This window comes from Globicephala melas, chromosome X (assembly GCF_963455315.2).
Source record: "Globicephala melas chromosome X, mGloMel1.2, whole genome shotgun sequence".
Lineage (NCBI taxonomy): Eukaryota > Metazoa > Chordata > Mammalia > Artiodactyla > Delphinidae > Globicephala > Globicephala melas.
In genome coordinates this window covers 60951614-61023702 of record NC_083335.1, presented here as the reverse complement: position 1 = coordinate 61023702, position 72089 = coordinate 60951614, and the positions used below count along the sequence as shown (strand labels likewise).

Here is a 72089-nt window from a genome sequence, read left to right as displayed (position 1 = left end):
CCGTCTTACAACTGCTTTTGCTGCATCCTGTAGGTTTTGGATCGTCGTGTTTTCATTGTCATTTGTATCCATGAACTTTTTTGATTTCCTCTTTGATTTTTCCAGTGAACTTTTGGTTATTTAGTAACATATTGTTTAACCTCCATTTGTTTGTGTTTTTTACAGTTTTTTGCCTATAAATATTTTATAATCTCATAGCTTTCTGGTCAGAAAAGATGCTTGATACAATTTCAATTTTCTTAAATTTACTGAGGCTTGATTTGTGACTCAAGATGTGTTCTATCCTGGAGAATGTTCTGAGTGCACTTGAGAAGAAAGCATATTCTGCTGCTTTTGGCTGGAATGTCTTAGATATATCAATTAAGTCTATCTGGTCTATTGTGTCATTTAAAGCTTTTGTTTCCATATTAATTTTCTGTCTGTCTGATCTGTCCTTTGGTGTAATTGGGATGTTAAATTCCCACATTATTATTTTGTTACTGTCAATTTCCCCTTTTATGGCTGTTAGCATGTGCCTTAGGTATTCAGGTGTTCATAAATTGGGTGCATAAATATTTACAATTGTTATCTATTTTTCTTAGATTGATCCCTTGACCATTATGTAGTGTCCTTCTTTGTCTTTTGTAACAGTTTTTATTTTAAAGTATATTTTATCTGATATGAGTATTGCTACACCAGTTTTATTCTGATTTACATTTGCATGGAAAATTTTTCCATTTCCTCACTTTCAGACTGTATGTGTCCCTGGGTCTGAAGTAGGTCTCTTGTAGACAGCTTATATATGTGTCTTGTTTTCATATCCATTCAGCCAGTCTGTGTCTTTTGGTTGGAGAATTTAATCCATTTACATTCAAGGTAATTATCAATATTTGTGTTCTTTTTTTTAACATCTTTATTGGAGTATAATTGCTTTACAATATGTGTGTTCTTATTACCATTTTCTTAATTGTTTTGGGTTTGTTTTTGTAGGTCTTTTTCTTCTCTTGTGTTTCCTGTCTAGAGAAGTTCCTTAGCATTTGTTGTAAAGCTAGTTTGGTGGTGCTGAATTCTCTTAGCTTTTGTTTGTCTGTAAAGTTTTGATTTCTGTCGAATCTGAATGAGATACTTGTTGGGTAGAGTAATCTTGGTTGTAGGTTTTTCCCTTGCATGACTTTAAATATATCATGCCACTCCCTTCTGGCCTTCAGAGTTTCTGTTGAAAAATCAGCTGATACCCTTATGGAAATCCTCTTGTATGTTATTTGTTGCTTTTCCCTTGCTGCATTTAATTTTTATTTTATTATTAATATGTGTTTCAGCATGTTTCTCCTTGGGTTTATCCTTTACGGGACTCTCTGTGCTTCCTGGACTTGGGACATTATTTCCTTTCCCATGTTAGGGAAGTTTTCAAATATCATCCTTCACATATTTTCTCAGATCCTGTCTCTGTCTCTTCTTCTTTTGGGACCCATATAATTCGAATGTTAATGCTTTTAATGTTGTCCCAGAAGTTTCTGAGACTGTCTTCTTTTCTTTTCATTCTTTTTTCTTTGTTCAGCTCCTTGGCAGTTATTTCCACCTTTCTATCTCCCATCTCACTTAATTCTTTCTTCTGCCTAAGTTATTCTGCTATTGATTCCTTCTAGTGTATTTTTCATTAGAGGTATTGTGTTGTTTATCACTGTTTGTTCTTTAGTTTTTCTAGGTCTTTGTTAAATATTTCTTTTATCTTCTGGATCCATACCTCCATTCTATTTCTGAGATCTTGGATCATTTTTACTATCATTACTGTGAATTTTTTTCAGGTAGGTTGCCTATTTCCTCTTCATTTATTTGGTCTCATAGGTTCTTACCTTGCTCCTTTGTCTGTAACATAGTTTTTTGTTGTCTCATTTTTTTTGATGGGTGGGGCCCTGTTCTTGTCTTGCTGGGATTTTTCCCTGTGGCATCCAGCACTGCAGTTTGCAGGCAGTTGGGTGGAGCCGGGTCTTGGTGCCGAGATGAGGACCTATGGGAGAGCTCAGGCCTATTAATATTCCCTGGGGCCTGAAGTCTCTGTTAGTACAACAGCTTGGACTCAGCGCTCCCACCACAGGAACTCAGGCCTGACCCCCCAGGGGTCAGGGGGGCTTTTAAAGAGCATAAAATTAACAAAGAATAACAAATAAAATAAATTGGAAAAATAAAAAAATATATTTGAAAAATAATGAAAATTAAATAACAACAACAAAACAAGACAGAACCACAGTAGCAAGAAAATAAAAAATAAAGTTAAAAGGTAAGAATAAAAAAATAAAAATTTCCCTGGTGTCTCCAATATCAGTTTCCTTGCCTCTGTGGTGATCCAATGCCAATCCCCACCTCCCCAGTATGTCCTCCAAGAACTCTAGGTAGGTCTCTGGACCCGCTGTGTCAACCCCACCTCTGTGCTTGCTCCTCTCACCAGCGTCTGCTCCTGAAGGTGGCCTGGAGCACATGTGACTGTGCAGGCTAGCTGGGGCACATTCCTCCATAGGGATGCCTTCAGGGGCTGGTGTAGCCTGAGGAGGTCTCGGAGGGGGGAAGCACTCTACCCATCTGGCCCTGTGTGGCAGATGAGGCCCTGTCAGGGGCAGCCTTAGGCTGCCCGGACCCGTGCAGCCAGAGCAAGATTTGGCAGATGCAGGGCTCAGGCCCCAGACCTGTGTAGCCCTTGGAGGCATTGGCAGGTTTGGGTTTCATGCCCAGGACCCACGTGGCCAACAGAGGCTTTGGCAGGGCTGGGGCTTAGGTCCAGGAGCTGCAGAGTTAGAGGAGGACTTGGGGTGGTGGCTCAGTCCCAGGACCTTCATGGCTGGAAGAGATGTTGGCAGGGCCCAGGTTCAGGCCCAGGACCTGGGCGGCCAGAGGGGGCATTGGGGGTTTGGCAGGCTTAGGACCTGTGCGGCTGGAAGAGGCCATGGTGGGGGCAGAGCTCAGGCCTGGGGTCTTAGGCCCAGGACCCTAGCAGCCTCGCCAGAGCCCAAGTGGGCAGGGGAGACCCCAGCCATATTCCCTCTGATCCCCTGAAGGCTCCTCTTCATCCCTGCTGATCCCCCCTGCCATGAGTGGGCCCTTCTGAGTGTGGGAAAACCTCTTCTGCCCCAGCCAGCCCTGAGGGTCACCAGTCCCATCCTGCTTCCACTTTTCACCCCCCACCTTCCCTCCCATGTCTTACCTGGTCACACAGGGATTCCTCTAGTCCCCTTAGGTGTCTGAGGTACCCCACAAGTGTCCAGTAGGTGTCCTGTGAGAATTGCTCTGATGCATTCTTGTTGTACTTGTGTGGAGACGTGAACTCCATGTCTTCCTACTCTGCCATCTTGACTCTGCCCCTGACTTGTGTTATTTAGAAGTGTGTTTTTGAAATTCCAATTATTTGAGGATTTTCCACCTGTCTTTCTGTTATTGATTTCTAGTTTAACTCCACTGTGATTAAAAGCAGACATTGTATTATATATATTATTTTAAAATATTTAAGGTATGTTTTATGGCTCAGAATGTGGTTTATATTGATTAATGTCCCATATGAGTTTGAGATGAATGTGTATTTTGCTGTTGTTGGATGAAGTAGTCTATAGATGTCAATTATATTCAGTTGATTGATGGTGCTGTGGAGTTCAATTATGTCCCTACTGATTTTCAGCCTCCTGGATCAGTTCATTTCTGATAGAGGGGCGCTGAAGTCTTTAACTATAATAGTGAATTTTGCTATTTCTCCTTTCAGTTCTATCATTTTTTTTCTTGCATATTCTGATGCTCTGTTTGGTGCATATATCTGGATCTTCATTTTGGTCCACTCTCATAACCTCTATCTTTTATTTGGTGTGTTAGACCATTAACATTAAAATGATTATTGATATATCTGTATTAATATTTACCATATTTAATATTGTTGTCTATTTATTGTCTTTATTCTTATTTTTGTCTTTCACTCTTTACTCTTTTTCTGCCTTTTGTGGGTTTTAATTGAAAATTTTGTATGATTCCATTTACTCTCCTTTCTTAACATATTAATTATACTTCCTTTTTCACTTAAAAACATTCCTAATTCCTCCCTCTCATTTTTTGCATCATTGCTATTATTCATTTTACTTATACATAAAATACATAGGTATATAAATATACATAAGCATACAAAATTGAATACATTGTTGTTATTATTATTTTGAACAAACTCTTACCCATTAGATCCATTAAGAATACGAAAAAAGGTTTTCTTTTATTCCTTCTCCAGTTTTCTTTCTTTCTTTATATAGATATGAGTTTCTGACATATATCATTTTATTCTCTCTGAAGAATGTCTTTTAACATTTCTTGCAAGACAGGTGTACTGGCAACAATTTCTCTCAATTTTTATTTGTGTTAGAAATTATTTCTTCTTCAAATTTCAAGAATAATGTTGCTGGATACAGAATTTTAAGTTTGTGTGTGTGGTTGTTTTTTTATTCCTCTCAACACAATATTTTGCTCCACTCTCTTCTTGCTTGCATGTTTTCTGAGGAGAAGTAAGATGTAATACTCCTGTTATTTCTTTGCTCCTATATAGTTAAGATGTTTTATTCCTTTGGCTTCTTCCCAGATTTTTTCTTTACCTTTGATTTTATGCAGTTTGAATATTCTATGCCTAGGTTTAGGTTTTGGGCATGTATTCTCCTTTGTATTCCCTGTGCTTCATGGATCTATTGAATTAATGTGTGATATTAATTCTTCATTATTCTTATTTATTCATTATTCATTCTTCTTCTTCATTATTGTTTCAAAAATTCTTATGTTATTTTCTCTATTCTCCTTTTATTCCTGTTATGGATATGATACATTTTTTTTGTATCTGTCTTACAGTTCTTGGATATACTGTTCCATTTATTTCAGTTTTTGTACTTTTGCTTTTCAGTTTTGGAAGTTTCTATTGAGGTCATATCAGCAAGCTCGGAGATTCTTTCCTCAGCTGTGCTCATTCTACTAATTAGCCCATTAAATGCATCCTTCATTTCTGTTTTTTATCTCTATCATTTCTTTTTGATTGTTTCTTTTAATTTTTATCTCTTTGCTTATACTGTCTAACTCTTCTTGCATGTTGTCTACTTTTTTCTTTAACCCCCTTAGCAAAATAATAATAGTTGTTTTCAATTCTCAGTCTGATAATTCCAACATCCCTGCCACATCTGAGTTAGGATCTAATGTTTGCTCTGTCTCTTCAAACTGTGTTTTTGGCCTTTTAGTATGTCTTTTAATGTTTTTGAAAGCCAGACATGATATACTAGGGTTAACACATTGTGGTAAATAGGTTTTTGGTGGTACAGTGGTAAGGTATTGGGGGAGGGAAGCAGTCTATAGTTCTATGATTAGGTTTCAGTCTTTCAGTGAGTGTGTGTCTCTGGGCTATGCACCTCACAAGTACTTATCAGTTTCTTCTCCTTCTTACATGGGACAGGATAACTAGCATGGGCAGAAGTTGGGTATTTCTCTTCCCCCTTGAGGAAGACTAGAGAGGACTCGAGTTTCCCCAGGTCAGTTAGTCTCCTAATAGCTTAGGCTTTGGTAAAATAGTTTCTCCTAAGGACAGGCTTTGTTTAAAAGAACAGAATGTTCTGGTGTATTTCAAAATGATTATTTTTCCCTTTCCCCCTGCAGGTAGCACAGGGGGATTTTTCTCTTCTTCCATATTCACTGTGAGAACCTTGTAGATTTTCTGGAGTTAAATCATGGGAACCCCTTTATAACTCCCCCCCAACAAGAGTTTTAAAATTTTAAACATATCCACACTGATCCTCTAGGAATTTGTCAATTGAAGTTTAAAATTTCCTACCCTGGTATTTGCCCCAGGAAAGTTTTCTGCTTGTGAATTTTTGCTCCAGAATCTTGTGATACTCTGTATTCCAAGTCTAGAATACAGAAAGTAGTTTATCAAGAGTAGAGTACAGTGTATATTGAAAGTGATGGTACAGCATAAGTCTGGAGAAGTAGGTCACTTAACTATTTAGTTCAGTAAATATTGATAAACACTCCTATGTGCCAGGCACAATGCTAAGAACAAGAGATCTATAAATTAATAAGTTATTGCCCTGAAGGTGCTCGCAGTATAGTGTAAGGGACAGTAGAGAATAAAAATAATTTCAACATAGCAAATAAAATACAGTGATAGAGGCATGGTGTCATATGGGACATTGAGGTGGGGTACTTAATACAATTTAATTTCCTGGAGAAAATGACATCTGAATTACATCTTGAAGGAGGAATAAAAAATATCCAGAGAAGAAAGGTAGGAATGGCTTTCTGGAAACAAATAACCATATGACCACAGCACAGAGGTGAGGAATACCATATTCTATGAAAGCAACCACAAATATTTTGGTGTCATTAAAGCATGAAATTAGAGAAAGAAATTGGTAGCAAATGAGAGTGGATAGTTGTGTATGAGTGAAGTAATGACCAATATTTTTCATATGTTTGAATTTTATTCTTTTCATTGTTGGGAGTCAGTGATGTGTTTTAGACAGGGATTGACATTATCAATTTGATATTTTAGAAAGATAATTTTGGCAAACAATATATTGAATGGTTTGGATGATGATGAGACCAGATATAGGAAGAGCTGTTAAGAGGCCATTACACTGGTCCTGGGAGAGATGTTGAGGTCACAAACTGATACAGTGAAAATAGAGAAGAAGATAAAGATATGAGAAACGGATAGGAAATGAAATTAACAGGATTTGTAATAGGTTAGATATATAAGGTAAGGGAGAAATAGGTTAGATATATAAGGTAAGGGAGAAATGTAAAGAATAACTCCCAGGTTTCTAGCATGTTTGACATGGTGGTACTGCTAGCTGATATAGGGAATACAGGAAGAAAATCTGGGTTAGAGTAAGAAAATATGAGGTAATATATCCAATTCTGAACAGGTTGAGTTGGAGGGTGGAGTTTATAAACATTGTAGCATGTTTTAAGAAATGAGTATTTTTTTAAGTGATATAGCTCTCTGGATATAAATGTTTCCATTTCAGTCTTGATACTTTTTAAGGGGAACATTTGAATGCATTTAGACTTCTTTTTGGTCCATGTGGAAGGTTGGGACAGATGGGGTGTGTGTGTGTGTGTACAGAAGCATGTTCACATGTTTGTAGAAACAGCATATATAAAGAAGGCCTAAGCCCTGCACTGAGCTAGGAGAGATATATAGTTGTGTGAAATTGCAAATACAGTCTTGGGCATGCCATAAATGTCACACTACTTACTTTAAAAAGTCAAACTAAAGTTGATTTTTGAGGACACATACTAATCAACTGGTGTTTCAATCTCAGTCACTGTGTTTTGCATATATGAATGTGTGTGTGTGTGTGTGTGTGTGTGTGTGTGTGTGTTTGAGGACCTTTCCCCTTCTTTAGAATCTCAGAAAATTCTGGAGGTTATATATGGTTCCTGGAAATCTTGTCTTTGCTGCAATGTTGATGTTATTGACTTGTTCATCATCTGAATCTACATGATACCTTGAAGACCTGTTGCATTTGTGTCAAGATTTGGCCTGACTTTATTTGACAAGTTTGGAAGCTGTCCTGTCTAGGATACAGCTTCCCTAGATTGTTCTATCACACCGCTACTCCCAAGAAGTCATGGCATCTTTCTAAGGCATCAGATTCAGGGCATAAGTCCTCTGCTGCTTATAGAACTCCAAACCATAATTCCTTTCTGGTCTTGAGAAATTTTATTCTCTTTCACTGCTTATGCTTCTCTCTCCTCAAATTTATACATTTTATTTTTTGTTTCCAAGCCTACTTACCTCAGGTTACTTAGGCTTCTGGAAAACAAAAACTATGAATGTTATAATTTCTGAAAGCAACTTCTGTGTTTAACACTGAATTCCAACACTTCCCTGAGACTAGAAGGACCAAGAAAGGGAAAAATACAGCAAGAACGAAATACATATGCCTTATCCTGGGTTACCTTGAAAGCTGAGCCTGATTCAAAAGCTTTTTCATGCAGATAGTTTGTTTGGGAAGTGATTCTGGGCAGTGATAATGAGGAACCAGAGAGAGTAAAACAGGGAAGGAGAAAAATCTAATTATGTGGAATCAAGTTGGTTACTACTGTGGATAGTTGATATTCAATCTAGATAGACCATCCTGAGGAGATATATAGAACGCACCTCAGAATGACCACCTGTCTAAGGGGTATCGTCTTTCCATTGACTCCTGGTCCTAATTTAGTTGAGGATTATGCTATTGAGATGAGGTATTGTCAGCATGAAGTGGGATCAAAGCTTGCAAAACACTTTTTGTCAGTATGTGGCTGGAATCAGACCTGAGGGTGAGATTCTGTGACATAGTGCTCAAGATGTGTCCTATAGAGTCCACCCTTTGCATTCTCTGTCTCTCCCTTAAGTTTTTAATGCAGTGGCCAACTGCATTCTCTAAAAGTGACAATACATGGGGGAGATTAATGGAACATGCTACTACTGTCCATGCCATTACAACTGGTCCCAAGTCCGTATTGATATTTATTGTCTCACTCCTCCACCTGCAGTCTATTTTCCCCTCACTCTCAGTCAGTATTTTAGTTGGGATAGGTTGCTTGTCTGGTGAGATTATCCAAACTTTCAATCTTAAGAGGTCTGAATCCTTAGTTGACTTGCCCTTGCCTGGTTATAATAACTGTAATTGTCTATTAAGCATTATTATGAGGTGTGGAAACACAAAGAGACACCCTAGTAAAATTCCCTGGGTTCTAGAAATTTCTCCCTACCTCACTCATATAAGAGTAACCTTAGCTCTTCATAGTAATATGGTCAATTTCCACCATTAATGTTAAATTCTTCCTTTGCCTGCTGGTCTACTTTTATCAGAAGTCCTAACTGACTAGGTGGGGGTTGTAGTTTCATGTTCAGTGGCACCCTACACTCTCCTCTTTTTTAGAAGCATTGTTTCCCAGTTGAAACAAGGGTTTTGAACCTGGCAGAGCCTAAGAATTTAAGAATAGAAAGTCAGCCCACAAGGGTTGGAGAGAGGAGCCAATCCCATTATTCACTGGACCAATTTATTCTAGTATTGAGGATAAGAACCATATATCAGCTATTTGTTCAAGGAATATGCTTTATACTAGAGGATTGTGCCACAACCTTGTGTGGTGCAGTTTCCAAATGGAACATTCATTGAACACCTACTAGGCTTTTTAATTAGGCTGACTGATCTCAGATGATGTGACATACGGTAGAACTAGTAGACCTCAGATGGAAGAAGAATTATGTCATTAACCAACAACAGTGGCTGGCTGGTCTCTTTGAAGGGATCATACTATATCAAGAGTTCAATATCAGTCTCTGCTGCTGGTAGATTGGTTATTCAGAAGTAGAGGTAGCTATATCAGCCTTAGTTAAGAAAAGTCTTTGCTTAGCTCTCAGTGCTACTATTGTAGCCAATTTATTCATGGTTCCATTACAAGAGCACTGGGATAGCCTAGAAGAGAGGTTGGCTGATAGCTATAGGGTGAATTATCCAATTCACTTAAATGTTGAGGACATCCTCAACATTAATGTGTGTTACAAACTTTTTCATGTTTTGCCCATTCCTATGTGTCATTCACATACCTCTACCCTAGACTTCCTTGTCTCCAATATTTTAATCTTGCTATTTCCAGGCCTCTGACCAGCTGGCCAAGCCGTTATCACTGCCCAGAAGGCCATGGATATCCACATTTCCATCTAGTTCTCCTTCCACATTGTATCAGTTAGCTATTGTTACATAATAAATCACCCCCAAATTCAACTGTTTAAAACAATAGACATATATTTTTGCTCATGAGATTTTGGTCAGCTGGATGATTCTGTTTTTCTAGATCATGCTTTGTTGATCTCAGCTGGGCTTGTTCATGCATCTGTGGTCAACTACTACATCAGCTGGGAGATGGCTGGTCTAAAAGGGCTTTTCTCACATGTATGGTAATTTGTTGCCTATTGGCTAGGATAATTGGGGGCCACATGCAACTCATCATCCAGCAAACTATCCTGGACTTGTTCATATAGTCATATAAGGGTTTTGAGAGAGAGGGGAAGCATAGAAAGCCTCTTGAGTACTAGGCCCTGAATTGTTACTTAATGCTTCATGCAACGGGCCAGACAAATCACAAGGCCAGCCCATTCTCAAGGGATGGAGAAATAGACTTTACCTCTTAATGGGAGGAGTTGAAAAGTCAGGAAGAACAGGGTAAAGAATTGCAGACATTTTTATAATTAATGTATTATACACATCAAATTGATAACCAGGTATACTATATAAAATTTTGCCAAGTTGGAGGATTTTCATTTATTTCTCCCCTTTAAGCACATCTATATATGTGGCTGATAGATGCAGTAACAGGCTACTTTTGGTTTACAACAGTATACTGAGCCTACCATATGTGAACCAGGCCCTGGAATATTCTCTCTCTCTCTCTGTCTTTTTTTTTTTACAGCTGGTCATAGGGTACCCTAGGCAAGGGAGAGACATCAGTGCAACAGAGATAAGTGACAAGAAGTCTAGGCCTTCTGTTTGTGCAACTTATTTTGAGACCAGTCTATTGAATGATGGATTGCTATTGACTTGGTGGATCTGATAATAACCAGCTCACGATGGTCAGCTCTAGTGGTAGTCACTGATATCCCTTAGTCATGTGTTTAGTCTCTACTAGGGTTTAGTAGCACATCTAGGTCTTCTTTTCAAACATCAAGGAGTTATCTGCTGCAGAAGGCACGACCTTGTTCCATAACCCCTGGAGTCTGTGTTATAACTCTCTAATTGGGGCTATAGAGTGCACACAGCATCCCATCCACTACAGATACCTCTCACACCATCAAATCTGCTAGATCATATGACCTGAGAAAAGGGCTGCTTTCACCTGGATCTTTTTCATAGCTTCTGTGATATAAAGTCTAAAATTAAGGCCCAATATTATATGCTGCCTTGATATCTGAAACCAGAAAGGCCCCTTTGGCTTAAATGCAAAGTTCCCCTCTGTATTCTGCCTTGTGGATAAGGTCTCCTAGTTAGTCCACCCTCCTTATCAAGGGTGCCAGGCACAATTCCTGCTTATCCCTGGGTAGTGGGTTTCAGTTCTTCTCCAGCCTATAGAATTATTCAAACAAGCCAATTTCATCTTCTGACAGGAACTAGGCAGCACCTCACTCTCTTGATACTATAAAGCCTGTTTTCCACAGCCCTTTCTTGTTCACTCCATTCCAGATTGCAACACTCAGGTAGTCTTGTGTGGCATATGGTGTCCTCCTCCCCTGGGCTGTGAGTATATATGACTCTTAAACTGCTGTTGATTTCATCTGTCCAGTGTTGGTTGTTGTATTTTTGGTCATTGCCATAACTCTAAGGTGTTTATCACTAATGGGGTGAATGGGAAACAAAACACCCTCTCTTACTGCTCAGAGCCCTACTCAAAACTGCGCCTTTTAAATCTCTTGATAAATGGGTAAGGACAATATTTCTAAGTGTGATATACTACTGTATCCAACGTTCGGTGAGGACCACCAATCACTGCATTGCTTTTATATTGGAAGGGGATCCAATATAAGATTTCTGCCAAATGTTGAATATCCCAACCCAATTATTACCCAGGGACTGGAGAAATAACAACAACGTAGGTCCATAGAACATTTGGACCCGTTTTCAGATGGACTTAGGCCAGTACTCCACATATCATCCTGTTCTCCTTAAGCTCCTGTCTTATTCAGAGAACAATGACAGTATTTCATGTCTTTCAATATCAGTGTCATCTCCAACTTTATATCAAATAGTTTTTTCCTTTAATCTCTTTTGTGAGATATTAATATTGCTATATTTCATTTTTAAAGCAATTTGCTTTGTATATTTTTTCTATCTTTTTCTTTGCAACTTTTATTTGAGGTTTATCTCTTGCTAACAACATATAGCTGGATTTAGCAACTCCAATCTGAGAGCATCTGCCATTTAATAATGAGTTTATCCCACTTACATTGCCTATCATTATGATTATATTTAGACCTATTCCTATATGTTATTTTGTGTCTTCCTATTTGCAGTTTCTAGAGTTTTTTCCTATCTTTTTTGATCTTTGTTATGTTGACAATCTTCATTAGGTTGACTGAGTTTTCTTTGCTCTATTTTTCTTCCTCTATTTTATTATCCTTATTACTTTTTAACTAAGCTCTGTAGAATATCCATATTCTGCTTATGGTTTATATCTTGGGCATATCTCATTGCTTTACTGGTCACTTTCAGGGATCAACAGTCTAATTTTAAGTATGACAAACATCAATCTAGTCTATTACTATATTTTTAATCTCTCTCTCTCTCTTCCTGTATTTGGGTCTGACTCATGATTGGAAGCCTGCAGTGAGAAGTGGTGGTAGAGAGGAGGTTATGTGTGGGTGGCTTCTTTCCTATTCCTTTAAATTCCTTTTTATGCCTTTCTTCCCTGCTTGTTTGGCTCCCTCTAGCTCATGCAGGAGGGTTGGTGTTTGAAGGGGAGTTGAGGGGAAGAAAATATATCTTACTGGAATGCTCCAGTGTATTTTGGCACCAAATGCCCTCATGGTGTGTCATATGTACAAATGCAAACTTTTTCTCCATGGTTATTCCCCTTTGTGACTTCTTGGGAAAGCTCATCTGCTTTAGGGATATTCCAGTGCCTGTACATTCCTATGTCTGGGATATGCCCCTGTGGGTGACTACTTATCAATTTCCTCTTCTTTTCTATTTCTGTCAGTAATAGATGCTCCATCTTATTTTCTTAGAAAAGAGTCATTTCTCCAGGCAGGAATATCTCTTGGTATAACAAAAGGACTCTGAAAAAGTACAGGCAGGGATTTTCTGATACGGACCTCTTTAATAATGTGGATGTTATCAACAAAAAAGTGTAGTGATTCTGAGTGTGTGTGCGCGTGCACGTGTGTGTGTAAGAGCATTCATCAAAGCTGGGGAGGCACTTCAAACTACACATAACCTCTGGAATACCTAATATTTCCATCTCCACTCCCTTGTTTGCAAATCACTACTCTGCTGAGCCACACATTTTGATGGGATGTGTCATATTCTTAACTGATTGGGTGTAGAAATAAAGATTTCAGTCTATGTGTGGGTACACTCAGGCCTCTCCTATTCAAAGAAGTGAAGAGATTGAAAGCTTTCACTTCTTGTGTGTTTGCTCTTTTTTTTGATGTCTTCTCTTCTTTTGTCTCCTTCTTTTTCTCACATGCAGCTGGGATAGTATTAGTATTTGTATTTGTATTTGTATTTGTATTAGTATATAGTAATTAAAACTGTGTGCCAGTCTTGGACCTGTTTGCTCTCAGATCCATTCCTTGACATTTGCTTGCTTTGCTCTGTTTGCAGAGTGGCAGACTCCTCTAGGTTGTGTTTCTCAGGCTCCTGTGTCAGCTGGCTTCCTGGTGGACTCGTACAATTGTAGGTAGTGATGGGAATTTGGAGAGAGAGAAGAGAGAGGCCAGAGTATTTCTCTCTCTCTCTTATTTTCCTTGGGGAGGTCTCTGGCAGCAACTGTTCATGACTCTAGCTCTCGCTGAACATTACTGCTAATGTTTTAGCTTCTGCCAGGTTATTCTGGCCTCTGTGATAAGTTTCCATCTCCTCTCTTTGTCTCTTCAGCCTAGGGGTAGTAGCAGCTTCTTGTTGCTGCTAATCTTTCTAATCTGTTAACTTTATGTTCTCATTGTTGTGTCTCTATTTCAGGTTACTGTCATCTCCTAATCGGTCTCAAAGTCTTTATTCATGCCACTCAATTAAGATGCAGTCACACAATTTTTTTTTCATTCCTGGAATTTGCCATGATCTTTCTCTGGTTGTTTATGTCTCTATTTTGCTTTGCTAGTGAAACACATCCCTTTTTGTCAGACTATCTCCAACTTTTTTTCCTTTGAGTCTCAGTTCAGATTTTTTCCAGAACGTTTTCTCTGTCTTCTTTCTTCTTTTAGTCTGGGTTAAGAACCTTGATTCTGTGCTCCCATGTGTTGTGTATTCCCCCAGTATCTAGTTGTACTACATTAGGATTGGATTTTTAATTTGTATCTCCCATTAGTCTGTACCACAAAGGCCAAACCTATATTGGAAGTATTTAGCATCATATGCCAAATACCTAGCAGGAAATACAAGGTATACACTCAATAGATACCTATTGGTTATATTCTTATTGTTGAATGAATCTCACTTATTATATTCTAATGACCTTTCAGGTCGATGTGTCTATTTCTCCCACTAACTCATAAGCTCCTTGATTGCAGGGAATCAGTGTTACCCCTCATGTCTACAGCATCTAGTTCTATCCCCACATAGCATAATAGGTGCATAGAAGATACAAATGATTTAGAACACTAAACCTTATTTTTGAAGACGAGTGAATAGAAGTTCACAAAGGTTAAGTAAACTGTCTAAGGTCATAGAACTGAGGTAGGAGATAGATGGGCTCCAGGCTAGGCATTTACAACTGGCCTCCTATTTACATTGACTGGGGTGATAAAAAGATGGATTTCAGGCCAGGCACTTACAACTAACCTCCTGTTTGCATTTCCTGAGACAGGAGATAGGTGGGTTCCAGGTTAGGCATTTACAATCAGCCTCCTGTTTGCTCTCTAAAATGGAAGTATCAACAGAAACAGAGTAAATAGCCAGCCTTTGTCTCCTGTGGACACCTTAAGATAACAGTCATGGCAGGGACAGAGAGGGGCTAAACCCCGTTTGAGTAAAGATCAAGAGGTTATATATTTCCCTTCCTTGAGATAAGAGAGACACTGCACATGTGCAGAAGGTGTCCTTGGGGGTCAAAAGTCTGGGGACACTGTCAGGCCATAGTGAGTCTTGATTCTCCCAGACCCTTTCACGTCAAGATCCATCTTGGCTGAGAGGTGCGTGCGCACCTAAGGGGAGGGTCCTGAGACAAATTAGCCAAGGGGGACAAAACAAGATGATTGGCCAGATGGGAGACAAAAACCCAGCAAACCACCCCTTTATAAAGAATTTAAACTTCCCAAAGGGGCGACTCTCTCTCTCTGAGTTTGCCCGTGTGTCTTTCCACATGTACTCTACTTTTCCAATAAACTTTTAACTTTTCTCTTTACCTTCTGTCTCCTCGCCCAAATTCTTTCCTGACAAGGCAGGCAAGAACTGGGGGATCCAGGAGCTAGCCACTGGCCTCTGTGGTCTAGCCGTTAGGACTCCTGGCCCGGGAACTAGGATCTTGCTTCCAGCTACTACTCACTGCTGCTTGCTGCAAGCTGCTGCTTCCTGCTGCGTGCGTCCGAAATCAGAACTAGCACCTAATGGTGACACTAGAATCGAGGTCTTCTAATTCATAGTTTATTGCACTTTTATATTTACCAAGTCCTCTGAGATCAGTCATCTATCTCATACTATGAATTTTTTTAATTAATTAATTAATTAATTAGTTTTTGGCTGCATTGGATCTTCATTGCTGTGCACCGGCTTTCCCTAGTTGTGGCAAGCAGAGGCTATTCTTCATTGTGGTGTTGGGGCTTCTCATTGTGGTGGCGTCTCTGGTTGCAGAGCATGGGTTCAACCATGTGGACTTCAGTAGTTGTGGCTCACGGGCTCTAGAGTTCAGGCTCAGTAGTTGTGGTGCATGGGTTTATATGCTCCACGGCATGTGGGATCTTTCTGGATCAGGGCTTGAACCCATGTCCCCTGCATTGGCAGACAGATTCTTAACCACTGCGCAACCAGGAAAGTCCACATATTATGAATTTAAGTTAATAATTATGTTCTTTACAGATTTACATTATATGTCTTAATAACAATGGGTTATAGAATTAAATATTTGTCTTGTATTTTTTAAAAGGAGGGAAATACCTATCAATTACATGCATAAACAATTACCCAAAATATATAAAAACATGTGTTTACACAAAGCTTGTTCAATAATATTCATAGCAGCCTTTTTCACAGTCGCCAAAACTAGTAACAACACAAATGTCCATCAACATAAGAATGGATAAACAAATTGTGGGATATTTGTACAATGGAACAGCACTTGACAGTAAAAAGGATTGAACAACTGATACATATAACAATGTGGATAATTACCACAGATACTATGATGATCAAAAGAAGCCAGACACAAGAGAGTAGATATTTTATGATTCAATTCATATGGAGTTCAATAATAGGTAAAAACTAATCTATTGAAAAAAAATCAGAACAGTGGTTGTCTGTGTGTTAAGGTGGGGATAAGCTGAAAAGGAGCATGAGACAAAGGTTCAATATCTTTCTTTGGGTAGTAGTTATGCAGGTGTATATAAATTGCCAAAACATCAAGTTGAACACTTAAGAACTGTGCATTTTATTAAATATAAATTATAATCAATAAAAAGAGAAAAGAATGGAGAGGTGTTTTTCTTTTCATGGAATAACCTTCCATAGATCCTAAAATCACATTATATGCCTCTTATATAAAAATCTAGACCTAGATAATGATGGACACCAATGTTGAATATTCCACACCTGATATGATTACTCTAGAACTTGGTCTAACATAAACCTGGAAAATAATTACTGAGAATAGTGGTTAGTGTCAAATTTGCAGTCTCTGATCTAAAAACAAAGTAAATAGCTAAATGCTGTGTACAGGATCATGGTAAATGAAATTGCAAATGGAGAAATTTACAGGGAAATTAAATTTTAAGTTGTCAGATTTTTAACTTATACCCCACTTTAAAAAATTAGATTTATTTTCAAGAAGACTGTTTGTTGACATATCAAAGGCTTATGCATTGGTGAGTTTGTGTCTCCAAATTATTCCTTTTTGTTGAAAAATGGGTCACTGATTTATCATTAGCTGTTAGGATAGATGGTGTTTAAGCAACTAAGAAAAAAATTGGGTCATCGATTTATTTAATAGCCTAGGGCTCCCGTATTTTAATTACTTGTGTTCTCTGTGAATAGTCAAATATGATAGCAGTCCTACATCCTGTTTTGTGAAGTACTTATTTACTTATTTTGGCCTTCCTTAGTTTCTTCCTTCCTCCCTTTCTATGTGTGTATATGTATATATAGTTTTTGCTTTCTGTCAGAAAGGGAAGGATGATTATTATTAAAAAGAAGAATTTACCAGGAAAATACTTTTCTACTTTTACTGTGTAATTTTGCAGTATTTTGAGCACAAAGAAAACAAGAAAAAATAATTTTCCTTGGTATCACAAATATTTATATTTGCTATAATACTCAAAGTGTACATCATTTTAAAATAGACTTATCACCTTCCCCCATGAAATATTTTTATTGAGTAGCTGTTGCAAGCTTTGTTATATAAACATATGTCTTTATATAAGCAATGTCTATAATGCAATGTCTTTACCCTGAGAAAATGGGGATCTATTCTGGTCTATTTAATTTCACAGGCTGAAAGTACAAAATATTTATAATTAAGAAACAATACTAATAAAGGATTTTATAATAATACAGAACAAATACAAAGATGTAGTTAAAATGCAATAGTAGAGAAAATTCACCATCTTTATCAACTTGTCACAGGATTCATATGTATATTATTCATACTAACAGTTAGTTATATGGACAATGTGATGTGGATGCTTAGCATTGAAAGTTCAGGGAAAGAAATCACATGGAAATTTCAGAAAACTTTTTCTTTTTTTAGATTGGCTCTATTCTTTCTCTGAAACTAATAACACAATATATTTGTTGATGAAAATAATCAATAAGCAATTTATAATAGAAATTGAAAAGAGTTTTATTTGAGCCAAACAGAGGACTATAGCCCGGAAGACAGCCTCTCAGATAACTCTGAGGAAATGCTCCAGAGAAGCATGGTTTTCAGTACAATTTTATATCTTTTCAGAACAAAGAACATTAAACAAGTCAGGGATACATTCCTTCAAAGTTTCACAAAAGCAGATTTACACGTACACAGTGAGTCACTATGGCTTTGGCACCTGGGTAGGGAGTCTTATCATCAAAGGAGTACCAGCATTAGTGTTCAGGAAAGGAGGCTAATGTTTATTTCTAACATAGACATTCTTTACTTCTGGTTAATGTGCCCTTTTCTTTAATAATTAAAGCAGATGTACAATGTATGTTTGATAGGCCACAAACAGCCTATTTTAATTAGCATAAAATTCAAGTTTACTTATGTATAAGACAGAATGACTTCCCCATACCTCAATATGTGAAAATTTATTTCATCACATTTCACATTTAATTACATTTTTCCCCAATTGCCACAAACAAAATAAATATGTAAATATTAAATTTTTGATGCTATTCTATTTGGTAATCTATGTAACAAGATGTCCTCTAAAGAGTTTGACAAAGGACAGCAACAGAAAAGAAGACACCAGGTTTAAAATTATGCCTAATTTGAGGATAATAAAAATGAAAAGGGCACAATGATACAAAAGGATATGTAACTATTCTGGAGATTGGCCTCTCTAGTGAAATCTCACTGAGTTTATAAGTAATCAATACATATTTTTCATGGTGAAACCTGAGAAAATTGATTAACAAGTAAAGTAGGCATAATTTACATGGAGTGGAAGTTGGAGTAGAAGGTGCTTGTCCTTTTTCAGAAGTTCTATTGAAAGATATCACATGGAAGATAGGAATTATGGTAAAAAAATAAAAATAGTATTTCTATTCCCCTCTTAAGTACTAGGCCATTTATTCATAAAAAAGAAAAGACTTTTCTCCTAGAATTTCCAGGAGCAGCTGATTTAATTTTGTTGACCCCTTCGCCTCTCTCTGTGGAAATAAGGAGCTCTACCTCTAGAGTTTTCCCCAAAAGACAGCTTGAATTTGGCATACTAGTTAGGATTCTCGTATGCAGAAGTCTTGATAGTCTCTGGAGATTTAGGAATTATTCTTGAATAGTTTTCCATATCCATTCTGAATTGGAGTTATCTTTAGTAAGAAAATAGATTGCTAAGTGGCCAGAATCCAGTTCCCAGTGAATTTCTTCCCTTGAGAGTTAGGACTGGGGGTAAAATCCTATTCCATGTCAATCAATGAATTTGTCCCAGCTTCCTCCCTTTGCTGGCTCTGGCTCTAATTTCATTCCAGGGCATAACAGCCCAGCATTTCTCTTCTAGGACTCCATGGAGCTGCTGGAATTTTCACTGATCCATTAAATGCTAGACAGCAGGACTAAGGGTCAGGGACAGCAAACTGCATTTGTGAGCAACTGCAGCTGCGGGGTGGGGGGGAGATTAAGTACTTTAGCAAGCACAGCTGGCAGAGCTGGTGGTGGCCCATGGGCTGGGCCTCCTCTTACCTCTGCTACTGGGGCAGCTCTGCTCCCAGCTTCTGGGCACCTCTGGGGGTAACATGCTGCACTACTGGGACCAGACGGCAAAAAATAGCAGCTGGGGACCCAAAAGAACACAGGAAAATGCCTCGATGGTGTCTGCTCACACACTCCTCTTTTCCCTGTATTACCAGCATGTGCAAATTCCTTTCGAGATCACACTCTGGATTATGTTAGCCTCTCTGGCAAAGATAGGTAAGTGAGTGGGCTTCCCTGGTGGCACAGTGGTTGAGAGTCCTCCTGCCGATGCAGGGGACACGGGTTCGTGCCCCGGTCCGGCAAGATCCCACATGCCACGGAGAAGCTAGGCCCGTGAGCCATGGCTGCTGAGCCTGCGCATCTGGAGCCTGTGCTCTGCAACGGGAGAGGCCACAACAGTGAGAGCCCGCATACCGCAAAAAAAAAAAAAAAAAGATAATTGAGAAACTTCCCAAGGCTCTCCTAGGGAGTTGCCTAATGGAGGAGGGGACTTTCAGGGCCTTTCCAGATGTTAAGAAAGGCACCTTTTCCTTAATAGACCAGAGAAAGGCAAAGTGGAATATTTGCCTCCTGAGCTCTGTCACAAGGATCTTTATCTTCATACCTCAAACCCTCTTGCAGTGATTATGTTCAAACGTTGGTGGTCTCCCAGCAGAAGGAGGTGGAATTAATGGGCTCAGCACAGGAACTTAGACTGCAAAGGGTCCCAGCTGTTCAAGGGTTGAGAAGATGAGGCATAACTTTAAAAGGGAGAACAGAGAAATCTTAATAGAATGATTCTAGCTGATCTGAGTCTTTAGGCAACCTTTTTTCCTCACAGGATGCTCATTAGAGTTGCCAGGTAGTGAGAAAGTGGAACAAGTCCATTTCCTATTTTTTAAAAGATAGGCCTTTTTGTCACCACTCAGAATTTAAGTGGAAACACAAAGACTAAATCCAGCAAGAAAAGAAGAGCTGCTATGTTTTAACTATTTCACCTTTATGAACACCCTGATTTACTAGTGTTGTGATTCTCCTAAGGAGATTTATTATCAGTTATTCCTCTTATGTTCTTTAATAATTTATTAGACCTTTGCCTTGGTGGTATTAAAATGATGAGAGTCCTTTAACAGTTCAAAGTATTTATGATGAAGTTAACATTTTTAAGTAGGTTGAGAACCAAAAACAATGCCAGGAAAACATAAAAGACTGTAGAATTTTGTCATTTTAAAATGAATTTATTCTAAAATAAATCATGTTCAGCATTTCAAAGTGTTATTTAAGTGACTTTATAGACACCAAAGCTTTATCATTCATGAAATGTAATATTTAATGATGACACAGAAAATCCATAGATTCATAGCACGATAGATTGTCAGAGCTGGAAAAACCCTAGAAATCATTCTTATCCAGAGGCCCAGGGAGAGAAGATGCTTTGTGAAGTTCAACAAACCAGAACTAGAATGCTAGTCTCATGCTTCCTTGATTAGAAATACATGCTGTTTTGGGTGATAGTAATTAGCACTTGTGGATTCTTTTAAATTATTAGGGTTAATAATTAAGGTTATTAGGGTTAGGTTTCTTTTAAATTATTTTTTCAGTACTAGATATATTGATTGTAATAAATAGTCTAATTAAATGTTAATTTCAGGATAACAGGGCAAAGGGACTTCCCAGTAGGTCTTCCATCCCAATGTGTTTAAGTAGGACTTTATTGAGCCATCACTGACAGATAATATTTTGCTGTGACCTTGTAAGAGAATGTAAATTAAAAAAAAATTCCTTGTTAGCATTCATTCAACAAATATTTTTGAGCACATTTTATGTGTGGAGCATTATATTGGGCCCATGGGCTACAGAGATGAATAAGACCCCATCTTTCCCATGAGGAGTTTTCAAATTATTTCAATGCCTAGAGGAAATAAGTGGTTCTGTAGAGGATAAAGAGAGACCTAGCATGGTTTAGTGGAAAGATAAGACTACTTTGAGCTATTTAATATTTGCTCAAATTTAGGAGCCAGTGCCTGGCACATAGGCAATCAGTATGTGTTAGATGATTGAAGTACTTCTTTGGCCTCATATTTATCATTTCTAATATGGGGATAACAGTATTTACATCGCTGTGTTGGTATGATGAGAAAATCAAATAGAAGAGTATACGTGAAAGCACTTTTGAAACTATTTAAAGTCTAGCTTAGGAACCAACTGACTTTCTTTTCTAAAAATATATTTATTATTTATTTGATAAGTATCTTTTGAGCTATTTCTATGTGCTATCAGTGTGCTAGGGGATTAATGTAAAAACTAGCTTCAATCCTTGAGAAAGTTGTAGTCAAATTAATTAGCAAATATTTTAGAAAGGGATCTCAGCAGTGTATTAGTGGTGACTGGGGCAGAGAGGAAGGGGATGGATTAGCTCAGATGACCATTAAGGTCCTTTCTATAGCAGAGAGGATTGATGACAATTAGAGTCGTTATTTATAGGCTTCATGTAAGCTAGAGCATGATGATGTGGCATATAATGTGGGAAAAGGTAAAAGAATACAGGATAAAACAGAGAACTGCTGCTATGTGGGTTGCTAGATATGGCTGCATTTCCCTCGTGGGATGAAAGACTCATATCATTGTATGAGAAAAAACTAACTTTATAGTTGGGATTGTATTTTGATAATTCAGTAGTATGCATTAGTGTTAAGACCATATCTGTCAATCAGACCAAGTGACAGTTTGGGGTAATTATAGGAACACTAAGCTAAAAGTCAGGAGACCTGGCTGGGTTGTCACCTCAGTTCTGCCACATAATTACCATTTAGCCATGAAAAGTCACTTTACTTCTTTGGCCTCAATTTCCTTATAAGTAGTTGTGATTCCTCATCAATGAAGAGTTAGTTATTATTACTAAAGCCCTTTTCAACTCTTATTATTCAAAGCAGACATTTGAATTATGGTTGTCATTTCTATATTTTTAAGTTTCTGATGTCTTTGACTATGATCATGAGAAGAGCAGAAGAATATTGCCAGCTGATAAATGCATTGTTTCCATTTTAAAACATGTACTCACATTTGAAAATGATTCAGTGGACACTGAAAAAAAATATTTTCCATTATAAAGAAAATTGTCTCCACTCATGCATCTGCATCTTTATCAAGTCATTATTAAAATGTAAAATGCAAAATGACTGAGAAGCTATTTTCCTGAAATCATGAGGCTTGAGAAGAAGGCTGACATATAGAGATGACTGATAATAAAGATGTTATAATAGTCTATCTTTTTTCTCTCTTCTAGGATTTCACCTCTATAATAAGTTACCTGCAGTTGTACCTGAAAGCTGCCTCTTGATATTTGTAGGTCTCATCATGGGAGGACTAATTTACAGTTTAAATGACAAATCCCCACCAGTCATAAACAGTGAAATATTTTTCTTGTATTTACTTCCACCAATAGTCCTTGATGCAGGATATTTTATGCCTAGTTGGCCATTTTTTGAAAACATAGGGACCATTCTGTCATATGCTGTAGTTGGAACCATGTGGAATGCATTTGGGATAGGCCTTTTCCTCTATGGCATATGTCAGGTGAAGTACTTCAAACTTCAAGATGTGTCATTGCTCCATAACTTTTGGTTTGGTAGTTTGATTGCTGCAGTAGATCCTGTGGCTGTACTCTCTGTATTTGAAGAAATTCATGTGAATGGAAAGCTTCATATTTTGGTGTTTGGAGAATCCCTCCTTAATGATGCTGTTACTGTTGTAAGTATCCGAAGCATGAGCTTTCATGGTAATTAATTAGGTTCTCTTATGGTCACCCTTGGAATTTAAATAAGAATTGAATTCTGGTTTAGACCATGATTGAGCAATTTAGTCTTAGGAATAAGTATATGAATTGAGAGAATATGATTTACTGGTCATTAATATGTTTTCAAAAATAACCATGCTTTTTTGATACTATACTAATCTTGTATCAGTTTATTAAACTAGGATAAAACTTCTGGAGGCCACAGTCTTTCTAGTCATGTCAAATAAGAATATTTTAGCCATGAAGCATATATTCACAGCCCATCAGACAATTTTCAAACAGAATCATACATAATTTGATATTGACTTGTAGAAATATCTTTTGATGTAGGGAAGATTTCTAGGAACTCATGTTGGGAAGGAAATGGGGAGTTGGAGGACTTCAAAGTTGAGAAACCTCAAAATAGAAGGATACATAGGGCATAAGTTGAGACTTTTCTGATTGGTAAATTCACTCTAATCTTTTTTTATGAAGGTGCTCTATAAGTTGTTCAAATCTTTCTCTGAAATGCCATCTATCAAACCATTGGATATTTTGGCTGGGATAGGGAAATATTTTTTGGTTGGAATAGGAGGCATTTTCACTGGGCTCCTGTTTGGCATGGTTGCTGCCTTTACCACACACTTTACTAAGACCAGCTGGGTCATCAAACTTCTCTTTATCTTCTTATATAGCTATCTCTCCTACCTGACAGCTGAAATGTTCCATCTCTCAGGGATTGTGGCATAAGTATCTGGAAAAGTCTTTGATTTATTGAATTTCTTTTAGGAATTGAGTCTGATTTCCCACTAGAAATCTAGGAAATTGCATTACCTAGATATGGGAGAAGGACCCTCCCTTTATGTTCTTCTAGGGTTTCCTGTTATCTCTAATAGTCACTTAGTCATAGCTCTGCAAGTGTTATTGTGGTCAAGTTCATGGGCTCCCTGTAGAGACTAAATGACTACATCCCAACTACCTTGCCTATTTTGGGGCGGGGGTCAGTATGACTCTTCCATTGTATAACAAAAATGCTGAGAATTTGGCATGGGACTACCTAGGGCAGTTCTCTATCTTTGCAGGGGAGAATCATTTCTCCTAATGGATTAGTTATCTGAGCCCAGTAGCATTCCAGTGGTAAGTAATTAGATGGCCCAGCATATAAATAAGCTTGGCATTAGTCCTTGTATAGATGAACTTTCTGCCATAACAATTAAGTAATTTTATTACTTCTTTTGTAAACCATATGGCATGTTATTTTTTTTTTTTCGTATCCATCACTGGCATTTAACCAATGATGATAGTACCTCATATCTAGTAATTAGCTTGTAAGGCTAAATGCCCACATGGTAAGTATTAACACCAAAATGCTTTTGTACTAGGGTTCAGACAGACCATCCCGCTCTGTGTTTTTAAAAGGAATAGAATGCTTTTTTTTTTCAAATGTTGCATGTTTTCTGAAAGCTTAAAACGAAAAAGAGAAAAGATTGATTTTTTTTTTTTTTTTTTTTTTTTTCAGTACGCGGACCACTCACTGTTGTGGCCTCTCCCGCTGCGGAGCACAGGCTCCGGACGCGCAGGCTCAGCGGCCATGGCTCACAGGCCTAGCTTCTCCGCAGCATGTGGGATCTTTCCCGACCGGGGCACGAACCCGTGTCCCCTGCACCGGCAGGCGGACTCTCAACCACTGCGCCACCAGGGAAGCCCGAAAAGATTGATTTTTAAATTAAGTTCTATAGAACTAATGCCATTTGATTTTAGGTTGCTCTAAGTTCTAAATGGAATTACTGTACATGATAAATGTCACAGTATAGTGCTTGAAATTAGTCTGTTTTAAATAAAATGTTCTAGGTTGAAAGCAAGGATTCTATCTAGGGTCTGGGTGATTGTATTTTAACTTGTTGTAGTTTGTGCTTAAATTGTCTTTGATTTTTATTGTTTGCATTACCTATTAATGAAAGACATGTTAAAAAAATCCAATAAAGGAATTGGATTAGGAAATTTAAATTTAATTCTTCTAATCCAGGGCATTTTCCAAAGCTTTGAATACAGTATCTTTTAAGTGGCTTCCTTCTTTTGAGCACCCTGGTCTTTTAAAGAACTTTGCAACGTGGAGAGTATTGCCATGTCTGTGTTGAGTCCTGAAAGAAACAGGGGGTCTCTCAGGTTAAAATGAATCCCAGTCAATCTTTTTCCATTGTCCCTGAGAGACACTTTAATTAAAAAAACAGACAAGGGGCTTCCCTGGTGGCGCAGTGGTTGAGAGTCCGCCTGCCGATGCAGGGGACGCGGGTTCCTGCCCCGGTCCGGGAGGATCCCACGTGCCGCGGAGTGGCTGGGCCCGTGAGCCATGGCCGCTGGGCCTGCGTGTCCGGAGCCTGTGCTCTGCAACGCGAGAGGTCACAGCAGTGAGAGGCCTGCATACCGCAAAAACAAACAAACAAACAACAAAAAAAAACAGACAAGTATTTATGAGCTCCTGTATGTTTAGTGCTATTCTCATTGTTAGGAGTGATAAAAGTTACTTTTTAAAAAAATTAAATTCTTGCTTTCAGAGATCTTATAATCTACTTAATGATGAAAAACATACACATGAAATAATAGGTTGACAAGAAAGAAAGATGGGAAATACTCAAATGTACGGTAACAATGAAGAGCACTTATCTGCTGTCATGCCTGGGCCTGGGCCAGAGTTCCTTGTGGAGAAGGGAAGGTCTGAGACCTAGGGGAAAAGCAAGAGTTGGGGGCGGGTGTAGAAAAGGGAGAAGAGGAGGCTGGCTTCATGGCTCTCTCAACACTGAAGACCTAGAGGCTATAGAATTTTCTGCCTGCTTCCTCCTTTTGCCTTCCATAATAACTTCTTTTAATCTTTAGTGCCATTAAATATTGCACAGTTTTTGATTCATATTAACTGCCTTAAGTGTGAGGACAATTTGTAACCAGCTACTCATTAAATCTTCCAGAAAGTGGCCACAAGGTACTTAATTATTTTTACCTTATGCATATGTGAGCATGTTTTATCCATCGCCACCCCCAAAGATTGTGAGCTCCTGTAAGATAGTGACAATATCCTCTGTACTTTTCTGTTTTAACTAATTAACTAGCATACCATAGATGCTAAATATTTATTGAAGATAAGTTTTATTAATTTATTTATTTAGTATTATTATTACTTTACTTTTGTGTGCCTCCTAGAGAAAAGTTAGACTGGTAAAATGCTTTGGGGACTGGTAAAAATATTGTTATTTTGTTACCAAACTCAAGTTCAGCTGCTTGCCTCTTGAAAGCTGATACTGGAGACACAAGTGTTGGTTGGAAAAGGAAAAGTTGCTTTATTCAGGAGGCTGGCAACCTGGGGAGAAGGTGGACCAAGAACCAATTCCACAGATTCTGCTCAGCCATGAAAGTTTTTAAAGGGGAAAGGGGAAGCTAGTTGCAATTAATTATTTGGGGAGGGCGTCAGAATCTTGGTCATCTTTCACTGTGTGCAGACTTACTGACTCCTTGTGATCTTTCTTTAGATGCTATCTTGTTCATGCAGTTTGCTCGTGAGGTTACTGAAGGGGAAAATAGGGAAAAGATCTAGTCATCGGTTAATTACTTATTCTTCATTCCTACTACTTCAGTCTAAGAAAAAAAATCAACAGGTTAGACAAGGCATTATGTGATCAAAATATTTGAGAAATATGCTTGGGCCAGAGATTAGTGAAGCATGGGGGCACCTGGTGTAAGGTTAAGTTAAAATACAGCTGCTAAAGTGATGGGACAAAGGGCCTCCTGCAAAGAGCTGCTTCCTGCAAAAATCTGTTTCCTGCAAAGAGCTGCTTACAATTTGATAGGTGTATTAAATACCTAGTAGCCCATGTAACAGTGCTAGGTGCTACATACAAAATTTGTATACAGAGATACAACCCCTTTTTTAATTATTAGAGCTTGCTGTTACTTCAACACTTTATATAGTAAGGGTGAAAGCAAATAAGTGTTTGAAATTGATAGTCTAAGTGGTCTAAAAAGAAAGCTGTTCTCACCTTAAAATCCTTGTTATAATATTTTTTTTAAAAAAAAACTAGTATTAGAATTTGATTCCTAAGTGGCTGTACTTCAAAACAATACTATTTGTCTCCCCTTTTTTAAATGTATTGCTGAATTAAAACTTTGGATTTGTACAGTGAAAAGAGAAAGAAATGAAAAGGAAAAAATGGGTGACCAAAAGTCTGTTGGGTGACAGCTGATAGTGAAGGGAAAAGAAATAAAAGAAGTAGGGACAGGAAACCTTATAAAGTAGGTGAGAATTATTGCCAAATTAGCACATGGGGTGTGCCAGACTATCAATATAAGAACACAAATTTAACTTATGTAGGCAGGCTTGATTTGTTTTGCATGGAGAGCTACAGGAACCATATTTGATTATTACTGGTAAAGGTCTCACATGGATCTTTTTTGACAGGTGTTCTAAACTGTAAATTTTAGTCCTAGCCATTACCCAAAAAGGTGAATAGTTACAACTTAATTTTATAGTAATTTACTATTGCACCATATACAGTTTGTTATGTAAAGAGAAATCATAAGGTATGCAGAGTTATGAAGTAAAAAATACCTGAAAATTTTTGAGTTTAGTACAGGCATATCTCACTTTATTGTGCTTCATTTTATTACACTTCACAGTTATTGCATGTTTTACAAACTGAAGATTTGTGGCAACCCTGCATTGAGCAAGACTATCGGTGCCATTTATCCAATAGCATTTGCTCACTTCCTGTCTCTGTGTCACATTTTGATAATTCTTGCAATATTTTAAACCCTCTACCAGCAGAAAGATTACAACTCACTGAAGGTTCAGTTGATGGTTAGCATTTTTAGCAATAAAGACTTTTAAAATTAAGGTATATCCATTGATTTTCAGACATAATGCTATTGTACATGTAATAGATTACAGTACAGAATAAACATAATTTTATGTGCACTGGGAAAACAAAAACTTCATGTGACTTGCTTTATTGCAATATTCACTTTATTAGAGTGATCTGGTACAGAACCTGCAATATCACTGAGGTATGCCTATATTCCACCTAGATTTTGTTGTGTTTTAGATCTTTGGCTTTTCTTCCTTATAAAGCACAGTCTTGGGGTGCTTACAGTAACTTTTTTTTGTATGAGAAGGATATTAATAACATTTTACTATATGAAAAATAAGTGATCTATGCAGGATAATTTTTTCTATTTTAACATGGTGTGGCATTGGGTGATAGAAAGGCCATAAGTACTGGAATTAGTCAGAGTTGGGTTCAAATATATGCTCTGCAACTTACTAGTTGTTTAACATTGGGCCAGTTAGTTAACTTATTTACATTTTGTGTATTTTGTGAGTTTATGAAGATTAAATGGAATAATTCATGAAATGTGAGTATCATGTATTAGCAGTATCAATATTAGCAGTTCTAAACATTTTATTAGGAATGTGTTATATTTAATAGTTAATAAATGAAAATGTATTTTAATCCTGCTTTATCCCCAAATTTTACTTAAATAGCTTTTCCTTTACCTGATATTGCCACCTTCATTAGCTCTTCTTACCCTAGCTAAAAGAAATGACCAAATTATAGTTCTGGTTTTGCATAATTGATCTTTCACTCTCACCTCTCTTTATACCTTCTTTTTGGTGTCATTTCTAAAAAAGAATTAGAAATGACCTAAGTGTTGTGGAGGGGTACTTTAAAACCACAGCTACTTCATTCATCTTTTATCTGGTTATTGTCTTTCTTTATGAGATGTATGAAGGTATGTTTTTCTATAGTTAGAAAACAGAATAGAAAGAAAAAATACAATCAATCTTTGAAAATAATCAGTTTATATGCAAATTGTATTTCTAGCTTAATGTATATACTGTCAGAGTGACTTCATGTTACCTATGATCATAAAGTGATTAAGAGTAGGAACCATGTCTAAAAATAGAATTACCATATGACCCAGCAATCCCACTACTCCGCCTATACCCAGAGAAAAGCATAAATCTAAAAGACACATGTACCCCAGTGTTCATTGCAGCACTATTTACAATAGCCAGGTCAGGTCATGGAAGCAACCTAAATATCCACTGACAGATGAATGGATAAAGAAGATGTGGTACATATATACAATGGCATATTACTCAACCATAAAAAGAAGAAAATTAGGTCATTTGTAGAGACGTGAATGGACCTCGGGACTGTCATACAGACTGAAGTAAGTCAGAAAGAGAAAAACAAATATTGTGTATTAACACATATATGTGGAGTCTAGAAAAATGTTACAGATGAAGGGGTTTGCAAGGCAGAAATAGAGACACACATGTAGAGAACATACATATGGGCACCAAACGGGGGAAGTGGGGTGGTGGTGGTAGTGGGATGAATTGGGAGACTAGGATTGACATATATACACTAATATGTATAAAATAGATAACCAATAATAACCTGCTGTATAAAAAAATAAATAAATAAAATTCAATTAAAAAAAGAGTAGGAACTATGTATGGGGGAGAAATCACACAATGCACCATACTGATCAGAAAATATTGAGCAGTATCAACTGGGAATTGCCTTAGATGTGGTCATAGTGCATGTCTGGTGGCAATAATATATTCTGGGTAATATTTTAATTAGTTACCACCTCTAAGATCCTCTAAGATGCAAATGTAGAACTCTCTTGTGCTGAAAGACACCAGACAGCATGTAGTATTTCAGGAATTTCAGCAGATGATCTATGTGAATCTTACTCCCTGAGGATTTCATTACTCCATTTCTCTCAAACAATCTCAAATTGACCCAAGAGAATGGACATTTGTGGTTATAGAGCTGCTTTTTTTTTTTTTTTTTTTTTTTTTTACAGAATAAAACCTTCATGTAACAGGTTGGAAAACAAGAAATTTATGATAATTATTAAGTAACCAAATGCTATTTATTGGAAGAAATTATTAAACATAGTGAAAATAAAAAGGAAATATATTCTCTGGAGATTAATTAGCACTTGAGAGTTCACTTAAGGCTTTTGATGCCCAATTATTTTTAGATGTTTTTTAAAATGAATTTTTATTGGAGAATAGTAGCGTTACAATGTTGTGTTAGTTTCTGCTGTACAGCAAAGTGAATGAGCTATATGTATACATATATCCCCTCATTTTTGGATTTCTTTCCCATTTAGGTCACCACGGAGCACTGAGTAGAGTTCCCTGTGCTATACAGCAGATTCTCATTAGTTATCTATTTCATATATAGTAGTGTATATATGTCAATCCCAATCTCCCAATTAATCCCACCCCCCTTATCCTCCTTGGTATCCATAAGTTTGTTCTCTATGTCTGAGTCTCTATTTCTGCTTTGCAAATAGATCACTTATACCATTTTTCTAGATTCCACATATATGTGTTAATATACGTTATTTGTTTTACTCTTTCTGACTTACTTTGCTCTGTATGACAGTCTCTATGTCCATCCACGTCTCTGCAAATGACACACTTTTGTTCCTTTTTATGGCTGAGTAATATTCCATTATAAATATATACCACATCTTTATCCATTCATCTGTTGATGGGCATTTAGGTTGCTTCCATGTCATGGCTATTGTAAATACTGTTGCAATGAACACTGGGGTGCATGTATATTTTTGAACTATGGTTGTCTCAGGGTATATGCCCAGGAGCAGGATTGCTGGATAGTATGGTAACTCTATTTTTAGTTTTTTAAAGAACCCCCATACTGTTCTCCATAGTGGCTGTATCAATTTACATTCCCACCAACAGTGTAAGAGGGTTCCCTTATCTCCACACCCACTCCAGCATTTATTGTTTGTAGATTTTTTGATGATGGCCATTGTGATTGGTGTGAGGGTAATACTGCATTGCAGTTTTGATTTGCATTTCTCTAGTAATTAGTGATGTTGAGCATCTTTACATGTGTTTGTTGGCCATCTGCATATCTTCTTTGGAGAAATGTCTATTTAAGTCTTCTGCCCATTTTAGGATTGGGTTGTTTGTTTTTATGATATTGACCTGCAAAAGCTGCTTGTAAATTTTGGAGATTAATCCTTTGACAGTTGCTTCATTTGCAAATATTTTCTCCCATTCTGAGGGTTGTCTTTTGGTCTTGTTTATGGTTTCCTTTGCTGTGTAAAAGCTTTTAAGTTTCACTAGGTCCCATTTGTTTATTTTTGTTTTTATTTCCATTTCTCTAGGAGGTGGGTCAAAAAGGGTCTTACTGTGAGTCATGTCATAGAGTGCTTGTTTTCCTCTAAGAGTCTTAGTGTCTGGCCTTACATTTAGGTCTTTCATCCATCTTGAGTTTATTTTTTGTCTATGGTGTTAGGGAGTGTTCTCATTTCATTCTTTTACATGTAGTTGTCTAGTTTTCCCAGCACCACTTATTGAAGAGGCTGTCTTTTTTCCATTGTATATTCTTGCCTCCTTTATCAGAAATCAGGTGACCATACATGTGTGGGTTTATCTCTGGGCTTTCTATCCTGTTCCATTGATCTATATTTCTGTTTTTGTGCCGGTACCATACTGTCTTGACTTCTGTAGCTTTGTAGTACAGTCTGAAGTCTGGAAGCCTGATTCTTCCAGCTCTGTTTTTCTTTCTCAAGAATGCTTTGGCTCTTTGGGGTCTTTTGTGTTTCCATACAAATTGTGAAATTTTTTGTCCTAGTTCTGTTATAAATGCCATTGGTAGTTTGATAAGGATTGCATTGAATCTGCAGATTGTTTTGGGTAGTATAGTCATTTTCACAATGTTATTATTCCAATCTAAGAACATGATCTATCTCTCCATCTGTTTGTATCATCTTTAATTTCCTTCATCAGTGTCTTATAGTAGTCTGCATACAGGTCTTTTGACTCCTTAGGCACAACTGAGGAGTGTGCACTTGCTCCAATGATATCCCCCTCTACTTTCTCCAGCAGCAATATGGATTGGTTTAGAGATTATCATACTAAGTTTAGTAAGTCATAAAGAGAAAGACAAATATCATATGATATCATTTATATGTATCATCTAAAATATGATACAAATGATCTTATTTACAAAATATACTCATGGACATAGAAAACAAACTTACGGTTACCAAAGGCGAAAAGGGATAGTGGAGGGATTGGGATTAGCAGATACAAGCTACTGTATATAGACTAGATAAACAAGAAGGTCCTACTGTATAGTACAGGGAACTATATTCAATATCCTGTAATAAACCATAATGGAAAAAGATATGAAAAACAATATATATGTATACATATAACTGAATCACTTTGCTGTATACCAGAAACTAACACAACACTGTAAGTCAACTATACTTCAATTGAAAAAAAGAAAGAGTAGTAATATGTTAAGACCTAGCAAGAGCAAATGTTAAAGATGAATGCAAGGATTTCTGTAGATTTGTATGTATAGTTTCGTGTGAAAATTCATGAGATGAAACAAATCCTCTTTCCAATACCATTTTATTTCTAAATTATAATGTGTAGATAACCACTACATCTGGTATGGGAAAAGGAAAAAGATCCTTATCATAAAATAGTCAATGAGGTATCTGTACCTCTTTTAAGCCTGGCATCACAATTTAGTTTAATTTTGTGCCTAGATATACATAGGAAAGATGAGCTGAATACAGACCATATGAGGCTAGGAATTTTTTCCCTTTGGATTTTAGCCATATTAAATGATATATTTATTTGCAATTCTGTTAAATTAGATTTCTGTAGAATATTCTCATTCTTTTGATTTGGGGACCCACTTAGGATAAGTAATAAACAAAACTGAAAAGTCAGCATTCTGGCAATATGTCAATATTGCTGAAGCAATACACCTAAGCTGGCCAAAATGCAGTTTGACTCAAAGTATTCTGGATGAATTTCCATTTAGCCAAATGGTAATTTGGCCTCAAATGAATATCCTGTCACTAACTTTGAGTTCTGGTAATTTTAATACAGCATAAGAATGATTAGAAATTTGATTATACATCTTTAAGCAGTATTGGAACAACTTAAATGTTCAACAGTGGGGAAGTAGTTATTATTAGAAAAATAATAATATAAAGTCATGTGTGGCTTTGGAAGGTTTTGTTCCAAAGTGTTAGCAATAATTTTCTCTCTGGATGGGTGGGATTATGGGTGTTATATGCTTCCTTTGCATATTTGTATTTTTCTCTAAGAGCTTCCATTGCTTTTGTAGTAATAAGAAAGAAAATTAAAAGGGTAAAGAAACTTAGTTTTTAAAAGAAAATTAAAAGCTCTAAAATTTTCAGTGGATTTAGCTCTCAATTATTTTAATCATACTGCTCTAATAGTTTGACTAAGTTTTCATTTTCTGGCACTGTGTAAAATATTTAAATTGAATTAAAATGTTTTTAAAAACAGTAATATGGACCAAAATTCTTAGTCATATACAGAGGCTGTCAGACTACTCCCACGGCCTCCAAATTGCCATATATATATATATTTTCCAAACAAATCAATTTTGGCTAAATTGTCTGTTAGCCAACTTATTTCAGCTCAAATTTTGTGTAAGAATCCCCACTTTCAGCCCATCTGTCAAGTAACCTTGCATTCTCTTTCTGGTCTTGAAGTAAATTATCTGATAAACTCATTCACAATAAGATGTTCGAAACATAATCACTGGGAGTAAGATCTATGGGACAAAGGTTTAACTGGTGCCCTTCAAATAGTACTAGTACCTGAGCAAGCACTTCTCTCGTGGTTAAGGCTCATTTTTGAGACTACAGACAAATGTGAGGAATAAAAAGCTTTGGCTGAGGCTTGAGTCTCAGAACTCTAGACTCTGGGTGACAGGAGTAAAAAGAAACCTTTTTTCAAAGCCTTGAAGAACATGGAATCCTGGCTCATCAAAGATTAAAACCAACACAGGTCACATTACTTAACTTTTAGTTCACCAGCTTGGGTCACCTCACTAGTATTTATAAGACTGAAGAGAAGTTACATTCTGTTTGTAGAGACTATTTTTGCAGAATGCCCCAGATTAGTCCACATGGGCCTAAGGAAGGGAATTGCACTGCTTTCATCCTAAAAAACAGAAAAATCAAAGGAAAAACCAAAGCACAACCAAAATAAAATGTAACTATTTAAAGAAATCTCTCTGAGGAAATAAACCTTTAAATAGTTTAGTTAGTTTAGGCTTTTAAACTATTCATCACAAATCCTTAGAATTCCAATCTAGTTTAACACTAATTTATTATAACATGTTTGTAGCATTTTCCTTCTGTTGATTACTCAAGTATTCTACTTATTGGAAAATTTAGGAGTTCTTGTGCTGATTTTCTTCGTGAACAAATGTCATGTGAATACAGTCACCAGAAAGGACCAATTTATTATAGCCTATGGAGGACTGAGGGGAGCAATCTGTTTCTCCCTTGATTTTCTGCTCCCAGAGTTTTCCAGAAAGAAGCTCTTCATTGCAGCAACCACAGTTGTTATCCTCTTTACCGTTATTGTTCAGGTAAACAAAACAAAGTAGTGCAATTTGAAACCTTACACTTAGATGGATATGAATGGGCCAACATTCTCCTTCAGAAACTTGAAATGAGTGTATATTTAGGAGAGACAATTATAGCATGTGAAATAGTCTCTACCATAACTCAAACAGAACATTTGCAAAACTTGAGATGAGATTTATTTTTAAATCAATAGGGGAATGGAAGAATTGCCATTTATTCAAGTGGTTGACACCAATAGCTTTACAGCAAAGACTGCATTTTAGCTACTTAAAAAGGTAAGGTTGAGGGCTTCCCTGGTGGCGCAGTGGTTAAGAGTCTGCCTGCCGATGCAGGGGACACGGGTTCGTGCCCTGGTCTGGGAAGATCCCACATGCCGCGGAGCGGCTAGGCCCGTGAGCCATGGCCGCTGAGCCTGTGCGCCCGGAGCCTGTGCTCCGCAACGGGAGAGGCCACAAAAGTGAGAGGCCCAGTTACCGCAAAAAAAAAAAAAAAAAAAAAAGGTAAGGTTGAGGTTGAGAACAGAAGAGGAAATAAATATAATGCTTTAGGAGTTTCATTCTAAGGCAGCTTTTCTCTTGAATTATCTCTTTATCCTCTCCATATCACCATTTCCCTCTAATTGCCATTTCACTTCAGTTTTATAAAGCTGGGCAAAAGAATATTGAAATAATGTCTAAAAACCTATTCAGCAACTTAATGAGATAGTATTTCAAATTTTGGCTAAAATGTTTTAACGAGCATAATGATGGTGGATATTTGTGTGTGTGTGTGTGTGTGTGTGTGTGTGTGTGTGTGTGTGTGTGGTGGAATAAGACAAGTCAGAAGATGTGAATCTGGCAGGCTTCCCTTAAACAAAATAATTATTTCTCTAGAATGGGTGAGATCATTCCTTAGGCTTTGAATTTTTTGTTTTGTTTTATTTTGTTTGTAAATGACTGATTAAGGTTGAACATTTATTTTCTTCTCATTTAAAACTTAATGAATTGTATTAAACCAGTCCCAAATCAAATTGTGTTTTTATCTAAGCACTAACTAATTTTCACTTTAATATGTGTCATGTAGCGCAATGTTACTTCGAAATGCAAAGTCATTTTAAAGAATTAACTTTCAATTCCTATATCTTTTAGAATTCTTAATGTCTCTGATAATTTATCAGTAACACTCATGTTCTCCTTTAATTTTGCATTTCTTCCAGGTGTTCAAATGCATCTTACTCCTAGAGACTTCATCATTTGATATTTACATTTTCCCATTGATTAATACTGTAATCCATTTAAGACCCTGATTGGGGAGTTTAGGTGTTTGGGGGAGGTGTTGTTGGATGATTGCAATTGTAGACAGATTGTACAATGACATCTCATGTTATTCTAACACCATCTAGTGGTTAAAATATTTTCAGAAATTTAAAGTTTATTTAAGAATTAAGACCCATTGGGGGAAAAAAAACCCTCAAAGTACAATGTTATATTTTACTTATTGGAGATTGATAAAATTGCCATGATGTGCTTCATGCAAATGAGTACCTGGTCCACCATCAGTAGAACATGTCTTTCAAATTTTTTCTGTGATACACTGGACATGCTCTGTAGTGATCTGGCCATTTTTACCCCTTTATTCTTCTTGAGGGGAAAAGAGGACTAGAGTTAAAATCAGAAGACCTGGGTGCTATTCACAACTTTATTCCAGATGAGCTTTCTATCTTGGACGTTTTACTGATTACTCAGTATCTCTTTTTTTGTAGAAAGAGTATACAGGACCTATCTTTCAGGGTTGTTTGTTATAAAGATCAAATAGTAATATAAGTTTAAAAGCATTTTGTGTTTATAAGGTATTATTTTTATTATTACTATGACTGAGCACACTCAAGAAATTTATCTTCACATGCTGTGTCAGCTTGTCAGTTTCACTTAACTACAATTTGGATTCTGCCCTCACTGTTCCACCAAAATTATTCTTGCCAAAATGTCTCTGCTGGCCTCCTTAGTGGCAAGTTAGGACACATTCTTTTGTCCTAAAATTATGAAACTTGTCAGCACAGTTTTATACAGTGGGCTACTTCTTTCTTGAAATGCTTTTTTTTTTTTTGCTTTTTTTGACATCATACCCTGCTAGTGTTTCTGTCTTTCTGGGCATTTCATAGACATCTTTGCAGGCTGATCCTTTTCTATTGGGTCTGTAAATGTAAGGGTTCTCCAGTATTAGGTCCTGAATATTCTGTTCTCCCTATACTTTTTCATTAGGTGTTTATATTCATTTTCATGGCTTCAAGCATAATATAAATTCTGATGACTTCTCTTTACCTGTAGTCCAGCTATCTACTCTGAGATCTAGATGTTTACATTCAACTGTTACTTCATACTTACACTTGGATGTCTCACAAAAATATCACAGCTGTTAACTGAAAAAAAAAGCACAACCTAAAAGTTGTGAGTTATGTTTTATTTGGGCACCTTACTGGGGACTATAGCCTGGGAACAGCCTCTCAGATAACTCTGAGGAACTATTTCAAAGAGGTAAGAGAGGAGCCAGGATATATAGGAGTTTTTGCTGAAAAAAAATGTAGTCAAACATCAAAACATTACTGCTAATCACAAAAAGCAGACATCCCAAGTTAATGATTTTAGTGCTTTTCTATGTATGGGAAGATGCAAGGGTCTGAGCTCATTGAAATTATTCCTTAGACATGCATCTCAACTTTCTAGGGCCACTGTACTCTTTTTCTCCATCCTGAATTCCTCTCAGGGCATACCTTTGGGGGTAGCTGCAGTGGCTGATGGCTTGATGGCAGGCAACATTCGTTGTCTATGGGAATGGCAGGCAACATTTGTTTTCGTCCACACAGGCAATATATCTACAGAGGATAAATCTGATCCTCATCTGTTTTGCTTCTGTCTTAGTAAATGGCTCTGATATCCATCCATTTACTAAGGCTAGAAATGTAGAATACATCTTTGATTACTTCCTTTTACTTATCCTTCACGTCAAACCCTGTGGTTTCTAACTCCAAAATAGATCTTCAGTATATGTATTTAACTTTTAAAAAGTTTCTAGATATACAAAATTGTATTAATAATATATTTTGATTTATGACACACTAGAATCATTGGCCCATACATGGCATTTATTTATTTATTCATTCATTCTTTCATTCTTTCAGTTAATACTTCTAACAGTTGTGAGCCCAGTACTAAATTTGAGAAAGTTAACAATAACCCGTGCAATGCATTCCTATTCTGTTTTCTTTCATCTCTCTCTCTCTCTCACAGGTAACTGATATCCTGAATGAATCATTTACTAATCTCTTGTCTTTTAAAAAATAGTTTTTGAAATCACATATTACACACATAGACACACATAAACAATATATTGATCAGTTTAAATTGTATTCTAACTTTATAAAAGTGTGTATGTGGGGGGGGGTGTATGTGTATGTTTTGCATGTAGCCTTCTGGAATTTTTTGGTCTATTAACATTTTATTACTAATACTTATTCACATAGTTGTGAGTAGTTGTAGCTCATTCATTTTCAGTGTTCTACAATACTGCATTTTATGATTATACACCAATTTATTTATTCATTGTCCTTTAAATTGATATTTTTTCTTTTTTGCTTTTACAAATGGTGTTGTCTAAAATATTCTTGTATCTGTCTCCTTGTAGAATCTCTATGCTATTCTCCATTACTATTGCCATTATCTTAGTCCAAGCTACTATCATCTGTTTCCTGAACTGCCTTAAAATTTTCCATTTTCCTTTCCCCTTTCAATCTGTTATCCCCACAGAATCAAAAGCAATATTTTTAAAACACAAATTTTATTACTTTCCAAAATTCTTCTATTGGTTCTTTTTGAACTTTTAATAAATTCCAAAACACTTAACATGACTATAAGCTGTGACAAATATGGCTCATGTCTACCTTTGAAGCCTCACATATTTGGGCCATTCTCCCTCTTGATCACTGTGTTTTAAAAGACTCTTTAACTGCTTCAAATTGACAAACTTTTTCTCAATTTGGGGTTTTCCAAAAGGTCATTCCTTCTCCCTAAAACACTATCTCCTAAGTTCCTTGCATATCTGTCTTCCTTTTATCCTTTAATCCTCAGCTATATACGACCTCCTCAGAGAAGCCTTCCCAGACCTTCTATGTAAGTGCGTTTGATTTTATTTCTGGGAGAGCCGAAACTGTAATTAAACTATGTCTTGTTTTGATGGTTTAGGGCTTAGTATAAGCATCTCCATTTTGGGCCTATTGTTTTGAACACTTTCATAGAATGTATCACTATATGTATGTATGTATGTATGTATGTATCTATCTATCTACCTATCAATCTTTTAGTTATTTTCTTCTCCACTTGGGTGATGTCTGTCTCCTCTACTAGGCTGAGTTCCATGAATGCAGAAAACATATATGATTTATTCTCCACTATATACTCAGAGTCTACTAGTGTGGGCTCCAATGAAATGTGCAATAAATATCTGTGAAATAAATGGATAAATAGTAAATAAAAGTTAATTTGGAGTATGAATATAAATTATGAACATATATAGTAGAGCTTTGAACTTGAGACCATTTTTTTAAAAAAACATGATTTTTATTGATTTACTCAAGACTTCATTTAACCAGCTATGCTACAGAGATTCAAAATGTGGAATAAAATTTTGTCTCTCACCTATATTTTACATCTTCAAAAGACCAGAATATAATAGTACAAAATACATAAAATGGGTTATAAGAGGATATGTCACTGGGTCAGGTTGGTTTGACATCTTTATTTTAAAAGCATTAATTTTGATCTATCCATGGTAGACTGAATGAAATGAATTAAAGTAAGTGAAGATGGAGAGTTGCATGGATGGGTTTAAAAATGCAAATATGGAGTCAACCTTTCAAAATGCCAGGTCATTAGACAGACCTGCTCACACTAGGAAGCTTTTTGCCTGTGATAAACACTGTTAAAGGATGTAGTTCTATCCCATGAAAGCATTGTATGATGATTTTTCAAATGTCAGAATGAATTTAGTGGAATCGCACAACTCAAATGTCATCTAAAAAGTGGGAATTACACAAAATTACTTATGAAAACCATATGAATAGGACGATCTCCTGACTTTGGGCAATTCAGGTGCATTTGCAAAAAATTACAGCGTTCCAAATTGTAAAGGAAGCTTTTGGGGTGACATGCTCATTTGGTGTGTTAAAGAAACCAGGGCCTAAGTAAGACATTTTTGTCATTTAACAGTGCTGAAGAGCTGATGAAGAGCTAGGACACCCTGAGTTTCTTTTAAGTTTCAACCTTAACATTAATGGGAATTATTACCTGCTTCTTTCCACATCTCTGAAATAAGGTGAAAATAGAAACTTTATGGGGATGCATTTTCAAAGTGTTTTGAAAATGACTAAGTAGTGTGGAAGTTCATTGAAAGCAATAGATTTTGTTGTTTATTTGCAGCCAGTTTTTTTCCATATTCCACCTCATGTTTTATACTTCAGTTGACAGCTTTCTTTCTTAAAGTCCTTGTTCCCACGTGTAAATGTTAGAGCAAATCTCAACTTCTCTTACTTTTCATTCAAGCATACTTTTGTTTAAAAAGACAAAACAAAACTAAGAAAAGAGAACTCTGCAAAGAGCAACTTGTTTTATAGTAGTCATCCATGGAAGCTCCTTCAACATCCCAACATAACTGCATCTGCTCCTAGCCTTTTCTTTCTTCTTATTACAGAGCTGGGGTCTCCTATCTCAAGCTATGCTCTGTAATCTATTCCTTTCTTGTCTTACATTTTCAATCATTCATTTTGTCTCATGTATATTCACACTCTTCTTTTCAACTAGATCCTTCCCATCAACTTTAAACAGGCTCAAGTTACTCCTATTTAAAACACAACACAGGGCTTCCCTGGTGGTGCAGTGGTTGAGAGTCTGCCTGCTGATGCAGGGGACACGGGTTCGTGCCCCGGTCTGGGAAGATCACACATGCTGTGGAGCAGCTGGGCCCGTGAGCCATGGCCGCTGGGCCTGTGTGTCCGGAGCCTGTGCTCCCCAACAGGAGAGGCCACAACAGTGAGAGGCCCGCGTACCACAATAAAAAAAAAAAAACACAACTACAAATCTAAAGTAATTCTCTCTTTTGACCTCATAAATCTTTGTTGCTCCCATCTCTTTTATTAAGGTTACTAATGGCATGTGCAATCCTCATTTCACTTGAGCCTTCACAGGGATTCCACATGAGTCAAACTTCCACCTTCTTGAAATATTGTCTTTTTTGTGTTTTGTGACAACTCACTTTCTGATTTTCCTCTTACCTCTCTGGTTCCTCTTTCTCTGTCTCTTTTGCAAGCTTATTCTTATTGTTATATCACTAAATATCAGAGTTCCTCAAAGATTGCTGTAGAGCCTTTCCTCTTCTCACTCTTTACTCTTTCCCTAATGATTTCATCCATACCCACATAACGTCTTCATTTACTCACTGTATACATACGACTTATGAATTTATATCTCCAGCCTAAATATCTGAGTTCTAGAACATACAGTTTTCTTGACATCCTCACTTGGCCATCTCACAGGGATCTTAAGTTTTGTATGTTTAAAATTAAACTTTTGATTTTCCCTGTCAATCTAGTTCCTATCTTTAGTCGTCCTCATTTAGATTAGTGTTGCCATCCTCTACCCCTTTTGCTCAAGCATGGAATCTTAGTGTCATCCTTTCTGTCATACTGTCCTTTTTTATGTCTATTTGGTCACTAAGTCAGTTTCTTTGTATCTGCTCCGCCATCATCTTTGTCTAAGCTATCACCGTCTCTAACATGGAATACAAAAAACGGTCTCCTAAACCATCTCCTCATATCCATTATGGCTCATTTTCAACACATTTTCCACACTGCAGCTAGTTATCTTTTTAAAGCACAAATCTGGTCAAGCCATTTCAATTTTCAATTAGTCTTAGAATTTTTAAAAAATGGTTAACACAGCCTGGAAAGCTTTGCATTGTCTAACCCCAGCCTCTCTCTCCAGTCTTAATAATAATATGATCTCCCTTGTACTCTACAACCCAACTACACAAGGTTTTCATTTTCTCTAATATGCCATGCCAAGGAGTGTTATCAGTGTTATTATTCCCTGAGCCAGGAATGGTTCTTTCCCCTTCATATAGCTAAAGTCTGCTCATCCTTTAGGTTTTAGCTTAGGAAAAACTTATCCTTCAATTTAAACTATGTTACTCTGTCATAAACCAGATTCATTTCCTTCAGAACACTTATCTCAAGTTGTAGTTGTTCATTCATTAATGCAATTATTAAACTAATGGCTCTCTCCTTGAGACATACTACACTGTAACCTCCATAAGACTATGGGCCCTTTCGACTTTACTTTCCCATTGTAACTCCAGTGCCTAATATAGAATTTGGCAATAATACATGTTCAATAAATATTGTGACACAACTCGATGAATATTTATTAATATAGAATGTTTGCTTCTTTTATTATCCCTCTTAAGAAAAATTTAAAGTAACATGTGGAGAGGACTGTAATCCCATATATAATGGATGATGAATAATAAAGACAAAATGGTATATCTGAGGTATTTGGCAATAATTGAAATGAAAATCTCTTACAGCACTTTGGCTCTGTGATTTGACTACTTCTTTCTGTTTTTGAAATATAGTGGTAGATTTTTTGTGTGTGTGGTACGGGGGCCTCTCACTGTTGTGGCCTCTCCTGTTGTGGAGCACAGGCTCCGGACACACAGGCCCAGCGGCCATGGCTCACGGGCCCAGCCGCTCTGCAGCATGTGGGATCCTCCCGGACCGGGTCACGAACCCGTGTCCCCTGCATCGGCAGACAGACTCTCAACCACTGCGCCACCAGGGAAGCCCCAGATTTTTTTTTTAGGATTCATTAAATGACCCACATATTTGTAAACAATACATATATATATATATATATATTCCCCATTGATCTTTGTGAGAGAAAACCACAGCATGTCTCTCTGGTGTTAGACCAATGTTGCCTCTGAATTTTAAGAGAATATTCTAAATTCCTATCATGGCCAGATTAAGAGAGATGTGCATATGCACTCACACATAGACACACAGACATGCAGAGAGACACACACACACAGACACACACACACCAGGGAAATATTCAAGCACTAATTTCATATGAAAGAAATTCAGCTTTCTGTTTTTCATTTTGTAGGGGATGGCCATTCATCCTCTTGTTGACTTATTAGATGTGACTAGAAGAGAGACTTCTCCAACTGTGAGCAAACAAATTCTCATTCGGGTAAGATGTCTATACATCACGTAGGTCATTTTGTCGACTGGAACTAACCCTTGTATATTAGGTCCTTACATGTTAGGTCTTCTTATACTTGAATTTCTCTAATAAAAGGAGACGTGATTTTATGAATTCTGAACAGGTATTTGTTATACTGTGACAATCTGTAATTTGAAAATCAATAAGTCAGTTCTTCTGGTAAGAGGTAAGAACAATGGAAGTCTGAATTCTAGCATTTGCTCTGTTACTATCCAACTTCCCTCATTATCTTAGAAAAGTCTTTTAACTTTTTGTGACCTTGGTTTCATAATCAGTAAATTTAAATGGCTGTTTAAATGATCTCTGAAGTCCTATCCAGGTTGAATAATCTATGAATTATGAGTTATTTTACTTCAAATTATAACTGTTTTTGGTTTAACATATTAATTCTTAATACTAGACTAAATTATCCAGTAACTTAGTTAATTCTCTATTTGATATCATAAAGCAATTGCTTATAAGATGACCTATGTAATCCTTATGTAGTTGGAAAATTTTTCTTGGGGTAGTTTAGTCTTTGGTGGAGTTTTTTTTGTACCATCGAGTATTGAGGAAGTTAAAATTTCCATATTCAAATTTCAAAATATACTCTTTGAAATAGGGTTTCAAAATTACACAGAGTTTAGAAGAAAATGACTCATTTCTACGTTAGAAGTGAGGAGAAGTTCAGAGAAATTTAAAGATGTGACCTCTATATCACTTGGTTTTATCTTCTTATAGAAATAGAATTTGAATTGTTGCTTATCCCAAGTGGGCTTTTATAAAATATAACAATAGTAGTATTGAAATATAGAGAATGTTAAGAATGATTTCAAGATACCCTTAGATTTATTAATGTGGAAAAAGCTCTGGGAATTTTAGTCAAATAGGAGAAGAGCTAGCTTGTCTACCTTGCTTCTAACTTCAATGCGGCCCAGTTCATAATTTTCTGAGATACATTTTCAGCACATGTAATGGCTTTCTATACATAAAACACTTAAGTTTTATTAATAACTATGTGCCTAAGAATGTGTACAGATAAGTGTGACTAATTCAACATTTTATGTTATTTTCTTCAAATTTTAATACTTGATTGCCCAATTTGTAAAAAAAAAAAAAATATGTTGGGGTTTTTATTATAATGGAATTACATTTTTAGGCTATTTTGGGGAGAAATCATATTTTTTACTGTATTATGTCTACCATATGGATGATTTTTAATGACTGTATAATATATATTATATTGATAAGACATAATTTAATTTATTTAACCAATTTATAGGACAGAGTCAAACTTTATTTTCTTTTTTCCAACTTTTTATTTTAAAAATGTCAAGCATACAGATTTCAAAGATAGTTCAATGAATATGTATATACCCTCTACCTGGATTCAGTGTAACCTTTGCCATCTTTGCTTTACCACTCTGTCTATATATGTATATATTATTATTGTCATTTGCTGAATCATTTGAGATTAAGTTGTAGACAGCTGACTATTCACTGCTAAATATTTCAGCATGTATTAATATTTCCTAAGTAAAAGGACGCTCTAGTACATAATCACAATTTTTAAATCAAATTCAGAGTTTAAAACTGAAACAATAGTGTAATCTAATATAACTCCATATTCAAAATTTTTCCAAGTGTCCCAATAATGTTTTTATAGTAGTTTTCTCCTGATCTAGGATCATACATTGTATTTAGTTGTCATATCTTTTTAGTTACCTTTAATCTAAAATTATTTTTCAGCGTTTTGTTGTTTGTTATGACACTGGCATTTTTGAAAAGTGCATGAAGTTACTTTGTAGAATATCACTCAAATTGGGTTTATTATTTCCTCATAAATATATTCAGGTTATTTTTTGTGATGTTATATCAAACTTTATTTTATTTATTTTTTTTATTGCGGTACACGGGCCTCTCACTGTTGTGGCCTCTCCCGTTGCAGAGCACAGGCTCCGGACGCGCAGGCTCAGAGGCCATGGCTCACGGGCCTAGCCGCTCCGTGGCATGTGGGATCTTCCCGGACCGGAGCACGAACCCGTGTCCCCTGCATCGGCAGGCAGACCCTCAACCACTGTGCCACCAGGAAAACCCCAAATTAAACTTTTAATCTTAGTATTTAAAGTCCTTTGTTAACTATTTTCTCTTCCCCACCCTTGACCTACATCTATCCAACCTTGTTTTTCTCATAAATCTCTTATATAGTTCCTTGTTTTCTCCCATACATTTTACTCACAATATTCCCATTACATAGAATGATTTATTTTTTCCATATGTAACCCCATTTCTTCAGGGCCAGCTCACAATGCACATTTTCATATAAGCCTTCTCTAACTCCATCTTTTTCTATTTCTTTCCTAAATTTTCCTTTTCTTGTTGCATTTATACATGTACACATGCCAAGTTTGAACTGTATTATCCTGTACATGCTTTGATCCCTGTCCACTTCTTTAAGTCTTGCCTCTTCAATTTGGTTCTATGTCCTTCAAGGGCCATGCCTTTTACTACTTTTGTTTCCTTCCCTTTACCAGACCCAGATTTCTGGTAGATGAATGAATCTATCATATGATACTGATTGATACGTGCATTTTCAATTTTAAATGGAGTGTCTCCAATGCTTATACTAGAATTACTGCAGATATTCTTACATATATATATATATATATATAGATGCTTCTTTTTATGCTTACCCTGAAAAGAGCTTAAGATTAAAAAAATAAGCAAGTGGGATGAAATCAACAGTTTCGAAGACACTTTTGATGGATTCTTTTATTTGGTAGTAATTGACCAAGTTCCTCAAGCATACTGTATATTTAGCCATATGTTTTGTTCTATTGCAGTTATTTGATCATTTGCTGGCTGGCATAGAAGACATATCGGGACACTGGGGACAATATTACTGGAAAGACAAGTGAAAATTTGCCAAAAGTATGCTTATGTACATGTATAGAAAAGTGGAAGTGAGCCTGTATCTCTTTCTGTATGTTTCTCTTGGGTATAGTTGAGATTTATTCATCCACATGTTATAAAAAAGATGCAGCTAAAAAACAAAGACAAAGATCTTTCTTTTTCTTTTTATAATGAAGGACATGACTGATGCCAAGTCCAGACCCCAAAACTAAATTGTGTGCCATAAAATTCTCAGACCTCCCTTTTTTGGGGATAGGGAATATTATGTCCAGTTCCAGAGAAAGGGATTTTACAACAGATCATGTTACTATCCTAATCAAGGTTTCTATTATCTTGTCACTTAAAAAATATCCAAACTTTTTACCTCAGTTTACGAATCTGGCTACTGTTAGCTTTCCTTCCACATCTCATTCTGTTCTCTCTGCCACATACTACACTGTAGCCATGCTGTCCTTCCTAACACATTAAGTTCAGCACATTTCTAACTTAAAGCCTTTATGTAATGTTCCATCTGTCTGGCATGCTCTTCTATCTGATCTTTGCATGCCTAGTACCTTCGTGTCATTTAAGCCTTGGCTAAAATTTCATTTCCTCAAAGAGTTCTTCCCTTGCTACTCAATAATTCTCTATTATATCAATGTACTGTAATTATCTGAATAACATATAACTCTCTAATATTTTAATGTCTTATCTTGTTTATTAAATAAAATTTTATTTTAATTTGGAAAAATATAATTCTTATAAATATATCATTATTCTTATTGTATGTTTCTCTCCAACTAAAATGTAAGTGGCAAAAGGGCAGAGACCTTGTCTGCACTAAGTTCTGTAACTGCAGCACTTAGAAAAGTTCCTTCCACATAGTAAGTACCCAATAAATATTTTTGAATGAATGACTAAATGAATTATAAAAGGGATATTGTTAATGTTGATATTAAATCTAGTCCTAGATTTTAAATCCAAATGTTTAAACTATTCTAAATTATGATCTATTCCTAAGTGCCCTGGTAGCAACCTTTATTAAATCTGCTGCTTCAGTCTAGATTCCTTGAAGGAGCTGTGTAAAACAACAGATACTTTTTTTTTTAACATCTTTATTGGAGTATAATGGCTTTACAATGGTGTGTTAGTTTCTGCTTTATAACAAAGTGAATCAGTTATAGATATACACATGTTCCCATTTCTCTTCCCTCCTGCGTCTCCCTCCCTCCCTATCCCACCCCGCTAGGCGTTCACAAACCACCTAGCTGATCTACCTGTGCTACGCGGCTGCTTCCTACTAGCTATCCACTATACGCTTGGCAGATACGGTTTTAGCAGCAAACCCTTGGCACAAGCGGTAGAGTTGATACTTTGTCAACATCCTTTTATGCCACCATCCAGGAAAGATGTTTTCTAAGGTGAAGTTAATGTCAGAGAACCAAGATAAATTATAATAGTGGTCACCCCCAAAGCAACTTTATTTTAAACTCTGATAAAGAATAGATTAATTTACCCTTCTTATAAATGCAAAAGATCTAACAAAAATCGGTCTTTTCCACATGTTTGATTTGGATGTTTGTTTTTGATCACAGAGAAGGAATGTAAACCATGAATGGGACTATTTACACTTATTGTCTTGTACTTCCTGATAATTCAAATGGCCAAACAATTAAATATTTTTTACAGTAAACAGTTTGAGCTAATTACTTGGCTTTCTGTTTATGTTCCATGTGGTTTTATGCAGTGACTTTTGTCTGTGGAAGAGCTACACACACAGACTTTGAAAACTTCATGAATAACCTAGAGGAAAGACAGGAATAAAGACACAGACCTACTAGAGAATGGACTTGAGGCTATGGGGAGGGGGAAGGGTAAGCTGTGACAAAGTGAGAGAGTGGCATGGACATATATGCACTACCAAACGTAAAATAGATAGCTAGTGGGAAGCAGCTGCATAGCACAGGGAGATCAGCTCGGTGCTTTGTAACCACCTAGAGTGGTGGGATAAGGAGGCCAGGAGGGAGGGAGATGCAAGAGGGAAGAGATATGGGGATATATGTATATGTATACCTGATTCACTTTTTTATAAAGCAGAAACTAACACACCATTGTAAAACAATTATACTCCAATAAAGATGTTAAAAAAAAAAACTTCATGGTTACATAGATTTGGTCATCTCCTTTCCTTCTTCTTCCCTTTGCTCTCACCTATTCTCACAAATATCCTCTTCCTCTAAAATAGCATCTCTACCAAGCTCCATAAATTTCTGGGTCTGATTTTTTTCATTGATAAAAATTGCTATTTAACATTCTACAGTTTTTTTTTTTTTTTTTCTGATATTGCCAACTATTGTCTTCTTGAGCCAATTTCAGGTTGACAACTTGAGCATAGAGTCAAGGTGACCTTAAACTCCTGGAGCATCAGAAAGTGCCTTTTTTAAATGTAATACAGTTTATTTTTCCCTTTATAGAAATAAAATATGATTTGTTGTTTTAAATGTTAAAAATTCAGAAAAGTAGAAAATATCGTCTTATTTTTAAGTAACAGTCACTTGGTATACTTCCCAGTCTTTTTGCCTATGCTTATTTTATTATTATTATGCTCATGCCATATATATAATTTTGCTTTTCTTTTTCACTTAGAATAGTTATGCACATTTTGACAAATTCTTAAAACTCTTAATGAAAATCATTTTAAATGGTTTTAAAATATTTCCTGACATGAAGGAATTGTAGTGCACTTAATTAACCACTTTTTATTGTTAGGCATTATGAGTGTTTCCAATTTTTCTGTTTTTATAGAATAAGAGTGCAGAGAAAGTGCCTTTTAATATGTAAACATTTGAAAAAGAAGTAGACCTCAGGAAAGTATTCAAGATTATGGTGTATGTCTTTTTAAAATATCAACTTATTGACAATAAGTTTATATTTAGCTGAACATTTTCACTCAGGTGTTATGAAACTGTGGTTTAACATGATTTATTTTTCATTTTGTGAGTTTACTGTGTGAGTTTAAATTCAGATTCCCTAAACAAACATTTAACACAGTTGTTCTATTCCTTTTCCCATTCATTGACATGAACTATATAAGCCCTCTTCCTTCAATGGTCTTCTCTGAAATATAGACCCTACTTGGCCAATATTTCTGTCTTTGGTGCAAATGTTTTATCTTCATAGTCTGTGTTTCCCTTGGCTTGGTTGACATTAATGGGATAAACCTAAAATTTCAATTTCCTAATAAAGACGTATTTGAAATTAAGTAAAAATTTCTTATAAGTTATTTTCTCTTTACACCATAGATTATTTTTTTCCATTTAAACAAAGCACACTTGGAATAGGCAGTAGGTGAACCAGTTCTGGGACCTTCTAGCTAGAGTATAAAAGTACTGAAAAAAATGGCAGTAATTTTTTGGAATTTTTATTTTATATGCTTCTTGAACTGATTGGAGTATTTCAACAGCAAGTATCTGCAGAAGATATTGCTCAGATAATATGACCAGCCCAAATCAAGCATTGTGCTTCTTTATGAAAAGCTTGAAAGAAAACATGCCATTGAACTAGCAGAAACAGGCCAGTTAATATACACACCATCTAGTACATCTTTTCTGTAAGTGTGTGTGTGTGTGTATATGTGCACACCCATGTGTTTGTGCATGTTTGTGTGTCTTCATTTGTTTAATGAGATATCACAAAAAATTACAGAATTATTTAAAGTTCCTTCCCTTTCAAGCACAGTTGTCTTTCCTTGCATCACCTCCTGGGAAAATATTAAGAAGAGCTTAGATACAATGGAGAACATTTCTTTGAGTACCACAGGCTGCATTGTTTAGCATACAGTGGTGAACAAAGCTTAATGAAATAAACTCTGTCTGTGAAACTTAAATAAACTCTGTCTATGAAACTTTAGTTTCTAAAAGTTTAAAAAAGTTATCTATCTTCCAAGAAGTACATTTGTATTTTTATTTCATTTAAAGACTCATGTTAGGTAAAATAATTTATCATTAACTTTTGTTGATTAAGGACTGAACTGAGTATTAAAATGTATTTAGTTTTTTTATTATTATTTTGCTGGGGAAAGTCAATACACAAAAATATAATTTGGAGTTTTCCTTGATGTAGGTCTTCAGACAATTGTTAGGAGACAATTGTAGAGAGATCTTGGAAAGGGAAAATATAACAAAGGGAAAGTAATAAAGGAAGAAAAATTGTTACTATAAATAATTATTTACTGTATTTGGTGTTTGAGTAGGAATTGGTGTTTTCCTGCATCATGAGATTTTGAGGCAGGGAGGTTCTTTTTATTAAATTTTTATAGAATTTTAAAAATCCTTCCAGAATAATTTGTTTTAATGGGTAAGAGGTAACTGTAGTTGTGTATTTAGCCTAGGACAAAAAGATTAACTAACTTATGCTTGGACCCATCATTCTCAATCAGCAAGTGCTTGATTTGACAGGAATACATTTCACCAGTGGATAACTCATTTCTCTATTCTACATTCAGAAGTCAAGGCCTCAAAGTTTAGCCATTGTTTAATAGTAATTAGCTAGAACACTATTGCAGCCCTTAGATATATATGGTATGTGTTGACATGGAACTATATCCAGGACACAATGTTGGTTAGAATAAGAAGGTTGAAAAATAGAAAGTATAGCATGACCATTTTTTGTAGAAAATATAATTTATATACCTCCATCTGTATATGTGCATAAAAATTCTAAAAATGTATACACCAAGAGTTAATTGTAATTGTCTCTAAGTAATTACTTGAGTTTTGTATTATCTTTATATTTTTTGTATATGTATCTATTAATTTTATAACCAGAAAAAAAATGTAAAGGCATCCAGGAAAGGAAATTCAAAATCAAAAGCAAAACAGAACTTAAGGTAAAAAAAAAAAAAAATCCCAAACTCCGCAGTTGAAGAATGCGAATCCTCTGGGTTCCAAACAATTGACTAAAGTTAAGGGATGCCTTTTCAAGAATAAGTTAGCAAATAAACACTGGAATAGGATATCAAAATATAGTACAAAATAATTTTGTTTTAAAAGATTATTAATTAGAGGTCTTCCCTGGTGGCACAGTGGTTGAGCGTCCGCCTGCTGATGCAGGGGACACGGGTTTGTGCCCCGGTCCGGGAAGATCCCACGTGCTGTGGAGCGGCTAGGCCCGTGAGCCATGGCCGCTGAGCCTGCGCGTCCGGAGCCTGTGCTCCGCAACAGGAGAGGCCACAACAGTGAGAGGCCCGCGTACCAAAAAAAAAAAAAAAAAAAAAAGGTTATTAATTAGAACATATTTTTTTTTATTGTTGAGTTTTTGACTTGACTTTTTAAAGTGAACTGCACCAGATGACCTCCTGAAGTATTTTCTGCTATAAAGTATTTCTGCTATTAGCTGGATCTTCTGTATCAGGTAAGGGTATACTGGCTACAGAGAAGGACAGATAGATGGGTAACAATTTTATGCTGTAAATCCTTGAATAGAGTAGGCTTTGGACCTATTAGGAAAGTTAGTAATTTTTTATTAAGCCAGGTATATGTAATCAAAACAAAGTTGAGAGCTAAGTATAAATTTGATATATTTGAGTTATATATATAGCAATTCTGATGAATTCAGGACCCTAAATGTGAATTTCATTTTATGTAGATCACACAAACTGGCTTTCATCATTGTCTGAAATGACCACAGAAATATTGACATTTCCCTTTGATGTAATAGTATAAATCTGGCATTAATATTAGGATAAGAAGTATACTAAATATTTAAGAATTTATAAGCCTTTATTAATGATAATATGTCAGAATTTAGATGGAGACTAATGTTTTAATTGCATAATTATCATAAAAATATTGTTGTAGGCTTGTATATATAGGAAAAGTCAATTCAATTATTAATAGATGGTAGCATACTTAAGAAAAATCTCAAGCCACTTTATGCCCATTAGGATGGCTATTTAAAAATAAATAAATAAATAAACAGAAAATAGCAAGTGTTGGCCAGATTGTGCTGAGATTGGAACACTTGTACATTCCTGTTGGGGATGTAAAATGGTGCAGCTGCTGTGGAAGATGATACAGTGATTCCTCAACAAAATTAAACATAGAATTACCATATGATCTAGCAATTCCACTTCTGGGTATTTACCCAAAAGATGTGAAAGCAGAGACTTGAACAGATGTTTGTACACCCTCATTCATAGCAGCATTATTTACAGTAGGCAAAATGTAGAAGTGACCTAAGTGGATATTGACGAATGGATAAACAAAATGTGATATATGCATACAATGGGATATTATTCAACCTTATAAAGGAAATAAATTTTAACAATGCTACAACATGGATGAACCTCAAAGACATTGTGCTAAGCGAAATAAGCCAGTTACAAAAAGATATATACTGTATGATTCCACTTATATGAGGTACCTAAAATAGGTAAATTCATAGACAGAAAGCAGAACGGTGGTTTCCAGGGCTAGGGGAAGGTGAGAATCTGGAGTTATAATTTAATGGGTACGATTTCAGTTGGGGAAGATGAAAAATTTCTAATGATGGATGGTGATGATGGTTGCAGAAAACTGTGAATATATTAAATGCTACTGACCTCTACCTTTAAAACTGCTTAAAATGAAAAAAGTAAAAGAAAAATCTCAAAAGCCATTTGAAATGCTAGCATGAAACAGCGTAATTCTGATACCTGGTTTCAGTCATCATAAGTTAAACTGATTTACCATTTTCCTTGCATAATGATTGAATAAGTACTTTAACTTAAATTTCAACAGGTGTTCAATCTATATCTTTATTAAAGCCATTTTGAGGAAGTACTATCAATACTGTATAAATACTTATGTAGTTGTATATAGAGTAAACAGAGGTATGAATTATAAAAATTTTAGTACTCTGGGCTTCCCTGGTGGCGCAGTGGTTGAGAGTCTGCCTGCCGATGCAGCGGACACGGGTTCGCGCCCCGGTCTGGAGAGATCCCACATACCGTGAAGTGGCTAGGCCCGTGAGCCGTGGCCGCTGAGCCTGCGCGTCCAGAGCCTGTGCTCCGCAACGGGAGAGGCCACAACAGTGAGAGGCCCTCGTACCACCAAAAAAAAAAAAAAAAAAAAAAAAAATTTTAGTACTCAAAAAGAGAACTGTCCTTTGAAATATTTTTAGCCCAATATTGAGATAAATGGACTTAAAATTAGAAATTCCCTGAATGTCTGAATTTGCTACCCTTAAAGTTCAGATTTCTTCTTTACAATGAGCCTTTCTACACTCTTCCTCTCCACTCCACCTTCAATTAGCCTTTCTGACCACCTTCATAATGCATCTATTGATAGTTTAGCTTTCATGAATTCATTTATGGAATTTCTATATTTATGTGTTGCATGCACATAATAAATCCAGGTACATTTTCTTGAAGCCACAGTCATGGAACAGCCAAGTCAGCCCCATCCCCAACACCTCTGGATCAAGATCTTATGGATAATATTCAAGAAATACTGACCATAAACCTTTATAAAATCAAGGAGTGGTAAGATCTTTTTCAGTACATACTACTTTATTTGTCACACAAATGGAATAAATCTATATTCTTTTCATTTTATAGTTCCAAATGAAACTTGCCCCCATATATGTCACAGAAATATTAGCAGGGTAAACGAAATGACAGGTCAGTGTTTAAGTCACATTCCAACTTGTTATTCATAGGAAAGTGCTTTAACATTTTCTATTTAATTGCCAGTGCAGTGCATTACATGATGTCCAAGAGTCTTGAGAGATGATGGCATTTTCTTAAGTATACGTTTTTTTTTGACAGTAAACCCTATTCTATTTAGCATATTACAAAAATGGGGTATTTTAGTTAGCAAATTATTTTTCGTTACTAGAGAGCTGCCAAATTCCAAATTTTAAACAATTTAGACATGATAAAATAGACCTAATACATCTAGATTGAGAGTATGTAATATTCCTTGAATAATTCAGAAATCTGAAAATTTCTAAGCACATTAGAATCCTATCTTTTTTCCTTATTCAATGAAAAAAAATCTTGTCTGCAGATTAGTATGTGCAATCTCATTTTGAAATGTAAAAGTTGGCTTTTAGGTTAGAAACAGCCCAATTTAAACTTGTATATTTTTAAGTCATTGATGTTAAAACAATTTTTTGCCTGTGTGCATTTTGCAACCCTGTAAAAAGAAATGTAATGGAAATGCCAGTTAACATAAATGTCAAAAGCATTCTGTTTAGTAGTATGCTGGATAACAGAGTTACTGTGTGGTGGAGAGTCTTAGAGAATAAAGCTCAATAGATATGAAAAGCACTTTGAGCTCTTGAGGAAAAAGCTGGAAAATAATTAGAGCAATAAATGTCTAATAATAACAAATGAATATTACTCTTTTAACACAAGCTTGCACATGATCCAAATTATTTTCTCAAATTGGCATATCAATGTAATATCTTTGTTCCCTGGGTTTCTTATTTTTAAATACTACCTATTACATTAGAGTATGAAGTAATTATAACGTTCAATGTGTTGTAAACAAATTTGTCTATATTCTTCATTAAGTCAGACTCATTTTAAAGAATTGTGTATAGTTCTTTTTCCAGTTTTATTGAGGTATAATTGACATCCAGCACTGAATAAGTTTAAGCTGTACAACATAATGATTTGACATGTACATCATGAAATGATTAGTGCAATAAGTTTAATAATCCATTATCACACATAGATACTACATTAAAAATAGAAAAAATATTTTTCCTTGTGATGAGAACTCTTAGGATTTAGTCTCTCAGCAACTTTTCTTTATAAGGTACAGCAATATGTATGTATCATGTTGTACATTACATCCCTAGTACTTATTTACCTTACAACTGAAGTTCCTACTTTTTGACTGCCTTCATCCAATTCCCCCTCCTCCCACCTCCATCTCTGGTAACCACAGATCTGATCATTTTTTCTATAAGTTTGTTTTTTTCTGAAGTATAACTGACTTACATCACTATGTTAGTTCCTGATACACAAATTAGTGGTTTGATATGTGTATACATTTCAAAAAAAATTACCATTATAAGTCTAGTTACCATCTATCACCAAACAAAGATATTACATACTATTATATATATTCCCCACACTGTATATTTCATACCTATGACATTTATTTTGTAACTGAAAGTGTGTACCTCTTAATCTCCCTCACCTATTTCTCTCCTCCCCCCATCTCCTTCCCCTCTGGCAACCACCACCTTGTTTTCTGTATCTATGACTCTGTTTCTGTTTGGTTATGTTTGTTCATTTGTTTTGTTTTTTAGATTCCACATATAAGTGAAATCATACACTGTTTGTCTTTCTTCATCTGTCTTATTTCTCTTAGCCTAATACACTCTAGGTTTGTCCATGTTGCCACAAATGACAAGATTTTATTCTTTTTAATGGCTGAGCAATATTCCATTATATATATATATATATATATATATTATTGTATATAATGCTGCAATGAACATTGGTGTGCATATATCTTTTTGTATTCGTGTTTTATTTTTCAGATAAATACCCAGAAGTGGAATTTCTGGATCATATGGTTGTTCTATTTTTAATATTTTTTAGGAATCTCCATACTGTATTTCATAGTGGCTGCACCAATTTACAGTCCCACCATCAGTGCTAAAGGATTTCCTTTTCTCCATATCATCACCAACACTTGTTATTTGTTGTCTTTTTGATAATAGCCATTCTGACAGGTGTGAGGTGATATCTCATTGCAGTTTTGATTTAGATTTCCCTGATGATTAGTGATGTTGAGCACCTTTATCATGGGCCTATTGGCCATCTGTTTGTCTTTGGAAAAATGTCTATTCAGGTCCTCTGCCCATTTTTTTAATTGGGTTGTTTGTTTTTATGATGCTGACTTGCATGAGTTCTTTGCATATTTTGGATATTAACCCCTTGTCAGATATACCATTTTGTTTGGTATAGTCCAATTTATTTTGTTATAATCTTCTAGTTTTATTTCCTTGTTGTCAGAAAAGACACTTGAAAATGAATTCCATGTTCTTAAATTTGTTGACATGTTTTTTTTATCTAGCATGTGATCTATCCTTGAGAATATTTCATGGGCACTTGAAAAGAAGTTGTATTCTACTACTCTTGTGTGGGATGTTCTGTATATATTTGTTAGGGCCATTTGATCTATAGTATTTTTCAAGTCTGCTGTTTAGTTATTGATTTTCTGTCTCAGTGATCTGTCCATTATTGTAAGTATTGAATTGAAGTTTCCTACTTTTCTTGTATTGCTGTCACTCTCTCTCTTCAGGTGTGTCACTGTTTGCTATATATATATGTGCTTTGATGTTGAGTACATATATATTTATAATTGTCATATCTTCTTGTTGAATTGACCCTTTTGTCACTATGTAATAAACTTCTTTGTATCTGTGACAGTTTTTTACTTAATGTCTATATTTGCTGATATAAGTAAAACCACCCCATATCTCTTTTGGTTAAGAGTTGCAATATATATTTCCATCCTTCCACTTTCAGCCTATATGTGTCCTTAAATCTAAGGTGGGTCTTTTATAGACAACATATAGTTTGGTCTTTTTTTTACACATTGAGCCACTCTATGTCTTTTGATTGGTGAGTTTAACCCATTTACATTTAAAATAATTATTGATAGTTAAGGACTTACTATTGACATTTTGTTAATTATTTTCCGTCTGCTTTGTAATTCTCTTATTCTTCTCTTCTTCTTTTGCTGTCTTTATTTGTGGTTTGACAATTTTTTGTAGTGATATGATTCTCTTCTCTTCTCTTTGTCTTTTGTGTATTTGTTATAGTATTTTTCTTCATTGTCACCATGAAACTTGCGCCAAACATCTTATAATTATAATAGACTATTTTACGCTCATAACAACTCACCTTCAATTACCATAGAAAGCTCTACACATTTGCTCTTGTCCCCACACTCCGTATTACTGATGTTAGAGTTTAATTATTTTTATATAGTGTATCCATTAACAAATTTTTGTGGTTATATTCTTAATACTCTTGTATTTTAATCTTATACTAGTAATAAAAGTGATTTACATACTGCCATTACAGTATTATGATATTTTCTGTTTGTCTGTGCTTTTACCTTTACCAGTGAAATTTATACTTTCATATGCTTTCATTTTGCTGCTTAGTGTCTCTTCATTTTAATTTGAAGAACTCCCTTTAGCATTTCTTTTAGGGCAGGTATGGTGGTGACAAACTCCATCAATTTTTGTTTATTTAGGAAAGGTATTTGTCTCTCCTTCTGATTTTTAAGAACAGTTTTGCCATCCACAGTATGCTTCTTTGGTCATAATTTTCCTTTCGGTACTTTGAATACATTATCCCACTCTCTCCTGGCCTGCAAGATTTCTGCTGAGAAAAAGTATATATTCTTATAGTGGCCCTCCTAAATTTGTGATGAGTCACTTTTCTCTTGCTACTTTCAAAATTCTCTTTGTCTTTGACTTTTGAAAATTTAATTATAATGTGTCTTATATAGACATCTTCAGGTTTAACATATTTGGGGGTTCATCTGAATCTGAATGTCCATTTATCTCTCAATATTTGTATATTTCAGTCATTATTTCTTTAAATAAGCCTCTATCCTTTATCTACTTCTGGTACCCCTCTCATGCATATATTTTTTACTTGATGGCTTCCGATAAGGCCCATAGACTTTCTTCACTCTTTTTTATTCTTTTTTCTCTTTGTTCCTCTGATTATGTAATTTAAAATAAACTGGCTTCAAGTTCACTAAGTCTTTTATTTCTTGAATGAATTTGATTTTTTGTTTACATCTTTATTGGAGTATAATTGCTTTACAATGGTGTGCTAGTTTCTGCTTTATAACAAAGTGAATCAGTTATACATACACATATGTTCTCATATCTCTTCCCTCTTGCGTCTCCCTCCCTCCCACCCTCCCTATCCCACCCCTTTAGGTGGTCACAAAGCACCGAGCTGATCTCCCTGTGCTATGCAGCTGCTTCTCACTAGCTATCTATTTTACATTTGGTAGTGTATATATGTCCATGCCACTCTCTCGCTTTGTCACAGCTTATCCTTCCCCCGCCCCATATCCTCAAGTCCATTCTCTAGTAGGTCTGTGTCTTTATTCATGTTTTACCTCTAGGTTCTTCATGAATTTTTTTCCCTTAAATTCCATATATATGTGTTAGCATATGGTATTTGTCTTTCTCTTTCTGACTTACTTCACTCTGTATGACAGACTCTAGGTCCATCCACCTCATTACAAATAGCTCAATTTCGTTTCTTTTTATGGCTGAGTAATATTCCATTGTATATATGTGCCACATCTTCTTTATCCATTCATCTGATGATGGACACTTAGGTTGTTTCCATCTCTGGGCTATTGTAAATAGAGCTGCAGTGAACATTTTGGTACATGACTCTTTTTGAATTATGGTTTTCTCAGGGTATATGCCCAGTAGTGGGATTGCTGGGTCATATTGTAGATCTATTTGTAGTTTTTTAAGGAACCTCCATACTGTTCTCCATAGTGGCTGTACCAATGCACATTCCCACCAGCAGTGCAAGAGTGTTCCCTTTTCTGCACACCCTCTCCAGCATTTATTGTTTCTAGAATTTTTGATGATGACCATTCTGACTGGTGTGAGATGATATCTCATTGTAGTTTTTTTTTTTTTGTGGTATGCGGGCCTCCCACCGCTGCACCCCCCCCACCACCATGGAGCACAGGCTCAAGACGTGCAGGCCCAGTGGCCATGGCACACGGGCCCAGCCGCCCCATGGCACGCGGGATCTTCCAGGACCGGGGCATGAACCCGTGCCCCCTGCATCGGCAGGCAAACTCCCAACCACTGCGCCACCAGGGAAGCACTCATTGTAGTTTTGATTTGCATTTCTCTAATGATTAATGATGTTGAGCATTCTTTCAGGTGTTTGTTGGCAGTCTGTATGTTGTCTTTGGAGAAATGTCTATTTAGGTCTTCTGCTCATTTTTGGATTGGGTTGTTTGTTTTTTGTAATTGAGCTGCATGAGCTGCTTATAAATTTTGGAGAGTAATCTTTGTCAGTTGCTTCATTTGCAAATATTTTCTCCCATTCTGATAAAGAAGATGTGGCACATATATACAATGGAATATTACTCAGCCATAAAAAGAAACGAAATTGAGCTATTTGTAATGAGGTGGATGGACCTAGAGTCTGTCATACAGAGTGAAGTAAGTCAGAAAGAGAAAGACAAATACCATATGCTAACACATATATATGGAATTTAAGGGAAAAAAATTCATGAAGAACCTAGAGGTAAAACATGAATAAAGACACAGACCTACTAGAGAATGGACTTGAGGATATGGGGCGGGGGAAGGATAAGCTGTGACAAAGTGAGAGAGTGGCATGGACATATATACACTACCAAATGTAAAATAGATAGCTAGTGGGAAGCAGCTGCATAGCACAGGGAGATCAGCTCGGTGCTTTGTGACCACCTAAAGGGGTGGGATAGGGAGTGTGGGAGGGAGGGAGACGCAAGAGGGAAGAGATATGAGAACATATGTGTATGTATAACTGATTCACTTTGTTATAAAGCAGAAACTAGCACACCATTGTAAAGCAATTATACTCCAATAAAGATGTAAACAAAAAATCAAATTCATTCAAGAAATAAAAGACTTAGTGAACTTGAAGCCAGTTTATTTTAAATTACATAATCAGAGGAACAAAGAGAAAAAAGAATAAAAAAGAGTGAAGAAAGTCTATGGGCCTTATCGGAAGCCATCAAGTAAAAAATATATGCATGAGAGGGGTACCAGAAGTAGATAAAGGATAGAGGCTTATTTAAAGAAATAATGACTGAAATATACAAATATTGAGAGATAAATGGACATTCAGATTCAGATGAACCCCCAAATATGTTAAACCTGAAGATGTCTATATAAGACACATTATAATTAAATTTTCAAAAGTCAAAGACAAAGAGAATTTTGAAAGTAGCAAGAGAAAAGTGACTCATCACAAATTTAGGAGGGCCACTATAAGAATATATACTTTTTCTCAGCAGAAATCTTGCAGGCCAGGAGAGAGTGGGATAATGTATTCAAAGTACCGAAAGGAAAATTATGACCAAAGAAGCATACTGTGGATGGCAAAACTGTTCTTAAAAATCAGAAGGAGAGACAAATACCTTTCCTAAATAAACAAAAATTGATGGAGTTTGTCACCACCATACCTGCCCTAAAAGAAATGCTAAAGGGAGTTCTTCAAATTAAAATGAAGAGACACTAAGCAGCAAAATGAAAGCATATGAAAGTATAAATTTCACTGGTAAAGGTAAAAGCACAGACAAACAGAAAATATCATAATACTGTAATGGCAGTATGTAAATCACTTTTATTACTAGTATAAGATTAAAATACAAGAGTATTAAGAATATAACCACAAAAATTTGTTAATGGATACACTATATAAAAATAATTAAACTCTAACATCAGTAATACGGAGTGTGGGGACAAGAGCAAATGTGTAGAGCTTTCTATGGTAATTGAAGGTGAGTTGTTATGAGCGTAAAATAGTCTATTATAATTATAAGATGTTTGGCGCAAGTTTCATGGTGACAATGAAGAAAAATACTATAACAAATACACAAAAGACAAAGAGAAGAGAAGAGAATCATATCACTACAAAAAATTGTCAAACCACAAATAAAGACAGCAAAAGAAGAAGAGAAGAATAAGAGAATTACAAAGCAGACGGAAAATAATTAACAAAATGTCAATAGTAAGTCCTTAACTATCAATAATTATTTTAAATGTAAATGGGTTAAACTCACCAATCAAAAGACATAGAGTGGCTCAATGTGTAAAAAAAAGACCAAACTATATGTTGTCTATAAAAGACCCACCTTAGATTTAAGGACACATATAGGCTGAAAGTGGAAGGATGGAAATATATATTGCAACTCTTAACCAAAAGAGATATGGGGTGGTTTTACTTATATCAGCAAATATAGACATTAAGTAAAAAACTGTCACAGATACAAAGAAGTTTATTACATAGTGACAAAAGGGTCAATTCAACAAGAAGATATGACAATTATAAATATATATGTACTCAACATCAAAGCACATATATATATAGCAAACAGTGACACACCTGAAGAGAGAGAGTGACAGCAATACAAGAAAAGTAGGAAACTTCAATTCAATACTTACAATAATGGACAGATCACTGAGACAGAAAATCAATAACTAAACAGCAGACTTGAAAAATACTATAGATCAAATGGCCCTAACAAATATATACAGAACATCCCACACAAGAGTAGTAGAATACAACTTCTTTTCAAGTGCCCATGAAATATTCTCAAGGATAGATCACATGCTAGATAAAAAAAACATGTCAACAAATTTAAGAACATGGAATTCATTTTCAAGTGTCTTTTCTGACAACAAGGAAATAAAACTAGAAGATTATAACAAAATAAATTGGACTATACCAAACAAAATGGTATATCTGACAAGGGGTTAATATCCAAAATATGCAAAGAACTCATGCAAGTCAGCATCATAAAAACAAACAACCCAATTAAAAAAATGGGCAGAGGACCTGAATAGACATTTTTCCAAAGACAAACAGATGGCCAATAGGCCCATGATAAAGGTGCTCAACATCACTAATCATCAGGGAAATCTAAATCAAAACTGCAATGAGATATCACCTCACACCTGTCAGAATGGCTATTATCAAAAAGACAACAAATAACAAGTGTTGGTGATGATATGGAGAAAAGGAAATCCTTTAGCACTGATGGTGGGACTGTAAATTGGTGCAGCCACTATGAAATACAGTATGGAGATTCCTAAAAAATATTAAAAATAGAACAACCATATGATCCAGAAATTCCACTTCTGGGTATTTATCTGAAAAATAAAACACGAATAGATATATGCACACCAATGTTCATTGCAGCATTATATACAATAATATATATATATTGCAGCATTATGTACAATGGAATATATATATATATAATGGAATATTGCTTATCCATTAAAAAGAATAAAATCTTGTCATTTGTGGCAACATGGACGAACCTAGAGTGTATTAGGCTAAGAGAAATAAGACAGATGAAGAAAGACAAACAGTGTATGATTTCACTTATATGTGGAATCTAAAAAACAAAACAAATGAACAAACATTACCAAGCAGAAACAGTCATAGATACAGAAAACAAGGTGGTGGTTGCCAGAGGGGAAGACGGTGGGGGGAGGGGAGAGTTAAGTGAAGGAGGCAAGATCTTGCCACCCAGCTGTCAGGGATTGCAGGGCTACTTCTAAGATCTGTGCATGTTTACTCCTGAGATCCCCTGCCCCTTTTAGTTTTTATCTAGGTGTCCCCAGGTAGTCTACCTGTACTAATTACTTCAGCGTTCTGCATGAGGTGCCACAGTAATGGACCTCAGAGGCATTTTCCCAAATGCTGGCAAAGTTCAGTGTCCACTTCAGTCTATCTTTTGCTCCACAGAGAAATTGCAAACTGTATATATCCTTAGACGTACTGTGCTGATTTGGGGGAAGAACAATGTGAAAAAAGTAAATCTTTTTTCTTAACCTCTTTGGATGCATTTTTCTCATTTTTTAGTGTTCTACTAGAGTGCTGTCATCTCTCTCCTGGAGTTTGGAACACTCAAAAGGCATTCTCATCTATGGATAGCTAATAATCAGTGTTTCTGTAGAGGTCAAGGGATGGGCACTTCCTATTCTGCCATCTTTGCTGATGTCACTCCAGGATGGACTGCTTTATCATTGTTAATTGACGCATTTTGTTCCAGGCTTCCTCACCCTGCATCAGAGCATGGGGGCTCTCTCAAGGCAATTACCTGAGACAATTTCATGGCTTATATCTTTAGCTGCCCATTTTTCTGGCTTCACTGTCCTACATTGCTTGATTTACAGCATTTTGCACATCCTTGTTTCCTATAGTTTTTTATTTGTTTGTTTCAGGGGAGAATTTAAATCTGATCTCTATTACTTCATCTTGGCTGTAACCCAGTTTGTTTTCAATTATTTTCCCTTTTTAATATTTTTAAAAAATTATGTAAAACATTTACTTGGTTCTACAGTTGAATGTATAGTGCAGGATACATTCAGATAAGTCTAGCTTTCATCGCTATCTCCTCCTACACTGTTTTTTCCTTCCACCTAAATATAATGAGTTTTTAATTAGTTGGTGGTTTGTAATTCCATTTTTTCTTCTTGAAAAAAGAATCAAATTATTTTTTAATGGTGATCTAATTCTGTTATCAAAATTGGGATATATACTCAGTTTCAAAAGTATCACTCAAAATCTCTAAAGGTGCAATATGGTTATAAAATAAATATGGTTTAAATGTCATTAAATGTAAGTTTTTGTTCTGTTACATTTTTTGAGCTCTTTTAACTGAAGACATTCTGAATATTTTTAGCTTGAGAAATATGCCTCACTCCTTAGCTCAGTGGAGACTTATAAAAAAGGGTAAAAAGAAGTTTCATATTTTCTTGAACTTCTTTGATGAATTCTAATGCCCTTCACACATTAACAGTTATAATAATTTTATTTATGTATAGATTGTGTTTATTTATTAATAATCATATTCTTGGAACTTTAATTCTGGAACCTCTGTGTTGTATATTTTAACCAGTATCCAAAATATAACAGGTATACCCTTCTGGGAGAAGCAGAAACAGCAGAACAAGGAAAGGAAATCCTCATTCACCGACACAAGAGTCTGAAACCAAGTCTTTCTCAAAGTGACTCTAATCAGTTTCAAAAGGAGGTATATATAAAGTTGTTTTCTCTTTCTTCTAGCTGTTCTGTTGTAATTAGTTCTTATTTGGCATCTTCCGTCCCCTGTACTAGAAACAGGATTACCTGAACTTTTTCTAACAGCTTCTTTGTAGTCAGGCCTTAACAGAGGAAGTGAAAGGTCTGATTTACTCTTGTCACAAATTATTATTGATACAGTTCTGGAAGACCTCAGTTTGAATATTGGAATTAAATATGACCATATAGCAGGGCCTTGGGATCTGGGTCCCAAATAAACAATTCATTAATCCTCTTGGTATAGGGCTATATTTTCTATCTCCTTATTTAGAAACACTACCTGTTGCTACCATATTAATTTAGGATGGACATAGGGGAGGAAGATAGGTAGAAAGGGAGTCCTGTGGTCCCCCAGGCAATGCTAGTGGCAAAACTTGGTGGTGAAGTCTAAGGTTTGGATTTTCTAAGTAGTAATCCAGCTAGTAGGAGGTAAAAATTGGGGAAAAAGTTAGGCAGTTTGTGATTGGCTTCAATGTATGTAGTCTTTGTGGGCTAGATTCTAAATTTCATAAAATAGTGGGCTATGATTTTCTTGTTTACAACTCTGTCTCCAGCACGTGGCAATAGTGCCTAGCATGTAGCAATGACTAATAGTGGTGTTGACATCATAAGTAACATTAACTAAATTTTTACTATCTATTCAGTAACCATTTAAAACATTTTATATTATCTCATGTAATCTTCACAATTCCCTTTGATGTAACTATCATTATGCCCATTTTACAAATGAAGAAACTGATGAGTAAGGAAAAGTGGATGACTGATCCAAGAATCAGAATTCAAATGCATTCACTGTAGGTGCTCAAATTCTGTGATGAAAACATGCATTTGTGCATGAATGAATTGATTTACTAGGTTACACTCTATACCAGGAGTGAGTAATGTGAGCTACTGTTCATGCTAAAGCTGGACTTGATTTATAGAACTATCTGATATCCCTGAATATACCAGGGTGTGAACTTGCCATCCTTGGGACAAAGGTCAGTTGTTTCCTTTGCCATGGAACTGAAGCTTAGGTTGCAATGAGAGAACAGGAGACATTTGTTGTCCAGTTTCTTCCTTAGTGGATTAGGTGGTATTAGAGCAGTAGGAATGATATTGCCCAGATGGAACGCCTACAACAAATGTAGTCTGTCTTACAGATAGAACTACCATAGTTTATAATTTGCCCACTCTGAGATTCTCAGACATGAGTAGATGTAAACAGTGAACACCGAGCTCTATTATAATTTAGTTCCAAGATGGGGGGGTCAAGAGTGAAGTTATTATATGACTGCATAAAAATAATGGTAGCAGATGCACATATTTGGGTCTGGCCATGGAATATAGGGGAAAAATAGGCATCTTTTGAACCAACTCCTGATCCAAGGGTTAATTAAATGTCAATACTAAACAGTAGTTCACAACATAGAGCCTAGGTTCAGATCACTTAAATTTAAATCCTAGTTCTCTCAGGTACTGGTTTTGTGAATTTGGGCAATTTATTTTCATACTTTAAATCTCAATTCATTTATCTGAAAAATAGAAAAAATAATTTTACTTGGACTACTGTTATTGTTTTGAGGATTAAATATGATAATGTATGTGAAGTGCTTAGTGTCTGATACACCAGTGCTCAATACAATCTTAACATGATTAGTATTATTTTTATTAATATTATTATTATCACTGTGTACCCAGAGTCTGAAAAATTAACACATATTTGCTTGATTTCTAGAAATCAATTTTTAAAGTTTATGCATTTTATTATTTATTATTTTATTTATGTATTTATTAAAATTTTATTTTAGATGATTAATGATTGATTATGATTTTGATTGATTAATAATGTGTTAGTTTCAGGTGTACATCAAACTGATTCTGTTATACATATACATGTATCTATACTTTTTCAAATTCTTTTCTTATTTAGGTTATTACAGAATATTGAACAGAGTTCCCTGTACTATACAATAGGTCCTTGTTGGCTACCTATTTTAAAAATAGCAGTGTGTACATGTCAAACCTAAACTCCCAACCTATCCATCCACTGCTGCCCTTCCCTGATGGTAACCATAAATTCATTCTCTAAGTCTGTGAGTCTGTTTCTCTTTTGTAACTAAATTCATTGTATCACTTTTATTTTTTTAGATTCCAAATATAAGCAATATCATATATTTGACTTCCTCTGAAACACTTCACTTAGTATGATAATCTCCAGGTTCATCCATGTTGCTGCAAATGGCATTATTTCATTCTTTTTAATGGCTGAGTAATATTCCATTGTATATATGTCCCACTTCTTCTTTATCCATTCATCTGTTGATGGACATTTAAGTAGGTTTCTTCTATGTCTTGGCTATTGTAAACAGTGCTGAAATGAACACTGGGGTGCATATTTCCTTTCAAACTATGTTTTCCTCCAGATACATGCCCAGGAGTGGGATTCCTGGATCATATAGTAGCTCTATTTTTAGTATTTTAAAGGAACTACATACTGTTCTCCTTTGTGGCTGTACCAATTTACATTCCCATGAACAGTGTAGGAGTGTCCCCTTTTCTCTACACCCTCTCTAGAATTTATTGTTCGTACATTTTTGTTGATATCAATTCTGACTGGTGTGAGGGGTTATCTCATTTTATTAGTTTTGACTTGCAATTCTCTAATAATTACTGATGTTGAGCATCTCTTCATTTGCCTCTTGACTATCTGTTTGTCTGTTTTTGAGAAATGTCTGTTTAGGTGTTCTGCTCATTTTTTGATTGTGTTGTTTGTTTATTTGTTTGTTTGTTTTTGATATTGAGCTGCATGAGCTGTTTGTATATTTTGGAGACTAATCCCTTGTCAGTCAAATTATTGGCAAATATTTTCTCCCATTCTGTGGGTTGTCTTTTTGCCTTGTTTATGGTTTCCTTTGCTGTGTAAAAGATTTTGAGTTTAATTAGGTCTCATTTGTTATTTTTGTTTTCATTTTCATTACTTTAGGAGACAGATCCAAAGATATTGCTGTATTGCTGCAACTTATGTCAAAGAGTGTTCTGCCTATGTTTTGCTCTAAAAGTTTTATAGTATCTGGTCTTACATTTAGGTCTTTAATTCATTTTGAGTCTATTTTTGTGTATGCTGTTAAGGAAAGTTCTAATTTCACTTTTTTGCATTTAGCTCTCCAGTTTTGCCAGCACCACTTATTGCAGAAAATGTATTTTCTCCATTGTATACTCTTACTTCATTTGTTGTAGATTAATTTACCATAGGTGTGTGGGTTTATTTCTGGGCTCTCTATCCTGCTCCATTGATCTATATTTCTGTTTTTGTGCCTGTACCCATACTGTTTTGATGACTGTAGATTTGGATCATAGTCTGAAGTCAGGGAGCCTGACTACACCAGCTCCGTTTTTCTTTCTCAAGATTGTTTGGCTATTCAGGGTCTTTTGTGTCTCCATACAAACTGAGAGTTTTTCTTCTAGTTCTGTGAAAAATGTCATTGGCAATTTGACAGGGATTGCATTGAATCTGTAGATTGCCTTGGGTAGTAACTTGACTCAAAACGTTGACTCTTCCAATCAAAGAACATGGTATATCTTTCCATCTCTTTGTTTCATCTTTGATTTCTTTCAACAGCTTCTTATCGCTTTAAGAGTACAGGTCTTCTGTCTCCTTAGGTAGGTTTATTCCTAGGTATTTTATTCTTCTTAATGTGATGGTAAATGGAATTGTTTCTTTAATTTCTCTTTCTAATCTTTTGTTCTTAGTCTATTGAAATGCAACAGATTTATTTGTATTAATTTCATATCCTTCAACTTTACTGAATTCATTGGTGAGTTCTACTAGTTTGGAGGTAGCATTTTTAAGATTTCTTATTTATAGTATCATGACATCTGCAGAGACAGTTTTATTTCTTCTTTTCCAGCTTCAATTTCTTTTATTTCTGTTTCTTCTCTGATTGCTATGGCTAAGACTTCCAAAACTATGTTGAATAAAAGTGGCAAGAGTGGACATCCTTGTCTTGTTTCTGATCTTAGAGGAAATGTTTTCAGTTGAGTATGGTGTTAGCTGTATTTTTGTCATATATGACCTTTATTATGTTGAGGTAGGTTCCCTCTATGCCCACTTTCTGGAGAGATTTTATCATAAATCGGTCTTGAATTTTGTCAAAGGCTTTTTCTGAATCTATTGAGAAGATCATATGGTTTTTATTCTTCAATTTGTTAATATGGTGTATCACATTGATTGAGTTGCATATATTGAAGAATCCTTGCATCCCTAGGATAAATACACTTGATCATGGTGTATGATCCTTTCAATACGTTGCTGGATTTGGTTTGCTAGTATTTTGTTGAGGATATTTGCATCTAGTTTCATCAGTGATATTAGCCTATAATTTTCTTTTTGTGTGATATCTCTGTCTTGTTTTGGTTTCAGGGTGATGGTAGCCTTGTAGAATGAACTTGAAAGTGTTCCTCTTGCTGAAATTTATTTGAAGAGTTTGAGAGGGATAGGTGTTAGCTCTTCTCCAATTGTTTGATAGAATTTGCCTCTGAAGCCATCTGTCCTGGACTTTTGTTTGCTGAAAAATTTTAATCACAGTTTCAATTTCATTACTGGTGATTGGTCTGTTCATATTTTCTATTTCTTCCTGGTTCAATCTTGGAAGGTTGTACTTTTCTAAGAATTTGTCCATTTCTTCCAGGTTGTCCATTTTATTGTCAAATAGTTGCTTGTATTACTCTCTTATGATCCTTTGTATTTCTGCGGTGTCAGTTGTAACTTCTCCTTTTTAATTTCTAATTTTGTTCATTTGAGTACACTACCTTTTCTTCTTGATGAGTCTGGCTAAAGGTTTATCAGATTTGTTTATCTTCTCAAAGAACCAGCTTTTAGTTTCATTGATCTTTCCTACTCTTTTCTTCATTTTTATTTCATTTATTTCTGCTCTGATCTTTAGGATTTCTTTCCTTCTACTCACTTTGGATTTTGTTTGTTTTTTTCTCTAGTTGCTTTAGGTGTAAGGTTAGGTTGTTTATTTGAGATTTTTCTTGTTTCTTGAGATACCAGTGTATTGCTACAAACTTCCCTCTTAGAACTGCTTTTACTACATCCAATAGGTTTTGGGTCATCATATTTTCATTATCATTTGTTTCTAGGTATTTCTTGATTTCCTTTTTGATTTCTTCAGTGATCCATTGGTTGTTTAGCAACATATTGTTTAGCTTCCATGTGTTTGTGTTTGTTACAGTTTTTTTCTTGTAGTTGATTTCTAATCTCATAGTATTGTGGTCGGAAAAGATGCTTGATATGATTTCAATTTTCTTGAATTCACTGAGGCTCTGTTTGTGGCCCAGCATGTGATCTATCGTGGAGAATGATCCATGTGCACTTGGTAAGAATGCGTATTGTGCTGATTTTGGATGGAATGCTCTATAAATATCAATTAGTCCATCTGGACTAATGTGTCATTAAGGCCTGTGTTACATTATTGATTTTCTCTCTGGATCAACTTTACTTTGATGAAAGTGGTGTTTTAAAGTCCCACACTATTATTGTGTTACTGTTGATTTCTCCTTTTATGGCTGTTAGTATTTGCCTTACATATTGAGTTGCTCCTATGTTGGGTGCATATATATTTACAATCGTTATAACTTCTTCTTGCATTGATCGCATGATCATTATGTAGTATCCTTCTTTGTCTGTTGTTACAGTCTTTAAATTAGAGTCTATTTTGTCTGAGTCAAAAAAGATCTTGCTAAGATGTATGTCAAAGATTGTTTTTCCTATAACAGTTTTATAGTGTCCAGTCTTAGATTAGGTCTTTTTCTTTTTTTTTTCTTTTTAACATCTTTATAGGAGTATAATTGCTTTAAATTGGTGTGTTAGATTCTGCTTTATAACAAAGTGAATCAGTTATACATATACATATGTTCCCATAACTCTTCCCTCTTGCATCTCCCTCCCTCCCACCCTCCCTATCCCAACCCTCTAGGTGGTCACAAAGCACTGAGCTGATCTCCCTGTGCTATGCGGCTGTTTCCCACTAGCTATCTATTTTACGTTTGGTAGTGCATATATGTCCACGCCACTCTCTCACTTTGTCACAGCTTACTCTTCACCCTCCCCATATCCACAAGTCCATTCACAAGTACATCTGTGTCTTTATTCCTGTCTTGCCACTAGGTTCTTTATGACCTTTTTAAAATTTTTTCTTAGATTCCATATATATGTGTTAGCATACAGTACTTGTTTTTCTCTTTCTTACTTACTTCACTCTGGACTACAGACTCTAGGTCCAACAACCTCACTACAAATAACTCAATTTTGTTTCATTTTATAGCTGAGTAATATTCCACTGTATATATGTGCCACATCTTCTTTATCCATTTGTCTGTTGATGGACACTTAGGTTGCTTCCAATTCCTGGCTATTGTAAACAGAGCTGCAATGAACATTTTGGAGCATAACTCTTTTTGAATTATGATTTTCTCAGGGTATATGCCCAGTAATGGGATTGCTGGGTCATAAGGTAGTTCTATTTTTAGATTTTTAAGGAACCTCCATACTGTTCTCCATAGTGGCTGTATAAATTTACATTCCCACCAACAGTGCAAGAGTGCTCCTTTTTCTCCGCACCCTCTCTAGCATTTATTGTTTCTACATTTTTTGATGACAGCCATTCTGACTGGTGTGACATGATATCTCATTGTAGTTTTGATTTGCATTTCTCTAATGATTAAAGATGTTGAGCATTTCTTCACGTGCCTTTTGACAATCTGTAAATCTTCTTTGGAGAAATGTCTGTTTAGGTCTTCTGCCCATTTTGGATAGGTTGTTTGTTTTTTTGTTATTGAGCTGCATGAGATGCTTGTAAATTTTGGAGACTAATCCTTCCTCAGCTGCTTCATTTACAAACATTTTCTCCCATTCTGAGGGTTGTTTTTCAGTCTTCTTTATAGTTTCCTTTGCTGTGCAAATGCTTTTAAGTTTCATTAGGTCCCATTTGTTTATTTATTTTTTTATTTCCATTTTTCTAGGAGGTGGGTCAAAATGGATATTGCTGTGACTTATGTCATAGAGTGTTCTGCCTATGTTTTCCTCCAAGAGTTTGATAGTGTCTGGCCTAACACTTAGATCTTTAATCCATTTTGAGTTTATTTTTGTGTATGGCATTAGAGAGTGTTCTAGATTCATACTTTTACATGTACCTTTCCAGTTTTCCCAGCACCACTTATTGAAGGGTCTGCCTTTTCTCCACTGTATATTCTTGCCTCCTTTATCAAAGATAAGTTGATCATATGTGCATGGATTTATCTCTGGGCTTTCTATTTTGTTCCATTGATCTATATTTCTGTTTTTTTTTTGCCAGTACGATGCTGTCTTGATTGCTATAGCTTTGTAGTATAGTCTGAAGTCAGGGAGCCTGATTCCTCCAATTCCATTTTTCTTTCACAAGATTGCTTTGGCTCACTTTCTTTTTCTTCAACTACCCAATTATTTTTTGGTTTTACATCTTTATTGGAGTATAATTGGTTTACAATGGCTTGTTAGTTTCTGCTTTATAACAAAGTGAACCAGTTATACATATACATATGTTCCCATATCTCTTCCCTCTTGAGTCTCCCTCCCTCCCATTCTCCCTATTCCACCCGTCCAGGCGGTCACAAAGCACCGAGCTGATCTCCCTGTGCTATGCGGCTGCTTCCCACTAGCTATATACCTTATGTTTGTTAGTGTATATATGTCCATGCCTCTCTCTCGCTTTGTCACAGTTTACCCTTCCAACTCCCCATATCCTCAAGTCTATTCTCTAGTAGGTCTCTGTCTTTATTCCTGTCTTACCCCTAGGTTTTTCATGACATTTTTTTCTTAAATTCCATAGATATGTGTTAGCATATGGTATCTGTCTTTCTCTTTCTGACTTACTTCACTCTATATGACAGACTCTAGGTCTATCCACCTCATTACAAATAGCTCAATTTCGTTTGTTTTTATGGCTGAGTAATATTCCATTGTATATAGGTACCACATCTTCTTTATCCATTCATCTGATGATGGACACTTAGGTTGTTTCCATCTCTGGGCTATTGTAAATAGAGCTGCAATGAACATTTTGGTACATGACTCTTTTTGAATTATGGTTTTCTCAGGGTATATGCCCAGTAGTGGGATTGCTGGGTCATATGGTAGTTCCATTTGTAGTTTTTAAGGAACCTCCATACTGTTATCCATAGTGGCTGTATCAATTCACATTCCCACCAGCAGTGCAAGAGTGCTCCCTTTTCTCCACACCCTCTCCAGCATTTATTGTTTCTAGATTTTTTTTCATTTTAACATCTTTATTGGAGTATAATTGCTCTACAATGGTATGTTAGCTTCAGCTTCACAACAAACTGAATCAGTTATACATATACATATGTTCCCATATCTCTTCCCTCTTGAGTCTCCCTCCCTCCCAACCTCCATATCCCACCCCTCCAGGCGGTCACAAAGCACCGAGCTGATCTCCCTGTGCTATGCGGCCGCTTCCCACTAGCTATCTACTTTATGTTTGGT

At 35.8% G+C, this 72089-nt stretch overlaps 1 protein-coding gene across 1 annotated transcript; it reads left to right on the top strand.

Moving 5' to 3' along the window:
• Positions 1-19322: 19322 nt before the first annotated feature.
• LOC115849192 (sodium/hydrogen exchanger 2-like) lies at positions 19323-45719 on the top strand. Its single transcript, XM_030850196.2, is given in 5 exon segments — positions 19323-19497; positions 22547-23010; positions 23531-23785; positions 42703-42789; positions 45645-45719. Coding segments are annotated over 5 exon segments (1056 nt in total).
• Positions 45720-72089: the final 26370 nt, after the last annotated feature.